This window comes from Mobula birostris, chromosome 4, assembly GCF_030028105.1.
Source record: "Mobula birostris isolate sMobBir1 chromosome 4, sMobBir1.hap1, whole genome shotgun sequence".
Taxonomy (NCBI): domain Eukaryota; kingdom Metazoa; phylum Chordata; class Chondrichthyes; order Myliobatiformes; family Myliobatidae; genus Mobula; species Mobula birostris.
In genome coordinates this window covers 195,317,858-195,389,946 of record NC_092373.1, presented here as the reverse complement: position 1 = coordinate 195,389,946, position 72,089 = coordinate 195,317,858, and the positions used below count along the sequence as shown (strand labels likewise).

The window sequence follows — 72,089 nt, the reverse complement described above, 5'->3', positions numbered from 1 at the left end:
GGTGAATGGTAGGGCTTATGATCCACAAAAGCTGTAAATGGTCGGCCCTCTAGGAGCAAACGAAAATGCTGCACTGCCAGGTACAGGCCGAGAAGCTCACAGTCGAACGTGCTGTACTTGCGCTCGCGGGAGTGAAGCTGACGGTTAAAAAAGGCAAGAGGCTGCCAAACGCCAATGGCCAACCGCTCATGCACCGTGCCGACTGTGTCTGCGGTGAGAGCGATCGCGACATCTAGGAGGGGGTGTGACAGCAGCGCAGAATTGGACAATGCCTGCTTAGTGTCCGAGAAGACCTTGAATCTTTCCTCCGTCTAGGACTGTGCTTGGCCGTTTTTCTCTTAGGGGTTTCGTAGAGGAGGGGCAAGACTTGAGCCGCTTTGGGGACAAAATGGTGGTAAAAGTTCACCATGCCCGAAAACTCCTGCAGGACCTTAACAGTGACTGACCGAGGGAAGTGCTTATCGGCCTCAACTTTAGGCAGCGGGGGAGCTGCCCCTGCTGGATTGATGTGGTGTCCAAGGAAACTGACCATGGACAGTCCAACCTGGCACTTGCTAGGGCGACGATAACACTGTGCTCGTTAAGGTGTTTGAAAAGGGTTCTCAAGTGTAAGAGATGTTCGTCCCTAGAAGAGCTGGCTACCAAAATGTCATCTAGGTAAACATACAGGAATGAGGCCACTGTCCATGAGGCACTGAGAGGTCTGGGCTGCGTTCTTCAGCCCAAATGGCATTCAAAGGAACTCAAACCAAACAGTGTAATAACCAGCAGTTTCAGGAATGTCACTTGGGTGGACAGAGATGTGGTAATAACCACGAACAAGGTCCATCTTCGAGAAAATAATTTTCCCTACCAGGTGGGCAGAGAAATCCTGGATGTGCGGGATCGGGTATCAGTCAGGGGTCGTGGCAGGGATTGGTAATTGCCACATGGATGCCACCCGCCCCTCAGTTTTCGCACGATGTGAAGATGGGAAGCCTATTGGCTACTGGCAATGCCCAGGTTGTCCATGGCATCAAACCTGGCCCTGGCGACAGTTAGCTTCTCTGGGTCGAGGCGCCAGTGGTGAAGATGTGGTGCTCCACCCTGTGCTTCACGGTGGAGGAGGAGAAATTGGATTGGGCTCGGTCAGGTCCAGGAAATCAGCGAGGAAGCAGAGGAAGTCGTCAGAGGCGGAAAGAGTGCTGGACAACTTTGAAGTGCCGGAGAAGGAATAGAAGGTCTCTGTGTTGACAAGGCGCTGGTTCTGGACATCAACAAGAAGGCTGTTGGTGCAGAGGAAATCAGGGGTATAGACACCGCCACCAACACAAAATTCCACAGAACTTCTGCCCGTTGAAGCACAACGCCATCTCACACTTACCAAAACTCTGGATGGTGCTGCAATTCGCAGCCTTGAGAGATGGTCCATATTCCGCAGTTCGTATGTCCAATTCAGATGTGGGCAGGACACTCACCTGAGTGCCCGTGTCCCAGGGGAAACGGCGCCTGGAAACAGAGTCTGTAATGAACAACAAACTACCTGACCTGCTGATGCCATAAGACCATAAGACAAAGGAGCAGAGGTTGGCCATTCGGCCCATCGAGTCTGCTCCGCCATTTTATCATGAGCTGATCCATTCTCCCATTTAGTCCCACTCCCCCGCCTTCTCACCATAATCTTTGATGCCCTGGCTACTCAGGTACCTATCAATCAGCTAATGGGCGCCGACCGGTCCTTTTCTCAACTCCTTGAATCTGCAGGGTGGGCGTCACTTCTTACCTCTCAGCCCAAACCTGACAAGGCAGAAACACCGGGGAGGAGACTATCATTGAGCCACCATGATTGTGTCATGTTCAGGTGGTGGCGAGGCGGCAAAGTTATCCAGCTGCATGGTCACACAGGCCCTCTTGGTGACGGAAAATACCTCGTCAGCTTCTCTCACTAGAGCCCGGAGGTCTTTGAGGGGAGAGCCAGCTAGAGCACCTCACCTGGTAGTTGCAGGAAAAGCTCTCTGCAGATGAAACACGGCTGATGTTCGCCAAGGAGGGACAACATGTGATCCATCAACTCCAACGGCTTGGAGTCGCCTAAGCCGGGCAGTGAGAGGAGCTGACGGGTCTGCTCAGACCCGGGAAGTTCCAAAGTCTCTAGAAGGAATTGCTTAAGAGTCTCGTACCTGACGACTTCCAGGGAGGGCTGTAGGACACTCATCACCCTGGTCACCGTAGAGCTGTCTAACACTGTAACAACATAGTAATATTTTGTGTTGTCTTGCGAGATTCCCTGCACCATGAACTGGGCTTCTGCTTGAGTGAGCCAAACGGCGGCACGTTCCTGCCAGAACTCAGGGAGCTTGAGAGCAATGGCATTTGCCGTCGTGATTGTAAAATGAGCGAAGTGACTCCAGAAACGCCTGGAGGAGCGTTGGGGTCACCAATGTAGGAGTGGCGACAAAAATCGAGAACAGTGTAACTACTTCTAACGTACACTTTATTTGCCCTGCAAGCAAATGGTGACGTCGTGTATATATCAGGAAAAATACCCGCCCCTAAAATGTAATAACGTAACACGTAACATACACGGTGAACTTTACCCTTAACAGTCTGGGTGAATTCTGCCTAATGAAATTAAGGAGTCCCTGCAGGCTCTATTTCTTTTAGAGCAATGATCCCTCCCCTTAGTACTAAGTATTGATCAGCTGACTGTGCACGTGCTGTTGTCTACACATGTACGTTGCTCTCTATCTCCTGCTGTAATGTGAATACACCAGTTAAAGCCATCTCCCATGTGTGTGGTTTAACTTAATCAATATTTTGTTATACACAGACACAACAAATTGGCAACGAGTACGAAGCTGAATGTCAGAAAATATCACCAACTGCACCAACAGTTACGGAACGAAACAACGGGAGTTAAGCGGCACAAGAGAGCTGTCGTGGACATTAACAAAGGCATGAGCATAGTAACGGTGAAAGATGCACTGAATTTAAAGTGAAAATAATGTGGCAATAGCTTCAGGCGGGAAAGTTGACAAATTTGATAGTGCTAATGTAGGCTGGGAGTCGTATCTGGAGAAGGTTGAACTGTATTGTAACACAAACATCATGGAGGAACAAATGAGAGTCCCTACACTTCTTAGCTTAATGGGTGCTAGAACGTACAGTCTCTTATGCAACTTCATAACCCCTGCAAAGCCAGCAAGCAGGACGTTTGATAAAATTGTTAGAATTTTACAAAATCACTTGAGCCCTAAACTGCTGGTAAAAGCTGAGAGATTTAGACTTTACAAAAGGAACCAGTCAAAACTGAGAGCATTTCTGAATCCATTGCTGAACTGTGCAAACTTTCAGTACTGTGACTTTAGAGATGGACTTTCTGATGCATTAAGAGACAGGCTTGTATGTTCCATGCATAGTCAAACCACACAAAGAAGGCTACTCTCCGAAAGTGACCTAACCTTAGACTGGGTATTGACCGCTGGAATATTGTTAGAGACTGCAGCAAAGGATGCATCGGAACGACAGAGAAGGAGATTAGGATGTGAAATGCATAAAATGCCCCTGAATGGTGCAAAAAGTCAAAAATATTATCGATGTGGCAAATCCTCCCATGATGCAAATGACAGTTGGTTCAAAGAAAAAGTCTGCAGAAAGTGTCACAGACGAGGTCACGTATAGAGAACGTGCAACGCAGGCAAACAGCATAACCCAGTAATAAGTCTGAAACAGAAAACTAAGCAAATACATAAAGTAATTGAATGTCAAACAGAATCAGACAACATAGAGTTTGACAAAGGTGAACTGTCATGCCCAGAATTGCATAGTATAACTGAAGCAGATCACAATAGATGTGTCTGCTGTGAAACTGAAAATGGAGCTGGATACAGTGTCAGCTTTGTCCATAATTCCAGAGGCTGACTACTACAGACTGTTTTCTAAGATACCATTAGAGAAAACCTCAGTGATGCTAAAGAGTTACACAGGCGAGACCAAACACAACAGTTAGACTGGCGCTCAATCAAAGCTGTCAGTGTGACATTACAGGCAACAGAAGCCCAAATGGTAGCACTAAGCAGAGACTGGCACAGCCGCTTAATGCTAATGAGAAGGTGTTTTGAGAAGGGGATTGGTAAACTCAAAGGCACAAAGGCCAGAATTGAACTGGATGAAATAGTAACACCAAGATTCCAGAAAGCACGCCCAGTGCCTTATGTACCACATCCTAAAGTGGACGCTGAACCACAGAGGTTGGAGAAGTCTGGAATTTGCTCCAAGATTGGGTGGAGTAAATGGGCCACACCCATTTCTTGATGATCAAGAAAGGGAAGGCTGGAGTTATTTGCATAAATGGGGGACTTCAAGGTGAGCATCAACCTGGTGCTGTATACTGTGCAGTATCCCCTGTCACAAATAGGAGACATTTTTGCATCTTTGGCAGGTAGGGAGAGGTTTTCAAAGAAGCGTCAAGCAGGAAGTTCTCACAATCAATACTCACAAGGGACTGTTCCAGTGTAATCGTCTCATCTTTGGTGTCACATCTGTTCCATGATTTGGCAAGGAGCAATACAAACAGAGAAAACCTACACCACAATACAGGACCTTCAGCCCACAAAGCTGTGTCGAACATGACTGTCCGAACAATAGACCAAGTGCTCCAAGATATCCCAGAAACACGATGTTACCTTGATGACAGCACTGTGACTGGCAAAAATGATGACGAGCACCTCCAGAACCTTGGTAAAGTGGTTACCAGGTTAAGTGAGTGTGGTCTGCACACAAGAAGAGAAATGTGAGTTTTTCAAAAATAAAATCTCATGTTATGGACGTGTCATTGACAAGCACGTCTTACATAAGTGACAAGAGAAGACTAAAGCAGAGCTACAGAAACCCATACTGGGAACTGTGTCACAACTCAGGTCGTACTTGGGCCTTGTAAACTACTGCTACTGGTTTCTCCCAAACATTGCTACAGTGCAGCATCCGTTGAATGCTCTGTTACAGACAGCAGCAAAGTGGGAATGGCCAGAAAGATGTGAAAAAGCATTCAAGGAAACAAAGTGACTAATAAAATCTGATAAATTGCTCACGCATTATGACCCATCCCTGCCCCATTAGACTGGCTGATGGCACTGGAGCTGTTTTGTCACACATTATGAAAGGTGGATCTGAATGCCTGAAAATGTTTGCCTCAAGATCACTGACAAGTGCAGAATGAAACTATGCACAGATTGACAGAGAGAGGCCCATAGTCTAGTATGAGGAATAAAGAAATTCCACCACTACCTCTATGGACAAAAGTTTCCACCAGTGACAGATCACCAGCCCCTTGAATCCATTGTCAATCCCAGGAAGGGAATTCCAGTGATGTCTGCTACTCAGTTACAGTGTTGGCCACTGTCCCTAGGAGCCCACTGTTATGACATGAAGTTCAAGGGGACCAAACAACACAGCAATCCTCACACACAGAATGCTGGAGGAATTCAGCATGCCAGGTGGAATCTATGGTAAAGGGGTAAAGACGACGTTTTGGGCCTAGACCCTTCATCATGAGGTGCCCAGCACATAGATTCAATCACAAGGAAGGTACACAAGCATCTCTACACCCTTAGGAGGTTTGGCTTGTCACCAAGCATTCTATTAAACTTCTGCAGATGCACAGTGCTATTGAAACTATCCCGACAGGTTGCATCATGGTCTGGTACATCACTTCAAATGAGCGGGAACATAGAAAGTAGTGGACTCAGCCCAATACATCATGGGCACATCCCCTCACACTATTGAATATTTACATGAGGAGATGACTCAAGAAGGCACCTTCTATTATCAAAAATTCTCACCGTCTGTGCCATACCATCTTCTCCCAATGACCATCAGGTAGGAGGTGCAGAAGCCTGATGTCCCGCAGCATCAGATTCAAGGATAGCTACTTCTCTTCAACCTTTAGTTCTTGAACCAGTCAAGATAGTGCTTGCATACGACGCTCCTTCAGTCGACATCGTCTGGGTAGATCATGAAACCATATATTTCACTTTTTTTCATGTCTTTTACATCTGTTTATCATCTTGAATGTGAGTCTGGAACTGTTGGAGCCCATGATTTGCAGTTTGGAGATCGTATGGGTGTTTCAGCATTCTGCAGTCTCCGAGAGGATTCCAGAAGTCAGAGGCGATGTGTGGAAACCTTGTGGTGAGAAGGCTATAGGGTGCAAGCTGGTGTTAAACTCCATTTGGCCAATTAAAGCTTCCATTTTTCGCCAATTGAAGCGATGAGGGAGATTGAAACATCCGGACGAATGCGGAAGGTGAGCGCTGGCTGCCTGCCTTTTGATCACTGGTGGGATTGCTCTGCTGACGGAGAGGGGAGACTGCCGTTTGATCGCTGCCACAGAGGGAAAGGCCTACTGCTTCTCCCACAGAATGTTACCCAGGTGATATGGACTCGGACTGTAGACCTTTTTTCAGTCTTATAGTTTTTTTTATATTCCGTGTTTTTCACCTGATCTTTCTCATTTTTGTGTGTGTGGGGGTGGGGAGGGGGATCTAAGGATGGATGATCTTGCTGCCATTCTTTTCTTACTTGGTTTCGTGTCTATCTGGAGAAGAATTTCAGAGTAATAAATGAACCTTTGAACCCCAATCAGTACCTCAGTATAGAATAGAATAAAACATTGTTATTGCTCAAGGCAATAAGAATACAGTACTTCTCCATGCAAAAACAGATACTTACAAAGCATATGGCATGGCTTAATTAAAAAAAAAATGTGACTTTGAAAGTCCATAATACTCAAAGGCCATTTTCAAGCCAGGGTGTAGCATTATTCAGTTGCTCATCAGCCCTTGGGAAGAAGCTGTTTTCCAGTCTTACTGTCTTGGCTAAGGTGTTCCTTTATCTCCTACCACATGACAAGGGATGAACAGACAGTGTCCAGGATGGGATAAGTCTTTCATGGTGTTGTTGTGCATGAAAATCCCAGGAAATCAGCAGTTTCTGAGATGTCATCAATTAGCAATCAATTCACAATCAAAGTCACTTAGGTCACATTACTTCATCATTCTGATATTTTGTCTGAATGACAATTGAACCTCTTGACAATGTCTGCATGCTGTTTTGCGTTGAGTTATTGCCACATGATTGGCTGATTGGATATTTGCATTAATGAACAAGTATGCATGTGTAACTGAGAAAGTGGCCACTGAGTGTATTTATCACATGTGCATCAAAACATGCAGAAAAATGCGTCATTTGCATTAACAAACAACACAAGGAATGTGCTGGTGGTACCTGTCTGTAATCTCTAGAACAGAATTGAACTTTGTTGTCATTGCTCAAGACAAGAAGATTGTGGTGCTACTCCAGTCTGAGCATAACAGATATTTACAATGCATGCAGTATGGCTTCATTTAAAAAAAACACATTGACCACTTTGGCCACTTTGCATTACAATGGAGTTTGTTTGCTTTTGTTCTAATTGTGTTTCTTCCTGTAAAAAGTTGATGTCTATGATATTTTATATATCCTGCTGATCTGATGCTCTGTGCTTGTGATGGTGTTGCATCTACTGTGCATAGTACAATAAACTCGAGAAATCTCTTCTCTCAGACGATAGCGTCTGTCTGTAATTCTCTGCCCCAGAGCGTGATAGATTCCAGATGATTAAATGAAGTTTGAGGTTGAGACAGATAAATGAATTAAAAAAATAAGGGAATTTGGGGTTCTAGTGAACTGGCATGGAAGAAGATTTGAGCTTGTGATCATAATGAATGATGAGGCTTCATGCTTGAATGGTTTTTGCTTGAGGGGCCTGATGACCTATTCCTACTCCTGATCTCTTGAGTTCTTAAACTCCGAGAACAACGCAGCATAAATACAGGCCCTTCGGCCCAATGAGTCCATGCAGACCACATTGCCCAATCCAGTTAATCCTAATTTCATAGAAATATAGAAAAACTACAGCACAATACAGGCTTTTTGACCCACAATGCAATGTTTCCTACATTTGCCCGATATTTTTCAAAGCCCCGTCCCTCCATTTACCTCTTCAAGTGCCTCTAAAATGGTGTCTTTATGACTGCCTCAACCACTTCCTCTGCAGCTCATTTAGCATCCTTGTGAACCTAAATGTTATCTCAGGCCAATATCAAGCAGGCTTTAGATGATCAGAGTAATGGGATCAACATGCACAAAACAGTGCACCCCAATATCTTCACCATCGTTTTGGGAGATTTTAACTAGGCCAGTCCGAAAAAATCACTAAGCAACTACCATCAACAGATCACTTGCAATACCAGAGGAAACAACACACTGGACCGTTGCTACACCACCATCAAGAATGCCTACCGTGCTATTCCACGCCCTCACTTCGGAAAGTCTGGTCACCTAGTTGTACTCCAACTCGCTGAGTATAGGCAGAGACTGAAGACTGCAGCACCAGCAGTGAGGACCAAGAAGGTTTGGACAAGGGAAGCACAGGAGCGCCTACAGGACTGCTTTGAATCAGTGGACTGGACTGTATTCAGGAATTCATCTTCGAACCTGGATGAGTATGCTGCGACTTCATTAAAACCTGTGTGGATGAGTGTGTGCCCACAAAGACTTACTCTACATTCCCAAACCAAAAGCTGTGGATGAACCAGGAGGTACGTCGTCTGCTGGAGGCTAGATCAGTGGCATTCAAGTCTGGCAACCCAGGCCTGTACCAGAAAAGCAGGTATGATTTGCAGAGGGCTATTCCAAGGGGGAAGAGACAATTTCAAATGAGGTTGGAGACAATATCAGATGCACGGCAACTCTGGCAGGGTTTGCAAGACATTACTTCCAACAAAGCGAAACTCAATAGCATGAATGACAGCGATGCTTCACTACCAGATGAATTCAATGCCTTCTATGCACACTTTGAAAGGGAGAACACACTTACAGTTGTGAAGATCCCTGCTGCACCTGATAACCCTGTGATCTCTGTCTCAAAGGCCGATGTTAGACTGTCTTTAAAGAGAGTGAACCCTCGCAAGGCAGAAGGTCCCGATGGAGTACCTGGTAAGTCTCTGAAAACCTGTGCCAACCAACTAGTGGGAGTATTCAAGTACATTTTCAACCTATGCTATGGGCAGAAGTTCCCACTTGCTTCAAAAAGGCAACAATTATTGCAGTGCCTGTGAAGAATAATGTGGGCTGTATTAATGACTATCGCCCAGTAGCACTCACATCTACAGTGAGGAAATGCTTTGAGAGGTTGGTCATGACTAGACTGAATTCCTGCTTCAGCAAGGACCTGGACCCATTGCAATTTGCCTATCACCACGTTAGATCAATGGCAGATGCAAAGTCAATGGCTCTCCACACGGTTTTAGACCACCTAGACAACACAAACACCTACATCAGGATGTTGTTCATTGACTGTAGCTCAGCATTTAAAACCATCATTCCCACAATGCTGATTGAAAAGTTGCAGAACCTGGGCCTCTGTACCTCCCTCTGCAATTGGATCCTTGACATCCTAACTGGAAGATCACAGTCTGTGTGGTTTGCTGACGATCAGCACTGGCTCACCTCAGGGGTGTGTGCTTAGCCCACTGCTCTACTCTCTGTATACACATGACTGTGTTGCTTGGCATAGCTCAAATACCATTCTATAAATTTGCTGATGATTCAACCATTGTTGGTAGAATCTCAGATGGTGACGAGAGAGCATACAGGAGTGAGATATGCCAATTAGTGGAATGGTGCCACCTGGCACTAAACGTTAGTAAGACAAAAGAGCTGATTGTGGACTTCAGGAAGGGTAAAATGAAAGAGCACATACCAATCCTCATAGACGGATCAGAAATGGAGAGAGTGAGCAGCTTTAAGTTCCTGGGTGTCAAGATCTCTGAAGATCTAACCTGGTCCCAACATATCGATGTAGTTATTAAGAAGGCAAGACAGTGGCTATACTTTATTAGGAGTTTGAAGAGATTTGGAATGTCAACAAATACACTCAAAAACTTCTATAGATATACCGTGGAGAGCATTCTGACAGGTTGCATCACTGTATGGTATGGAGGACCATACTGAACAGGACCAAAAGTAGCTGCAGAGGGTTGTAAATTTGGGTACTAACCTACAAAATACCCAGGACATCTTCAAGGAGTGGTGCCTCAGAAAGGCAGTGTCCATTATTAAGGACCTCCAGCACCCAGGGCATTCCCTTTTTTCACAGTTACCATCAGGTAGGAGGTACAGAAGCCTGAAGGCACACACTCAGTGATACAGGAACACCTTCTTCCCCTCCGCCATCAGATTCCTAAACGGACATTGAACCTTTGGACTCTACCTCACTTTTTAAAAAATATACTGTATTTCTGTTTTTGCATGTTTTTAAAAATCTATTCAATGTACATAATTGATTTACTTGTTTATTTACTGTTATTATTATTTTTTTTTCTCTCTGCTGGATTATGTATTGCATTGAACTGCTGCTGCTAAGTTAACAAATTTCACGTCACATGCCAGTGATAATAAACCTGATTCTGATTCTGATCTGCCGCCCTTGGCTCACTATGGTGCTAGTATACAGTATCCTTTAAATGGATGTGGATCATGTTGCTGAGGCTGATGCTCATTAGCTTTCTCATGACGTCCTGAGATAGTGTGAGCCCCTCAACTATCGTTGGGCTATTTCAGAGACCTGTTTAGAGTGGCTGTGGGTTGCTGAACCTGACGAGGTGACAGGTTTTTCTCCCTAAGGGACATTATTGAACTCTTTCAGCCTTTTGAACAATTTGACAGTTTTGAGTACATTTTTTTTACTTCCAGCTATTTTTGAAACTGTTCGAATTCTTAAACAACCTTGAGATTTGAACTTGCAAACTCAAATTATCGGAACCATACTTAGATACACAAGATGTTCATCTAGTTGTACAAACCTTAGAATGCATTTAAGGATGTGACGGTGGTAGCGGAGTGGTTAAATTACTGGACGAGTAATCATGAGGGCTAGACTAACAATCTATAGATCTGAGTTCAAATCCCAGTAGGTGGAGTTTAAAATCAGTTAATAAACTGAGATTTGAAAAAATAACACAACTTTCAAAACTGAAAACGTTGTCAAATTATTGAGAAAAGAAACATCTTTTTCACAGGGAAGCCTTCCATCATTTATCAGCCTGACCTACATGTATGTGATCCTTAACTTCAATCCATGTGCTTCTGAAGTTTGTAGGTCAACAGTCAGGGATGGACAATAAACTCTTGATTTAACAGTGCCTCCGGGGACTCTGAACCTCAAAGTAAAAGCAATAATTCAAGTGAGTGAAAACTGTTGAAGTGAGTGGGTCTATTGCTTTAGTATTCCCACTATGAAGTACTGCCTTTTTGACAAGGACTGTGACCGAGTCACTAAGTCGGTCACTAAGCTGAGCATTTTCCACATGGGCTCCCTACGCCTCCATCCTGCACTCAAAGTGAACCTAAGTGGAGGGTTCCATTGAAGGAAAACATCTCACCAGTGATTCTTCTTCAATTTTGTTTAATTTTCCAGCCCAAAATGTAGACAATCGTATTTCATTATGTGTCCTTCGTTTTCATCTGAATATGTACTATGTATTAGCAATACTGTCTGTGTAACGATGATCAGCTTGAGGTGACCGTGAATCTGCTACTGCTGAGGCAGCATTCATCATCTCATGCTGATGACTTTCAGATGCCCCCTGAAAACTCTGATCTTCTCTTATACCTGGGGTATAAGCAAGCAGCTGAACAAGACTCCCTCCATGGACTGTGTCTACACTTCTCACAGCTTCAGTAAACCAGCCAGCATAATCAATGACTAACGAATGGTCGCCAGTACAATTGGATGGACCTTTGACCTCACATTCTACCTCATTGTGGCCTTGCACTGTATTGACTGCCTGCACTGTACTTTCTCTGTAACTGTAACACATTATTCTGCATTCTGTTATTGTTTACATTTGCACTGAGATAATCTGCAGGACGGCATGCAAAATCAGGATCAGAGTCGGAAACTGGAATACGTCATGAAATTTGTTGTTAGTACTTGGCAATATATAATAATTTTTAAAAACTGTAATTTACAGTAAGTATATCTATCTACAGTATCTATATAGATAAAAAGAGAAAAAAGAAAATAGTGAGGTCGTGTTCATGGATTCAATGTCCATGCAGAAATCTGACAGCAGAGAGGAAGAAGCTCTTCCTGAATCATTGAGTGTGTACCTTTAGGCTCCTCTACCTCCTCCCTGATGGTAGCAATGAGAAGACGTCAAGTCCTGAGTGATGGGGCACTTAATGATGGTTTCTGAGGCATCGCTCCTTGAAGATGAGAAAAATGTCTGACCCACAGAACTCAGGATTTAACAAAGGGAAACTGAGTGCTCCTATCCCTTCGAAAGAGGTGTCCTGTAAGTCGGATTTGACATTGGTTTTGTAGGAGAAGAACCTGAGTTTATGACCTGAGCTATAGAGAAAAGTTGGATAGGTGAGGACTTTATCTCTGTAGTGTAGAGAATGAGGGGAGATATTAGATAGATTAGATTATGAGGACACACAGTCCTCTTTTATTGTCATTTAGTAATGCATGCATTAAGAAATGATACAATTTGCTCCTCCAGAATGATATCACAGAAACACAAGACAAACCAAGACTAAAAAAAAACTGACAAAAGCCATATAATTATAACATATAGTTACAACAGTGCAAGCAACACCATAATTTGATGAAGAACAGACCATGGGCACGGTAAAAAAAGTCTCAAGGTCTCTTGAAAGTCCCATCATCTCATGCAGACGGTAGAAGGAAGAAAACTCTCCCTGCCATGAGCTTCCAGTGCCGCAAACTTGCCGATGCAGCATCCTGGAAGCACCCAACCACAGTCCGACTCCGAGTCCGTCCGAAAACTTTCAGCCTCCGACCAGCTCTCCGACACCTATCACCGAGCACCAACTCTGCCGAGCGCTTCGACCCCGGCCCCAGCAACAGGCAAAGCCGAGGATTTGGGGCCTTCCCCTCTGGAGATTCTTGATTGCACAGCAGCAGCGAAGCAGGCATTTCAGAAGTTTCTCCAGATGTTCCTCCGTGCTTCTTACAGTTGTCTCCATCAAATCATTGCGCTGCCATCTTCTCCTCCCCATTAAGATATGATAAATGCATTAAAATTTATGAGGTTTATAGATTAAAGATTCATTTAATATAAGAGAATGCACACAGTATACAACCTGAAATTTGTACTCTTCACAGGCATCCACAAAACAAGAGACCTTGTAGAATGACCATCAAAGCCCCAAAGCCCCAAAGCCCCCCTGCTCACTCTTTGTATCAACAGCAGCAGAAGCATGAAATCCCCTACTCGTGCCAGCAGAACCACCGACAACCCCCCGCACCCCCCCCCACCATGCAAGCAACAGCAAAAGCCCCTAAAGTGACCTTAATCCAGAGTCCATCAAAACTACAGTCTATAACCTAACACTTCGGAATCTCAGACAGACTCTCACTCTGCAGCAAGGGGGAGAGAGAGATTGCTGTTACAACAAGAGCAGAGACCAGTACGCACTTTTCCAATGTTACAATTTTCCATGTTGCTTCTCCAAGCCCCAAACTCTCTCAAGAACTGCCGGGCTCTCACTCTGCTTTAAAGGAGAGAGAGGAAGAGAGCACCTGTCAAGAGTTGAGCAAAGCACAGCAACATTTTGCTGCAAGCTTGTATTTGGCCTTGCCTAAGAAAATGGACAATGGAGTCGACTGACACTGAAGACTAGCAGTACTTGTTTTATATTTGATCTTCCTTTCAGCCACAGTGTTGGCATCTAGTTTTCCACTTGGAAGTATTAGTTAGTGGCCCTGTTTGGCCATGGGTTTATTGTTTTCTTTTCCCTTAAAATCCTGTTTGCATTAAAGTCCTTGTGAACTATCGACCTGATTCAACGTCTTTCCTTCTCTTTGCAATCAGGTTTTATCAGAACAAACTGACAAAGAGAAGAATAAGCTGTCTCATGGATGAAATGGAAGAAGTCGCCTGGGTCTGCAAAAACCGCTGGTGCCATCTTTCTATGTTCCTCCAGTAGATAGGATTAATACAGCAGGTTTTTTTTTCCCGGTGAGGTTAGGTGAGACTAGAACTAGAGGTCATGTGTTAAGGGTGAAAGGTAAAATATTTAAAGGGAACTTCTTCCCTGGTGGGAGTGTGGAACGAGTTGTCAGCAGAATTGATGGATATGGGTTCAACTTCAACATCGAAGAGAAGTTTGAATAAGTAATAGATGGGAGTGGTATGGTGGGCTATGGTCCAGGTGCGGTAGATAATAGCTTGGCATGGACTAGATGGGCCAAAGAACTAGATGAGCCTTGCTGCAGTGCTCGATGACACTAACCATCTCCTCCAGGAGCATATTCTGCAAATGCACCACACTCTGTGTGAAGGTGTTACTCCTTGGTTCCCTTCAAAATCTTTCCCCTCTCACCTTCGGAGAGGGATGAAGAGTAAGGAACCATGTAATTGACCCAGAACATGGTGCAAGAGAAATGGCTTGAGCAAGACAGGATCAAGGAGTGAAGTGCTCATGGAAGGAATTGTGGAACTTTGCAGTTGAAATTATCTTTACCCAAAGTACAACTATTAAAACCTGGGTTGAACAAAAGAGTAATTTGTAAGGTGCAGAAGGTATTAAGATGGTTAGGTAGAAGCCAACAGCAGAATCAGAATCAGGTTTACTATCATCAGCATGTGACGTGAAATTTATTAACTCAGCAGCAGCAGTTCAATGCAATACATAATATAGAAGAAAAAAACAAAATAAAATTCTACACTACTAATAATAAATAAATCAATTACAGTATACATATATTAAAAAGATTAAAAATCGTGCAAAAAACAGAAATAATATATATTAAAAAAGTGAAGTAGTGTCCAAGGGTTCAATGTCCATTTAGGAATCGGATGGCAGAGGGGAAAAAGCTGATCCTGAATTGCTGAGTGTGTGCCTTCAGGCTTCTGTATCTCCTACCTGATGGTAACAGTGAGCAAAGGGCATGCCCTGGGTGCTGGAGGTCCTTAATAATGGATGCTGCCTTTCTGAGATACGGCTCCTTGAAGATGTCCAGGGGCTTTGTAGACTAGTACCCAAGACTGAGCCCACTAAATTTACAACCCTCTGCAGCTTCTTTTCGGTCCTGTGCAGTAGCCCCTCCATACCAGACAGTGATACAGCCTGTCAGAATGCTCTCCATGGTACATTTCTAGAAGTTTTTGAGTGTATTTGTTGACATACCAAATCTTTTCAAACTCCTAATGAAGTACAAGGGGTGATTGATAAGTTTGTGGCCTAAGGTCGAAGAGGTCAATTTTAGAAAACCTAGCACATTTATTTTTCAACATAGTCCCCTCCTACACTTACACACTTAGTCCAGCGGTCGTGGAGCACACGGATCCCTTTTTTGTAGAAGTCGGCGTCTAGGACCTCCACAAAGTGGTCCACAGCAGGGGTGATTGATAAGTTTGTGGCCTAAGGTAGAAAGGGATGAGTTATGCAGCTCTCGTTACATGCACATGCAGTTTAACTCTTTGAGTGATTATGCAGGAAGTTTGAAGATAAGGCCACGAACATCAATCACCCCTCATATAGCCACTGTCTTGCCTTCCTTATAACTGTATCGATATATCGGGACCAAGTTAAATCCTCAGAGATCTTGACACCTAGGAACTTGAAACTGCTCATTCTCTCTACTTCTGATCCCTCTATGAGGATTGGAATATGTTCCTTTGTCTTACCCTTCCTGAAGTCCACAATCAACTCTGGTCTTACTGACGTTGAATGTCAGGTTTTCACTGCGACACCACTCCACTAGTCGGCGTATCTCACTCCTGTACGCCCTGTGCCAGTAAAGGGTTTGGGGTTCAACGTTGTAGGTGAAGGATTGCAGAAGACCAGCACAGCGGAAGGCTAAGATGAGGGAGCGAAGGGTAAAGAGGGGAAAGTGTTTTAAGCGGAGAGTGGTAGGTGACTGGAATATTCCAGAAGGTGCTGGAAGTATAGTACTGTGCAAAAGTCTTAGGCGGATATACATAGCTAGGGTGTCTAAGCATTTTGCACAGTACTGTAGTATTCTAATGTACTGAACTGTTGCTGCAAAAAAGATCAATGACATATGTGCGTGATGATAAACCTGATTCTGATATGGATCTCTCTTGTGGACTGAGAGTGGGAAGGGGGCAGGGAGAGGAGAATCATGGTTGTGAAAAGGGGAAGGGAGAGGGGAGGGAGTGGGATGCATCAGAGAGACAATGATCAATAAACCAATTGTTTCGAATCAAATGACCCTGGTGTCTCAGGGCTGGGTGTGACTGCACTCGTGCCATCCCCAATCCCTGGTACTTCTTCTCTGCCAGCTGTCCCACACCCCTCCCCTCAACATCTTTTGCAACCACCAAATTTACAAACTTACTTTCTGCTCTACATTGACAAATACAGTACCATCCAAAAGTATGTATACAGTAATATTAGGAAGAAAGAATATGAGAAGCTGAAGAAAAACCAGGGCTTCAAAGAGTAGATAGAATGTTAAAGCCAGAGTAATCCTAGTGGTAGTAGGAGTACTTGGAGCTGTGACAGCTGGACTAGGAGAATGGTTCCAACAAATCGCAGGAACGACATCTGAGATCTCAGTCCAGAAGAGCGCACTACTAGGAACAACAAGGATAATGCTCTGAAAGCTTTAGCTCCCAAGCCTCAGGTAAAGGACTTGAGATTGAGGGAAAAATACACACACACACACCACAGGGGTGAGAAATAAGAAAAATAACATATGTGCCTAAAACGTGGCAGGCACAGTACTGTAGATGCAACAGCAACATACGAGAAGGATCTGGACAATCAGATGAACAAGCAGGGAACAGAGGGATATGTGCAGGTAGATGTGTGGTCGGCACAGTTATCATGGGCCGAAGAGCCTGTTGCTGTGCTGTAATAAGCCTTGAAGACCATTAGACATTGGAACAGGATTAGACCATTTGGCCCATCAAGTCTTCCCCACTTATTCCATCTTGCCCGATTTCAGTCTTCTCCCCATAACCTTTGACACCCTTACTAATCAAGAACCTATCAACTTCCGCTTTAAGCCATGGTAGCACTGCGGTTTGTGTGACGCTATTGCAGCTTGCAGCGTCAGAGTTCAGAGCTCAATCCTAGCCTCCTCTGTAAGGAGATTGTACGTTCTCCCGATGGAATGAATCGGTATTCTCCCAGTGCTGTGGTTTCCTCACACAGACAAAAGCATTCTGGTAAGTAGGTTAATTGGTCATTGTATATTGTCTCATGAATAGGTGAGGGTTAAATGACAGGGGGGGGGGGCGCGGTTTGCTGGCTGGTGTGCTCGAAGGGCCAGGAGGGCCTAGACTACACTATATGTCTAAGTAAATAAAAACAATAAAGATACCCAACGACATGGCCTGCAACGAATTCCACAGATCCAATGCCTTCTGGCTAAAGAAAATATTATGCAATGTAATCTTAATTATGATGCTGGAAATCTTGAGGGACGCACACAAAATGTTGCAGGAAGTCAGCAGGTCAGTCAGCATCTATGGAGTGAAAGAAACAGTTGATGTGCCTAATCTTTAATGCTTGGTTGAAGGGTTGTTTGCCATGCCTGGAGGTTATCTCGCAAACACTTCGTCACCAGTTGAGCTGCGCAATTGAGTGTTGTTACTGCCAAGTACTCTTTATTCCTTTCCATTAATTATGATGTATCTGTTCTGCAGAATGGAACAGATGTTCCAAGCAATGTTATTAACATGACTAGGATAACTGTAGTGAAAGCTATTATCCTCAGGACATGAAAGAATTTAGCACAGGAACAGGCTCTTTGACCATGATGCCACAATGACAGGTACATGGCTATAAAAGACTTCGAGCTATATGAGCCAAATACAGGCAAAGGGGTCTCGTTAAGCTAGACATTTGAACAGCATTAATGATTTCGGCCAACAGCATGTTTTCATGCTGCTTGGCTCTGTAACTCTATGACTGAAGTTGCAAAAGTTTCCCAGACAATTTACTGAGCTTCAAAGTTCAAAGCACATTTATTATCAAAGTACATATATATCTGGGTGGTGGAGGGGAGATAGCATAACCATATAACAATTACAGCATGGAAACAGGCCATCTCGGCCCTTCTAGTCCATGCCGAACTCTTACTCTCACCTAGTCCCACCGACCTGCACTCAGCCCATAACCCTCCATTCCCTTCCTGTCCATATATCTATACAATTTAACTTTAAATGACAACATCGACCACCTTTGCTGAAAGCTCATTCCACACAGCTACCACTCTCTGAGTAAAGAAGTTCCCCCTCATGTTACCCCTAAACTTTTGCCCTTTAACTCTCAACTCATGTCCTCTTGTTTGAATCTTCCCCACTCTCAATGGAAAAAGCCTATTTACGTCAACTCTATCTATCCCCCTCATAATTTTAAATACCTCTATCAAGTTCCCCCCTCAAACTTCTACATTCCAAAGAATAAAGACCCAACTTGTTCAACCTTTCAACTTTTCTCATCTCTTAGGAGATGAAACCCAAGTAACATTCTCGTAAATCTTCTCTGTACTCTCTCAAATTTATTGACATCTTTCCTATAATTCGGTGACCAGAACTGTACACAATACTCCAAATTTGGCCTTACCAATGCCTTGTACAATTTCAACATTACATTCCAACTCCTATACTCAATGCTCTGATTTATAAAGGCCAGCATACCAAAAGCTTTCTTCACCACCCTATCCACATGAGATTCCACCTTCAGGGAACAATGCATCATTATTCCTAGATCCCTCTGTTCTACTCCATTCTTCGATGTCCTACCATTTACCATGTATGTCCTATTTTGATTAGTCCTACCAAAATGTAACACCTCACATTTATCAGCATTAAACTCCATCTGCCATCTTTCAGCCCACTCTTCTAACTGGCCTAAATCTCTCTGCAAGCTTTGAAAACCTACTTCATTATCCACAACTCCACATATCTTAGTATCATCTGCATACTTACTCATCCAATTTACCATCCCATCATCCAGATCATTAATGTATATAACAAACAACACTGGACCCAGTACAGATACTGATGCACTCCGCTAGACACCGGCCTCCAATCTGACAAACAGTTATCCACCACTACTCTCTGGTGTCTCCCATCCAGCCACTGCTGAATCCATTTTACTACTTTGTGGCGACCCACTTTCTACACAAGCAAACTGGCTCACAAAATAGCTCGCGCACGGGGAGAGACTCTTGTACTGCACCTCTGATGTCATTTCCGCCCGGTGAGGGCTGGAAGGGAACTGCTTAAAAGCCAGTGCCGTGAAGTTTGAATAAACGAGTCTCGAGTGCGACTTACAGACTGCGTGTCGTTATTTCTAGTCTGTGTGTAGCACATCGCTAGATTGGTGACCCCCATGGTCCAAACGGGATTTGGACCAAAGATGATCGACACTTCATCTGTTCACGCAGTTTTGCTAAAACTGCCAACTTCCTGGACGCTGCGACCATGCATGTGGTTTGACCAAGCAGAAACCCAGTTCCAGATTTGGCAGATATCTTCGGATTCCACACGTTACTATTACGCGGTGAGCTCCCTTGACCAGGAGACATCTGCACAGGTTGGGGATTTCATACAGTCACCCTCCGTAGAAGGCAAATATGCAGCATTCAAAGTGCTGCTCATAGAGACCTTTGACCTTTCATGGCATGAGCGAGGTGCCCGCTTGCTGCACCTGGACGGTTTGGGAGACAGGCCGCCGTCAGCATTAATGAACGAGATGCTGGCCCTGGCTGAAGGACACAAGCCCTGCCTCATGTTTGAGCAGGCGCTCCTAGAACAATTGCCTGAGGACATACATCTGCTGCTGGCCGACGCAGATTTCAGTGACCCCCAGAAGGTGGCGGCCCGGGCAGACATGCTGTGGAAAGCCAAGAGGGAGAGTGGGGCGTCCGTCGGACAGATTACCAAGCCACGTGCCCAACAGCAGGCCAGACCAGGCCCGGCAACGGAGCGCACACAACCCAGAGGCAGGAGTGAGGAGACCAATGAACAGTGGTGGTTCTACCACCAGTGGTGGGGCACAGAAGCCCGCCATTGTCGCCTGCCCTGCAAGTTCCTGGGAAACGCCAGGGCCAGCCGCCACTAATGGCTACGGCGGCTGGCCACCAGAACAGCCTCCTATACGTCTGGGACAAACAGTCGGGGTGCCACTTCTTAGTCGACACTGGAGCGGAGATCAGCGTCTTACCCCCGACAGGGTATGACACCTGCAACAGGGAGACGGGACTCACCCTGAGGGCCGCAAACGGCAGCACAATTCAAACCTACGGCACCCGCACAGTGCAGCTACAGTTCGGCGCCAGCTGGTTCACGTGGGACTTCACACTGGCCACCGTGGCCCAACTACTCCTGGGGGCGGACTTCTTGCGAGCCCACAGCCTGTTGGTCAACTTGCAAGGTAAAAGACTGGTTCATGCCAAGACTTTCCAGACGTTCTCTCTGGGTGAAGCCAAGTTGCCGGCCCCACACCTGGACCCCATCACGCTGTCTGACAACAATGAATTCACCAGAATCCTGGCGGACTTTCCATCGGTTCTGGCACCGCAGTTCACGGCAGCCATGCCCAGACACGGAGTACAGCACCACATCCCGACCCAGGGACCACCCCTCCATGCCCGCGCACGAAGGCTTCCCCTGGATAAGCTCCGCCTGGCGAAGGAGGAGTTCAAGAGGATGGAGGAATTGGGGATCGTACGGTGGTCCGACAGCCCATGGGCCTCCCCCTTGCACATGGTGCCCAAAGCAGCTGGGGGGCTGGAGACCATGCGGCGACTACTGCAGACTGAACGAGGCTACAACTCCAGACCGCTACCCTGTGCCGCACATACAGGACTTTGCAACAAACCTGCATGGAGCAAGCATCTTTTCCAAAGTAGACCTCGTCCGGGGATACCATCAAATCCCAGTACACCCTGACAACATCCCCAAAACAGCACTCATCACCCCGTTCAGCCTGTTCGAATTCCTCCGAATGCTATTTGCCCTGAAGAATGCCGTACAGACGTTCCAGCGGCTAATGGATGCAGTGGGACACGACCTGGACTTTGCGTTCATCTATTTGGACGACATCCTCATAGCCAGCAGTAGTCGTCAGGAGCATCTGTCCCACCTCCGCCAGCTCTACTCCCACCTGAGTGATTTCGACCTCACGATCAACCCGGCCAAATGTCAGTTCGGACTTGACACCATCGACTTCCTGGGCCACAGGATTACCAAAGACGGGGCAGCACCTCTGCCCGCCAAGGTAGACATGATTTGCCACTTCACCCAGCTGAACACAGTCAAAGGCCTGCAGGAGTTCGTTGGTATGGTGAACTTCTACCACCGCTTCCTCCCCTCAGCAGCCCTTTGTTCACCCTGATGTCGGGTAAAGGCAAGGACATTACTTGGGACGAAGAGGCCGTGGCCGCTTTTGTTAAAGCCAAGGAAGCCTTGGCAGACGCTGCAATGCTGGTGCACCCCTGAACAGACGTTCCAACCGCCCTCACGTTGGACGCATCCAACACACTGAAACCCATCAAATGTTGGAAGGCCTCGATGGAGTGGATATGGAGAGGATGTTCCCTGTAGTGAGGGAGTGTAAGACCAGAGGACACAGCCTCAGAATAGAGGGATGTCCATTTAGAATGGAGATGAGGAGGAATTCCTTTAGCCAGAAACTGGTGTATCTGTGGAATTCGTTACCACATGCAGTTGTGGAGGCCAAGTCTTTGGGTATATTTAAGGCAGAGGTTGATAGACTCTTGATTGGTCAGGGCATGAAGCAATACGGGTAGAAGGCAAGAGAATGCATCTGAGAGGGAAAATGGATCAGCCATGATGAAATAACAGAGCAGACTCAATGGACTAAATGGCCCAATTATGCTCTTATATGTTTTAGTCTTCTGGTCTTATGGACTTATACTACGAACATATGTTGTAGAGTCCTTGAAAATGAGTCCATAGGCTGTAGAATCAGTAAATGAAGTTATCAGCTACTGGTTGAAGGGTAATGACTGTTCCTGAACCAGGTGGTGTGGGACCTAAGGCTCCTGCATCTCTTTTCTGAAGGTAGTAGTGAGAGAAGGGAGCATAGTCTGGATGGAGGGGCTCCTTGGTGATAGACACTGCCTTCTTGCAGCAGGTCGCCTTGCAGAGGTACTTTGTAGATTGAGCTTAACATAATGTAACAAGGAATGACAGAATTTATAAAATATTTATCAAATGCACTGCAGCATCTTAAAACAAATTTTAAAGTTAAATCATGCCAGAAGAAAGTAGGACAAATAGTTTGATAGTGTCCTGACAAAGTCAGAGAAGACCGAAGAGTGACCTGACAAGAGTTCTTCCAGCTTATGGAAGTGCTTGAAAACCGAGTCACAAAGGAAACCCCTCTAATTTGAAATCAACAGTGTTAGTTGTGATCAGATGATTACACCCACTACTTCGATTCACAGGGTCACGTCTCACCTAAGGCTTAGATAAGACGAAGGTTTGGAATGCAAAGCCAAAGGGATGAAGTATTGTGCAGTTGGAATTTCCATCATTTGGACAAGATCTTAAATTTGCTCTCTTTCAGGACAATATAAAAGATGTCATGGTCTTATTTAATAAACATTATCCCAAGTGTCCTGACAAGTATAAATATTACATTACTAATCAAATAAAAAACAAATTATCTGCTCATTTTCACAATGCTGTTAGTGAGAGCCAGCAGTGTGAAGATTGGTGACTATATTTTCTGTAATAAAGATTAGCTTTATTTGTCAATGTACATTGAAACATTCAGTGAAATATGCATTGCTTGCGTCAATGACCAGCTCAGTCCTGGATGATCTGGAGGCATCCCACAAGTGGTGCCGTGCTTTTGGAGCCAACATAGCACGCCTACAAGTTATTAACCCAAACTTGTGCGTCTTTGGAATGTGGAAGGAAGCCAGAGCACCTGGAGGAAATCCACACAGTCATGGGAAGAATGTACAAACTTATCAAGACAGCAGCAGGAATTGAACCCTGATCTTACATCTGGTTCTGTAAAGCATTAAGCTACCGTACCACTCTACAATAACTTTCTGATCATTCTGGAAAGGAGGTGGAATGTAATGAGCTCTTGGGGCTTGTGCAGGATGCCAGAGAGTGTTGGGCTCTGAGGCTTTTAAGAGCACCTGAATTTCTTTCTTGTTGTTTAATGAGTTAATGAGAGTTGTTAATCATTGTGTCCTAAAGTTCACTCTTTGTAATGCGGTCTCCTGGTGTTTTCTGTTTAAGCTTGTGAAGTTTATTTTGATAGGCTCAGGGATTTTGTGTTACTTGTACTATTTAAGCGGATGCCTGATTGAATTAATCGTGGTGTCAGAGTTTTGAGAATGTTACTTCTTGTGGTGTTGCTCAGCCAAGCCACTGATGTTCTTTTGGAATTATTATGAATAAACCCTTGTCAAGAGGAGCATGCCTTATGAAAACAGGTTGAGTGAACTCAGCCTTTTCTCCTTGGAGTGATGGAGGATGAGAGGTGACCTGATAGAGGTGTATAAGATGATGAGAGGCATTGATCATGTGGATAGTCAGAGGCTTTTTCCCCAGGGCTGAAATGGTTGCCACAAGAGAACACAGGTTTACGGTGCTGGGGAGTAGGTACAGAGGAGATGTCAGGGGTAAGTTTTTTCTCCAGAGAGTGGTGAGAGCGTGGAATGGGCTGCCGGCAACGGTGGTGGAGGTGGATACGATAGTGTCTTTTAAGAGACTTTTGCAAAGGTACGTGGAGCTTACAAAAATAGAGGGCTATGGGTAAGCCTAGTAATTTCTAAGGCAGGGACACGTTTGGCACAACTTTGTGGGCCGAAGGGCCAGTATTGTGCTGAAGGTTTTCTATGTTTCTATGTAACGTCTTTTCGTCGGAGTCTGTCTTTTCTCTGCACCTGGGTTCCAATCTTTCCAGGTCACATCATGACATGGAAAGTTCCATTAAGATGCAAACTTTTCTTTCCTATATGTGGAAGTGCCCTAATCAATATAAGCACATAATCAACAGATGATTTGGGAGAAGCTGCCTTTTGCAGAGAGTGGGGTAACTATACTTACCACAGTGCAGAGAAGACAGACAGCAGGGGAAACTGGATGACCATAAACTAAACAAAAGAATACACTCAACATAATCTATAATATCTGCAAATGTTGCCCTCACAAGGATACATTGCACAAGTTACCCTCACAAGTTTTTCTGAGATCTGATTAATTATCTTCATTAATTTGTCTATACAATCACCTCGGACACAAAGGATTCAAAAGGGACCATCGGACCAGAGGGGAAACATTTTTACACAGAGCGTGGTGTGTGTACAGAATGAACTAGCAGAGGAAGCGGTTTGAGGCAAGTAGAAGTACAATGTTTAAAGGACATTTGGACAGAATCTTGGAATTGAAAAAAATTAACGAGATGTGGATAAAATGTAGACAAGTAGGCCCAGCTCGGACGAGTTGGGCCTGTTTCTATGTTGGACTACTTTGTGTACATCCTGCCAGTGGAGTGTTCTCCCTCATCGTCAAAGCTGTGGAAAGCCGAATCGTTATTCTGTCAGTTCAGGGATTGGCAAAATCTATCTGTAACTGTCTCAGGGACGTGTTTCATTGAGATGTTTATTTTATGTTTTTGTCATAAATTCATGATTAGTTTATTACCTTAAAATATTTTTTGTAAGGTTTATTTAATGCAGTTTGACAGGTCACATGACCAGAGTTCAGTGACTGTGGTATTATGGGTCAGAACCAACATGGAGGCAGAGAAAGACACGTGGCCCTGAAATAACCTCATTTTGCATGTGGTCCAAGAGGTGCACATGGTAATTGTTTTTCTTAATTTGTTTTATATAATGTTGTTGAGGTGTCTTTATATGAACTGTGTGATACGTTTTAGTGATTTATTTGATTTCAGCCCACTTCTGATGTGCTAACGTGTTTGGGCCTGTTTATCGTTGAACACTAGCTTGAGAGACTTTAAAAGACTGAGAGATGTATGTTTCAAACTTTTATGTCCTTTATTTTCTTGTTTTCACGGTGTCTACTGAAGAGAGAGAGAAATAAAAATAAATCTTCAAGGACATCTGTATGTTGCGTGGGCATTATTTCATTAAACCAGTGCAGTTACACTATCTCCCAATGTAACTTATACGCTTCAGACAATGTGAGTTAGTTGCATTAGCAAGCTGTTAGTGGATGTTAGCTTGGATGCTTTGTTCAGTACATGGTACTGGGATTTCTCAAAGTAGGTCAATGCTAGTGGATTGTTTAAGTTTACTCTGAAGAAAGATCAATTCTTGCTCTAATAATGGTCTGCCTTGTGAATTCTGCATGGAGCTTCACCAGGGAGAGATTTGTTGAGGGGAAATCCATTGACATAACAGTATCCTGCAGTCATTCCTAACGAGGGAGTTTTTACTCTTTAACAAACTTGAATCAAGTGGAGAGCCAGATTCTGTCTCTCAGGACATTTTGTTTTTCTTGTAACTGTGCTGTGAAGCATATTCTCTGGATAGCTAGAGACCTTTTTCTTTTTTCCCCGGGGCAGAAATGGCGAATACAAGAAGGCGTGACCTTAAGATGCTTAAAGGAAGCTATCGGAGGGGAAAGTCACAGGCACATATGTGGTGCAAAAATGCCCTGCTAGGGGTGGTGGTAGAGGCAGAAACATTAGGGGCATTTAACAGACTCTTAGATAGGCACATGGATGATAGAAAAGTGGATGGCTATGTGGGAGGAAAGGATTAGGGTGATCTTAGGGCAAGTTAAAAGTTCAACACCACATTGCAGGCCTGAGAGCCGGTACTGTGCTGTATGTTCTACGTTCTAAAGTAAAGGAATAGTTAAGTAGTACTCATGGATTTATGGACCATTCTGAAATCTGATGGCAGTGGGAAGAAGCTGTTCTTAAATCAATGATCATGGGTCTCCAGGCTCCTGTACTCCCGCCCTGATAGTATACCAAGAAGAGGGCATGTGCTGCACGAATGAGCTTCCTTAATGATGGCTGCTGCCTTCTTGAAGCATTGGCTTTTCAGACTCTTTGATAGGCACATGGATGATAGAAGAAGTGAGGGCAATGTGGGAGAGATGAGTTAGATTGATCTTGTTCTAGGTTAAAGGGTTGGCACAACATTGTGGGCTGAAGGGTCTGTACTGTGCTGTTGTGTTCTTATTTCTATATTCTATCTACATTTTTGTTTTTATAATACTAATAAGCTAACAGAAAAATTGGAATGAGTTCTATGGAACGTGGAGTTTGAGAATAACCAGTTGAAAGGTCTTAACACTTCCCTTCACAGATGCTGCCTGATTTACTGAGTTCCTCCAGGAACTTGTTTGCTATTAATTTATGTTTTAAAACGGAGTGGTTTTTATCCTTGCTGGTGCTTTGATGCCACCAGACCTCTCCATTACACCGGGTGCTGATGATAAATCTGTTGAAGCTCATTCTTATTAATCACCCAGTCCATTTGCATCTCCTTCCTCCCCTCAGTTCCTTCACTGGAACCTCAAATGGGTGTGCAGAACACAAATGTTGGAGGCAGACATATCAGGGACATTTAAGGCAGGTACAGTAGAGATATTGGAGGTAGATACATTAGGGACATTTAAACGGGTGTGTTGAACACAATGCCAGGGGTGATGGTGGAGGCAGGTACATTGGGGACATTTAAACGGGTGTGTTGAACACAATGCCAGGGGTGATGCTGGAGGCAGGTACATTGGGGACACTGAAGAGATCTAAAGTAAAGTAGAAGGAAGTATAGGAGGGATATCAGAGAGAGAAGTTGGTTTTGTTTAACACGGCGAGTGGTAAGTGCACGGAATGCCCTGGTGCTGCTGCTGGTAGAGGCAGATACAGTTCTGCGCAGAAGTCTTGTACATAAGCTAGGATGTTCTAAGACTATATATGCCTAAGACTTTTGCACAGTACTTACTGTTAGGGACATTTAAGAAACTCTTAGATAGGCACATGGGTGATAGAAGACTGGAGGGCAATTTGGGAGGGAAGAGTTAGATTGGTCTCAGTTGGTTAAAAGGTCAGCACAACATCGTGGTGCAATATTCTAACTGCGCTACACAGTGGAAAGCTCTCTATTTTCTCTTCCTAGACGATAATCATAACATCACAATTCCCTGTGGCGGTAACCAAAATTGAAAACGTGTTGACAAAGGGCTAGTGCAGCATCACCCTGCTTAGATAAAATATCTAATGCATGGCTGGTGACATTATTGGACCCTTGATGTCTGCCAGTGCATTATACAAAACCTTCAAACCTGATGCACACTGCTGCATCCGGCAGTCACGCCACTCAATAAAGTAAGTGTGTGAATGAGCCACTTTGTTTCTGACAGGTTGGATCATTTTAAACCATTATATCTTTCATTTTCAAAGCTGCTGGTGATTAGACAAAGGCCGCAGGAAGCAGCCATTGTCGACAGCAGAGCCCTCCAGACAGCAATTCATTCGTGGTTTTAAAAAAAGTCATGAAAGGAACTTCTCGCAGCAGGGAAGCTGTTCCAGTGAAGACGCATTGAACCGAGTTTAGCACTCACGTAATGGATATTCATAATGAATGACCCAGAACTTCACATGAGCCTGAACAGTCAGAACCCATAATGTTATATTAAATGGACGTTAAATTTTAATTAGGCTTTAAATTTTGACTGGCAAATATAAATATTAATAAAAGAGTTTAAAATATGTATTTGCAGCTGTCAGTACTGCAGAATAGCACTCTCTGTGTTGTACCTGGCTGGCAGATCTTGACAGAATTTATGCCAATTCTCAGAAAGTATTAAAATTTAGTCACAGAGTTATCCAACACTAGACAGGCCATTCAGCCCACCTTGCCCATCCTGATCATCTATGCTCAAGAACCAACCCTATTTTTCCCATTTGCCACTTCATGCTCCTATCCCTTCTATGCTTGGTGATTCAAGTGCTTGGCCAGGCTCTACCTAAATGTTCTGAAACTACCTGCCTCCCCCACCCACGCAGGCAGATTTGGGCCGGATTCTGCCGGGACAGCGTATTTTGTGGATTGGTTCCTCAGCATGAATTCACCTTGCACTTGCTTTCAAAGTTTAAAGTAGATTTATTATCAAAGTACAGTGGCATGCAAAGGTTTGGGCACCCCGGTCAAAATTTCTGTCACTGTGAATAGTTAAGTGAGTAGAAAATGAACTGATCTCCAAAAGTCATTAAGTTAAAGATGAAACATTCTTTTCAATATTTTAAGCAAGATTAGTGTATTATTTTTGTTTTGTACAATTTTAGAGTGGAAAAAAAGGAAAGGAGCACCATGCAAAAGTTTGGGCACCCCAAGAGATTTGAGCTCTCAGATAACTTTTACCAAGGTCTCAGACCTTAATTAGCTTGTTAGGGCTATGGCTTGTTCACAGTCGTCGTTAGGAAAGGCCAGGTGATGCAAGTTTCAAAGCTTTAGAAATACCCTGACTCCTCAAAACTTGTCCCAACAATCAGCAGCCATGGGCTCCTCTAAGCAACTGCCTTGCACTCTGAAAATTAAAATAAATGATGCCCACAAAGCAGAAGGCTATAAGAAGATAGCAAAGCATTTTCAGGTAGCCGTTTCCTCAGTTTGTAATGTGTGATGAGAATACGCATAAATTAAGATGTTTGCTGGCCTGGGCTAGCACCAGTGGCATCAGCAGTTGGTCTGCCACTTGTCTTCGGGAGAGAGAGAGATAAGGAAGACAATGGAGCTGCATTTGGAGATGTGTAGTGAAGGGACGGGAGAGAGAGCTGTCTAGAGCGGCTCCCCCTTTGAACCCTGAACTGTTTGAAGTGATGGACAGGCGATATCCCAGCAGGGGGATAAAAAGGGACAGGTTCGCTAAGGCAAAACACACACGACACCCGAGGTAACGAGACCCTGGAAGCAGTGCGCCTCTCACAAGTCAGTGGGAAGCTCTTGGACGGCTGATCGCGGGATCAGCCTTAGACGCTTAGGGTGGAAAAGCACGATCGGCGGGAACCTGGTGTGTGTCCACCCTTGCCTGGGTGCCAGGTTCAGCGCAGAGAAACGGTCGTATCTGGAAACAGAGGGGTCACGGTCGGTGACCTCAGATGACATCACAAAGGACTCGCCCGACAGCTGACTGCGAAGGTCTGTGTGTGGAAGCTGTTTTGAATATTCATTTGTTTTGCTCTCTCTCCTCCCCCCCCACTGTCCATCGCCATGGCAATGATTACTGCGAACTGAACTAACTTGGACTGAACTTTGCGTCACTTTGAAACTGGTCATTTACCCCTAGACAACGATAGAGCTTGATTGATCCTGTTATCTTAATTCTGTGTACATGTGTGTTTATCATTGCTGAACTGTTGCATTTATTATCCTTTTTTTGATTAGAGTACTGTGTTGCTTGTTTCTTTAATAAAACTTTCTTAGTTCTAGTAATCCAGACTCCAACTGAGTGATCCATTTCTGCTGGTTTGGCAACCCAGTTACGGGGTACGTAACAAATGTTATTAAGAAATGGCAGTTAACAGGAACGGTGGAGGTCAAGTTGAGGTCTGGAAGACCAAGAAAACTTTCCGAGAGAGCTGCTCGTAGGATTGCTAGAAAGGCAAATCAAAACCCCCGTTTGACTGCAAAAGACCTTCTGGAAGATTCAGCAGACTCTGGAGTGGTGGTGCACTGTTCTACTGTGCAGCGACACCTGCACAAATATGACCCTCATGGAAGAATCATCAAAAGAAAACCTTTCCTGCGTCCTCACCACAAAATTCAGCGTCAGAAGTTTGCAAAGGAACATCTAAACAAGCCTGATGCATTTTGGAAGCAAGTCATGTGGACTGATGAAGTTAAAATAGAACTTTTTAGCTGCAATGAGCAAAGGTATGTTAGGAGAAAAAAGGGTGCAGAATTTCATGAAAAGAACACCTGTCCAACTGTTAAGCAGGGGGGTGGATTGATCATGCTTTGGGCTTGTGTTGCAGCCAGCGGCACGGGGAACATTTCACTGGTAGAGAGAAGAATGAATTCAATTAATCTGTGGATAGACCTCAAAAGAGCAGTGCATGCAAGACAGCCCAAAAATCTCACAGAACCAGAAGCCTTTTGCAAGGAAGAATGGGTGGAAATCCCCCAAACAAGAATTAAAAGACTCTTAGCTGGCTACAGAAAGCATTTACAAGCTGTGATACTTGCCAAAGGGGGTGTTACTAAGTACTGACCATGCAGGGTGCCCAATCTTTTGCTTCGGGTCCTGTGTATCTCCACTTTTGCAATATTAGCTGACTTTCTTTCCTCTCCATTCTGCCAACTGATTAACTTCTGTGAAGAAATCTTTCCTTCTATCATTCCTGGATTTTGTTCGTTATAACCTGTCTATAAAAATGGGAGCTGTGTGGGCACGTGGCCAAGTGGTTAAGGCATTGGACTAGCGACCTGAAGGTCGTGAGTTTGAGCCCCAGCCGAGGCAACGTGTTGTGTCCTTGAGCAAGGCACTTAATCACACATTGCTCTGCGACAACACCGGTGCCAAGCTGTACGGATCCTAATGCCCTTCCCTTGGACAACATCGGTGTCATGGAGAGGGGAGACTTGCAGCATGGGCAACTGCTGGTCTTCCATACAACCTTGCCCAGGCCTGCGCCCTGGAGAGTGAAGACTTTCCAGGCGCAGATCCATGGTCTCGCAAGACTAACGGATGCCTTAAGGAGCTGTGCACTTTGTGAGCAGTAGGAATCTGATGTGCAATATCTGTGATGATTTTCTTTAGGGACGCATAGCTGGAATGTAACTTAGAAAGTGGCCTACCCCAAATGGTTTAAAATCAAATGACGCAGCAGCAGAAGTTGACCATTCAGCCCATAGTGTCTATATTAGTTCACAGAATCATAGAAAGATATGGTACACTGAACACCAAAAACCCATTTACATCAATCCTACATTAATACCTTTTTGTTCTCCCCACATTCTCAACAACCCCTCTCAGATTCTACCACTCTCTAGCGGCAACCCACATAATTTCTCTAGCTTCCAATAATGTCCCCCCATCCCCGGCCAGCCTCTCTCTTATCTATTCCCCATTCTGGCTCCCCTCTTACCCCCTTCTCTTCTCCTTACCTGCCTATCCCCTCCCTCTGGTGCCCATCCTTCCCTTTCTTCATGGTCCACTCTCCTCTCTTACCAGTTTCCTTGTTCTTCAGCCCTTTACCTCTTCCAACAATCCCCTCACAGCTTCTCACTCCCCCACCCACCTACCTGCGCCCTCACCTGGTCTCAACTATCACCTGCCAGATTGTGCTCCTTCCTCTCCCCTCTCCTTGTTGGGGCTTCTGCCCCCTTCATTTCCAGTCCTTGTGGCCCAAAGCGTTGACTGTTTATTCCTTTCTGTGGATGCTGCTTGTCCTGCTGAGATCCCCCAGCATTTTGTGTGTGTTACTTTGGTTACCAGCCTATTATAAATGAAAATGGTTTCTCTTGTCTCTGAAGGCTCCAGCTGCTCAATGTGATGAGGATTTTTATTGGCCGGAAGAAACTAACCTCATCAGCAAATTCTGCATGAAGACCGCTGCAGTATTAATGAAGAACTCTATCCTTTCAGAGCAATTTGCTTCACATCTCACTCAGGCAGAACACCCTGGAATTAAGACAGCTAATCTTTGTTTCTACTTTCTCAAAGACAATCCTTGGACTATCTAGCTTGGAGTAGTGGACAGTCCAGTTCCCTCATTGGCCTATCAGACCCCTTCACTTCAATCAACCTATCACCTCCCAGCTTTTGGGACCAGTCTCACTGTCCAATCCCCATCTGCCTTTCACACCCCTCACCTCTTGTTTCACCCCTGCCCCCTATCCTTCAATCTGGATGAAGGGTCTTGACCTAAAACGTCGACTATCCATTTCCCTCCACAGATGCTGCCTGACCGAGTTCCTCCAGCATGTTGCGTGTTGTCCTAGATTCCAGCATCTGATTTCTCTTATGTCTCCATTGGTAAACAAGGCTGCATCAATACCTGAGGCTTTCCCGAACAACTGAGTTCTTCCCCTAGATACACAAGCAGCTGCCAAGTCCAAACTTTCGACAGGGCTTGAGACACAGGAAAGTTTCAAGGAAGCTACCAGCTTTATTCTCCACATGACCCACGGCACTCTGGGAGTTGGACAACTGGGACAGCAATGCTGAATATCCCAACCAAGGTGTTCAATTAGAGTTAGAAGGTGCCTTCGCATTGAGTCATCCAGCACAAAAACCAGCCCTTCAACCCACCCTCTCTGTGTGCCATCCATCAAACATCTCTTTACTCTAACCCAATTGTTGTTCTCCACGTATACTCATCAACTCCTGCCACTCACCTGTATACTCGGGGTCACTAATCGCAGTCTGTTATGTCAAGGTTATTGTGATTTAACTATGTCCATGTTTACAGTCAAATGAGACAACGTTTCTCCGGACCAGGGTGTAAAACACAACATAATACACATATAACACACAATCACTTAGGAAAATAAGGATAAAATCTACAAATGAATTACACATAAATAAATAAAGTATATAAATTAAATATTGGAAAAGAGTACAGTCAGGCTGAAATATCAACTGTAATTTTTTTCCATAGATGCTGCCTGGCCTGTTGAGTTCCTCCAGCATTTTGTGTGTGCTGCTTGGATTTCCAGTATCTGCAGATTTTCTCTTGTTTTTCAAGAGGTTGTTGGATGGATGGGATCCTTATTAATACTAAGAATCCTGCATATGGAACGCTCCTGATAAATGTCCCCAATTGATGGATGGTTAATCTACTAACTGTAATTCTTTGAGGTGTGGGGGAAAACTGGAACACTAGAGAAAGCCCAGTCATAGGAAAAATGGGCAAACTCGACACAGGCAGTACCCGAGGTCAGGTTTGAACCTCGTTCACTGGAGTTGTGAGGTAGTTCCTCCACCAGCTGTGTCACTGTGCTGCCCAGTACACACCCATAAGTTTGCCGTTCCCGGTGGGGTGGGGTCCCATTGTGGATGGCATAGCTTTGCTTCAGGAATATGCGAGTAACACTTTGATTAACAAGTGGCACAAAATTGTCATCCTGAAAATTTGTCATACCGCAGTTTCTTTTCACTGCACCATTGCACTGAAAGTGCCACGATGACAAAAACGTTACCGTGTTGAATTTATGCAGAACATAACTTCAGTGTGTCCGCTGCACACTTCAATATCCAGCCTTACGGCTCAGGAGCGTCAGTCTGATTGTCAATCCATAATCAGCTAAGCAAACTACGGACAGATCCAGTGGAAACCTTGAGCAAAATGCTTGAGGAACTCAGCAGGTCAGGCAGCATACCGATCCAGGTAACACTTAATGCACGTACAGTACCAGCAACCTGGGTTTAATTCCACCTGCATCTGGAAGGAGCTTATGCGTTCTCGCTGAAAACGTGGGTGTTTCCTCCGGAAGCTCCAGTTTCCTCCCACATTCCAAAGACGTATGGGTTAGTAGGTTAATTGGGTGTAACTTGGTGGCATGGCCTCACTGGGCCAGAAGAGACTGTTACTGTGCTCTAAACAAACAAGTGAATAAATAAGGACATATGTCCTGATGAAGGATCTTGTCTCAAAACACCAGCATCCCTCCACAGATGCTGCCTGATCTGCTGAGTTCCTCCAGCATGTTGAGTGTGTTGGTTAACAAATGCCTGAAAACCTTCAGTTTCAGGTTCAGATTTATTTATCACATCTACACTGACGTGCACCGTTTGCATTAACAGCCAAGACATCCAAGAATGAGCTGTACGGGCAGGCCAAATGTGTCGCCGTACATTCTGGCACCAACGTAGTGTGCCCCAAACGTTCAGCAGAACAACACAATCAGTAACAGCAACAGCAAAACAAAGCAAGTCCCTTTTCTCATGCTCCCAGCCCCAGGACAAGTCATCAGTCACTGGCCCCAATCTCTCAGACTTGCAGACATTGGGCCTCCAGCCTTCAGTCCCCGGCCCGGACGTGCAGGCTTCTCGACTTCGAGCCTCTGACCTCTGGACACGTTGGCTATTTTGTTGACAGGAACACTCTCTTCTCTGGAGTCTGTCAATTGACTGGCTAACCTCAGTGAAGTCAAGAGTCATCTTTGTAAATCATGGCTTCAGGTTTCTTCTACCTTCCCTGCCTCTCAAAGTCCAACTCTACATCCCCATGTGAGGAGTGGAGACAAGTAAGGCCGGCCAACCGGGCTCAGGTGAAGCTGTACAGGCCAATCCCCTGTACAGTGGATACAATGGATTACAGAAACATTGATGAGCTCCAACCATACCATCGACTTCAGAGGACGATAGAGATGAAAGGTCATCGATGGCCTATGCCCCATGGGAGCTAACGGCCCAAGTACAAGCAAGTCCCTGCATGAAACTAATCATTCACTTCCAAGTTGGCATTTCATTTCCATTGCTACCAGCTAGGCTTTTAAAATCCTTTCTAATGCAGCAGCACAGCTAAACTTCAGAATACTGCATACAAATTTTGACAGAGTTTTACTTCATAAGAACACTGGTGCAATATAATAGAATATGAAAGTGGATAAATCAGGGACTCAAAAATGCTCAGTCTTGAAAGAACTGAAGAAAGATTGAATTGTGAGTAGCTCCAGTTCCTTCAGATTCCAAAGAGCATTGGAATACATTATTCACTTCAAAATTACATTTGCGGAACTCAATGTGAATACAGAATGGACTAACCTCAAGAGAGAACATCAATTACTCTTGTTTTTTCCACACATTTTCATGCAACTGTACTTACGTCTGTCTCCTTCCAGCTCCCAGATATGACTTTGTGCCCTACAGATCTAACCACTCACTGAATTGCTCTTTAATTCATGATGGGTGTGAGCAGCTCTCTTGGTGACAGAAGAGACAGCTGATGCTGGAATCTGGAGCGTTACGGGTGGCACGGTAGTGTAGTGGTTCAATTCCTGTCACTGCCTGCCAGGAGTTTGCACACTCTCCCCGTGATTGCGTGGGTTTCCTCGGGGTGCTCCGGTTTCCTCCCACAATCTAAAGGTGTACAGATGGTAGGTTAATTGGCCATTGTAAATTGCCCCGTGGTTAGGCCAGGGTCGAAACAGGTGATTGCTGGGTGGTGCAGCTCAAAGGGCCGGAAGATTCTCTTCTAGCTGTACAATCAAATGATAATCAAACTTCATCTGGATCTCTTGGCATTGGCCTCTTCCTCGAAATACAGCTTTTCAAATTGTAGTATGAATATTGAATTCTCAAGGTTCTGGTTTCTGTCCCTTTTCCCAACTTTTTTTCCTCTCCTCCAGATCTGACTGGGCCCCATCACCCAATCCTTCCACCTTCTCCCTCTACCTCTCCAGTTGCCATCCACATACTCTCCTCCCATTGGTTTCCTTCCTTGCCCCCTTCCCTATTTTCCATGCTCCACTCTCCCCTCCTATCAGATTTCTTCTTCTTCAGCTCTTTCTTACTTCCACCTATCACCTCCCAGCTTCTGATTCCATCCCTAATCTCTGCCTCCCTCATTTGGTTATCACACCTCTCAACTAGATCCACCTATCACTTGCCAGTTCCTGTTCCACCCCTCCCCTCTAACGTTTCTTACAGGGTATCTAAGCTCTTTCTTTGCAGAAGAAGGATGTTGACTTGAAATATTAACTGCCTATTTCTTTCTATAGATGCTGACTGACCAGCTGAGTTCCACCAACGCTTGTGCGTTACTCCAGATTTTTTATTATACGCAGTCATAGAGTCGTACAGCAATACCATACGGATACAGGCCCTTCAGACCAACTGACACTTGTCACCCAAGGTACCCACCTGGCTCATCACTGCAAGATCCCTACATCACTCCAACTCCACTCCATCTATCTATCCAAGAGCTTCTTAGATGACACTGTTACACCTGCATCAGCCACGCCCTCTGGCAGCTCATTACCCACCATGTGAAAATGTTGCCCCTCACGTCACTTTCTGGAGCACCATGGTAACACAGCAGTTAGGGCAACGCTACTGCAGCTCGGGGTGTCAGAGTTCAGAGTTCAATTCCAGCGTCCTCTGTAATATCCTTCCTGTGTGCTCATGGGTTTCCTCTGGGTGCTCCAAATTCCCTTGACAGACTAAAGACAACCAGTTAGCAGGTTAATTGGCCATTGTAAATATTCCTGGGGTTAAATCGGGGGTTGCTGGGCGTGTGACGCATTGAGCCAGAAGGGCGGGTTCTGTGCTGTGTCTTCAAATAATAAATAAATACAGAGCACACTACAAAAGTCTTAGGCACCTTTATTTAGCTAGACTTTTGCACAGGAAAGTAATGGACTTAAATTCATGTTGTTTTGTAATAATAGCACAAAAGGAACAAGCAATCTGTAGAGGGAGCATCAACACTAGCCATGAATGCAGCCTATGAAAATCAACTTGCTTGCAGATGCTGGAAAGCTGAAACAAAAAAGAGAGAATGCTGAAAACACTTGTCAGATCTGCCAGTGCCTATGGGAAGAGAAACAGAATTAACATCTCAGAATAAAGAGTTTTCATTTGAATTGAATGAGAGATAATAGACCTCTCTCTTTTGATTTTTATGAGATGTTTTAATGCTTTTGTGAAAATACTTCTAGCATTTCTGTTTTACCTCACAGAACTTTAGACCATTATTTTAGTTACTTGCAAAAAATTTAGATGGATTATTTGGACCTGAGATTATACAGACCTTTACAAATCAGTGTTGATTTTCACTCTTACTCTTCTCCTCAAATTTCTCTTTCAGTCACTCTTTATCTTGGTTATAGACTGTAATAACTTCCCTGCAACTATTGTTAAACTAGCAGCATTTAAACCTGCAAATAACCCCAGGAAGGGTGTCAAATAGACATTGACACTCATTGCAACACACACCAAATTACTGGAGGAACTTAGCAGGTCATGCAGTATCTATAGAAATGAATAATCAGTCAACGTTTCAGGCCGAGACCCTTCTTCAGGACAGGAAAAGAAGTGAGAAGACAACAGAATACAACATTCAATGGCAAATCTTCACCCTCCAGGCTACAAATCCATTAAGGAAAAACAAAGCAATCTGAAAAGCTCGAGACACAGAAGTTTTGTGTGGTGAAAAAGGCATTTGGCACAGTGGTCATCATTAGTCAGGGCATTGAATATAGCAGTTGGGACATTAAGTTATAATTGTATAAGCTGTTGGTGAAGAGGTACCCCCTCTGCCTAACAAAGTGGCAACTGAGTGTATATTCATCGTAGTTACAGCCCATCCACTTCAAGGTTTGACATGTTATGTATTCTGAGATGCTCTTCTGCACACCACTGTTGTAATGCGTGGCTATCTGAGTTACTAGCACCTCCCTGTCAGTTTAACCAGTCAGGCCATTCTCCTCTAACCTTTCTCGTTAACAAGGTGTTTTTGACAATAGGACTATCCCTCAATGGATGTATTTTTTTTTTGTTTTTCACACCATCCTCTGTAAACTCTGGAGACTGATGTATGTGAAAATCAGCAATTTCTGAGATACTCAAACAACCCATCTGGCACCAACAATCATTTCACAGTCAAAGTCACTTAGATCACATTTCTTACACATTCTGATATTTGGTCTGAACAATTCCTCTTAACCATGTCTGCGTGCTTTTGGGCGTTGAGCTACTGCCATATGATTGGCAGATTTGATATTTGCATTAATGAGCAGGTGTACAGGTGTACCTAATAAACTGTCTTCTGAATGCATAAGGCGGCAAATTATAAACACAAGAGGTTCTGAAGATGCTGGGAATCTAGAGTAAAGCACTCACAATGCAAAAGGAACTCTATATGTCAGGCAGCATCTGAGGGGAGGAATAAAGAGCCAATGTTTCTTGCTAAGACCCTTGGTCAGTTTTCAGCCTAAAAGGAGGGATGTAAAAGGCAAGAAGGCAAATTCAAGTTTGTGACCCAGTGACTGGGTGTATTGTGTTGGAAAAGATGGCAATAACTTTAAGTGGTTTTGAATGGTGATATTATATCTAGTTTATTGAACCGTTGTGATAAATACAACTAACTCGGAGAGTCCTAGAAAAACACAACACAGAAATATGCCCTTTGGCCCAACTAGTCCATGCTGAACTATTAATAACTACTGGTACAGTAATGGTTAATGTGTTAAACAGCTTAGCTGAAGCTTGAGTAACAAAAACCTGCTGGAAGAGTTTGGTGAGTCAAGCAATATCTGCAGGGGGAAATGAATTGTCAACATTTTGGGTTGAAACTGTGGCGTGGCATTTAGCGTAAAACTATTACAGTGTCAATGACTCAGGTTCCATTCCACCACTGTCTGTAAGGAGTTCGTGCGCTCTCCCTGTGACCATGAGAGTTTCCTCCGGTTGCTTCTGTTTCCTCCCACATTCCAAAGACATAGTGGTTCAATTGGTCAGCATGGGCTCTTTGAGCCGGAAGGGCCTGTTACTTTGCTGCATCTCTATATAAAATAAAATTCAAATAAAATGTTGTCCTTGTGCATGATCTAGGATCAAGATGTCGATAATTCTTCTCCTACCACCACCACCCCCTACTCCCCAGAATCTGTTCGATCCATTGGATTCCTCAAGCAGGTTGTATGTTGCTCTGGATTCCAACATCTGCAGTCTCCTTTGTCTCCCAAATAAAATACTGTAGTTTGCTTTCGTGATTTGTCATGTTTCAGGAAGGACTTGAGAATAGAACCTCTGAACTTGTGTATAAACATTTTTTTGTTGTTGATAGAAGACCTTCACCTTTGGATTGTGAATGGTGTCATAAATAGAGAAAAATCTCTTTTATTTGTTATATCTCGGTGTCCACAACACTGAAAGGAATGACCACACAGTGCTTTATTTATTTTATTTTTATTTAGAGGTATAAGCACAGAACAGGCCTTTCCAGCCCAATGAGCTGCACCAACCAGCAACCCAGCTATTTAACCCTAGGCTAATCACAGAACAATTTACAATGACCAATTAGCCTACTAACTTGTACATCTTTGGACTGTGGGAGGAAACAGGAACACTCAGAGGACGTCCACGCAAATTCGGGAAGGATGTACAAACTTCAAGTGGACGGTGTCGGAATTGAACTCTGAACTCTGACACACCAAGCTCTAATAGCATTATGCTAACTGAGATGCTACCGTGGTGTCCATTGCTTGAGAACTGTTTGTGTTATGCATTGACGGAGTGGATTTCCCTTTTGAAATGTGGTCATGAGGGATTCCAAAGGCTATCAGCGACTTGAATTTGCTGTTGCCAGGGGTCACCACTAGCTGTAAGGTCAGGGGAATCACTCACTTAAACTGTGCAAGCCATGAGCTTATACTGAATATCCATACTGACAAAGTGATGCAATTATTTTCAAAGGAATAAAGGTCTGATTAGGATCAATTCTTCCAAATGAGGAAAATAAATTGGCTTAGATACTAAAGTTGATAGCATGGCCATTATTTCTGTTATTTAGTGTAAATTGAGAAGTGCTGCTGAAGCAGTAATTGTTATCCAGGTACAAGGAGTTTGACAGATTAACATTGTCATTAGTCAGTAACAGGAACATAAAGTGCTGGAGAAACTACACAGATTGGACAGCACCCATCAAAATAGAAGTTTATTGTTCCAGTTGGAAAACGCCTCATTCAATCTAAAATTCTTTATCAGAAGTCCGTTAAGAAGATTTATCACTGCTGTGAGTCTGTATTTCTTTCCCAAGGATGCTTCTTGTTTTAATCTTCTTATTAATTTTCAAATTCATAAACATAGCAACAATACTAGTACAAAGAGATTGGGATTACATTATTGGTAATTAACATATGCAAATAAAAACTGCAGATAATACAGGTATATTAGGCTTCCCAAAGATGCTTCTAATGACATTAAACCCCATTGCCATCTGGTAAGGGGTGGAGTGTGGAGGGGTGGTGCTACAGCGCAGGATTAAAACAAGCTGCAGAGAGTAAACTTAGTGAACTCCATCATGGGCTCTAGAATCTGTAGTATCAGAACCAGGTTTAATATCACCAGCATACGTTGTGAAATTTGTTAACTTGGCAGCAGCAGTACAATGCAATACATGATAATATAGAAAAAAAATTACATGAAGTGCACCTAGTGTGTATGTATTGTAGCAAGCATTTAGTCCATAATGACAGTCGAGGAACGTCTTTAACTCAACAATAGTTTTTATTGTGATAAACACAGAGCAGACCAGGCACCATGACCTGGAGAGAGAACCCAACCAGTCTCACACCGACGGGGGAGGTGACCATCACACAACCTGGTTACACTTAGAGTGACCCACAAATACACAAGCAAATAACTGTATAATCCAAGCTAACGTGTAACAATAAATGTAACTGGAACTTCCCACCGTAATCCCACAAAAGCATATTAACACAAGAACAATAAACAGTACTGGTTATTAGAAATGCAGGGGTGGGGCTGTTGACCATGCCCTACCTCAGAACATCACAGTATATATGTTTATTTATAGATTTTTTAAAAATAGTAGTGCAAAAACAGAAATAATAAAAAAGTGAGGTAGTGTTCATGGATTCAATGTCCATTTAGAAATCTGATGGTAGATGGAAAGAAGCTGTTCCTGAATCACTGAGTGTGTGCTTTTAGGCTTCTGTCCCTCTTTCCTGACAGTAACAATGTGAAGAGGACACGTCCTGGGTGATTGGGGTCCTTAATAATAGACACCGCCTTTCGAAGGCACCTCTGCATGAATGTCTTGGAAACAATGGGGGCTAGGACCTATGATGCAGCTGACTAATTTTACAACTTTCTGTAGCTTCTTTTGATCCTGTGCAGTAGTCCCTCCATATTAGATGGTGATGCAGCCTGTCAGAATGCTCTCTATGGTACATTGTAGAAATTTGAGTGTTTTAGGTGACAAGCCAATTCTCCTCAATCTCCTAGTGAAATATAGCATCTGTCTTGCCTTCTCTATAGCTGCATCGATATTTTGGGACCAGGTTATATCCTCAGATATTGACACCCAGGAACTTGAAATTGCTCACAGTTTCCACTTCTGATCGCTCTGAGGTTTGGTTTGTGTTCTCTCTTCGTACTCTTTCTGAAGACCACAATCAGCCCTTTGGTCTTTCTGACGTTGAGTGCCAGATTGTTGCTGCGACACCACTCAACCAGCTGGCACATCTTACTCCTGTGCCCCCTTTCGTCTCCTTCTGAGATTCTGACCACAGTGGTTGTATCATCACCAAACTTCTAGATTGCATTTGAGCTACACGTACCTAGCCACACAGTCATTGGTGTAGTGTAGAGCAGTGGGCTAAGTGCACACCCCTGAGTTGTGCCAGTGTTGAACGTCAGTGAGGAGGGGATGTTGTTCCCAATCTGCACAGATTGTGGTCTTACGGTTAGGAAACTGATGATCCAAGGTACAGACTGCCAAGTTCTGCAGCTTTTTGATCAGAACTATAGGAATGATGGTGTTAAATGCTGAGTTACAGTGGACCTATTGTGGCGATAGGCAAATTGCAGTAAGTCTGGGTCCTTGCTGAGGCAGGAGTTCATTTTAGCCATGACCAACCTCACAAAGCATTTCATCTCCGTAGGTGTGAGTGCTACTGGGTGATAGTCGTTAAGGCTGCTCACGCTGCTCTTCTTGGGCACTGGTATATTTGTTGCCCTTTTGAAGAAGGTGAGATCTTCCAATTACAGCAGTGAGAGATTGAAAAAAAGTCTATTGAATCGGTGGACAAGAATACAGTCTAGTCCACCGCCAACTTGTTGGCGCAAGTTTGCAGAGCCTTACCAGGTACTCCATCAGGGTCTGCCGCTCTGCGAGGGTTCGCTCTCCTGAAAGAGAGCCTGATGTTGGCCAACGAGACAGAGATCACAGGGTCACTGTGCAGCACGAATCCTCACAGCTGTTGTTATTTCTGCCCTTTCAAAGTGGACATAAAAGGCATTGAGCTCGGCTGGTACTGAAGCATCGCTGCCATTCAAGATGTTAAGACAATAAGACCATTAGATATAGAAACAGAAGTAGGCCATTCGGCCCAGAGTCTGCTCCACCATTCAATTATGGGCTGATCCTATTCTTCCAGTCATCCCTACTTCACTGCCTTCTCCCCATACCCTTTGATGCCCTGGCTAATCAAGAATCTATCTATCTCTGCCTTAAAAGCACCCAGTGACTTGGCCTCCACAACTGCTCATGGCAACAAATTCCGCAGATTTACCACCCTCTGACTAAATTAATTTCTCTGCAGCTCAGTTCTAAAGAGACATCCTTCAATCCTGAGGTTGTGCCCTCTTGTCCTGGATTCCCCTACCATGGGAAATAACCTTGCCATATCTAGTCTGTTCAGGATTTTCAACGTTTGGAATGTTTCCCCTCATTCTCCTGACTCCAGGGAAAACAACCCAAGAGCTGCCAGACGTTCCTCATACGGTAATCCTTTCATTCCTGGAGTTACTCTGGTGAATCTTCTCCGAACCCTCTCCAATGTCAGTATATCCTGTCTAAAATAAAGAGCCCAAAACTGCACACAATACTCCAAGGGTGGTCTCATGCGTGCCTTATAGAGCCTCAACATCACATCCAAGCTCTTATATTCTATACCTCTAGAAATGAATGCCAAAATTGCATTCGCCTTCTTCACCACCGACTCAACCTGGAGGTTAACCTTTAGGGTATCCTGCACAAGGACTCCCAAGTCTTTTTGCATCTCTGCATTTTGAATTCTCTCCCCATCTAAATCTGATGTTGGGTTTTGCTTTGTAGGAAGTAATGGCCTGCAAACCCAGACATGCATTTGATGTTGCCTCCAACCTCAGTTGGAATCATATCTTCATCTTGAAATAGCCCTCTGCATGTCATACCCCAGTTTTCTTGTACAGACCTGGGTTGCCTAACTTAATTGCACAGATCTAGCCCTCAGCAGATGACAAACCTCCTGGTTCACCAACTGCTTTTGGTTTAGAAATGCACAGAAAGTTTTCATAGGCACACTCATCCACACAGGTTTTAATGAAGTTGTTAACAACTGCAGCATACTCATCCAGATTCGAGTACAGTTTAGTCCACCAATTCAAATCAGTCCTGTAAGTACTCCTGTGCTTCTCTTGTTCATACCTTCTTGTTCCTCACTACTGGTGCTGCCTGTACTCAGGTAGTAGAAGAACAGCCAGGTGATCAGATTTTCGAGACCCAGTGCAAGTGTGTAATAGCATGGTAAGCTCTCTTGGTGGTGTAACAGTGGTCCAGTGTGTTGGTTCCTTTGGTATTACAAGTGATTTGTTGATGATAATTATTCTGTGACTTTGTCAAGCTGGTCTGGTTACCATCCCCCAAAATGATGGGGAAGACATCAAGGTGTCTCTATTATTATGTATTTCATTGTACTGCTGCCACAAGGACAACAAATTTCACGACATATGCCGATGATATTAAACCTGATTCTGTTTGATGTATGGATGTGGTTTCACATGATGGAAAATTGTAACGTGGATGGTTTGTTGGAGTGGACTTGGTTCCTTAGTGACATAGATGCAATGACAAATTTGTGTTGCATACCCTTTGTACAGATCAGATCTTTACACTTAGTGCATTGAGGTAGAAAAAGGTAAATAACAAATTCCAAATAAGGTGTTATGGTTACTGACAGTGCATAGTGGGTAGACTATAAGGTGCAAGATCATAATGAGGTAGATGGAGGCAGAGAATTGACCTGAATCTATACTAGGCAGGAGTTCCCAACATAGGGTCCATGGACCCCTAGGTTAATGGTAGGATTCCATGGCATTAAAAAAAGTTGTGAACACCTAATACTAGGGGACCGTTAAATAGTGTTACGACAGCAGGGTAGATGCTATCACTTTCAAGCACTCTTCAGCTAATGCTCTATATTCATTGCTTATTTATTATTATAATTTCTTTTTTTTTCTTTTTGTACTTGCAGAGTTTGTCTTTTGCACCCTGTTGGTGTGGTCTCTCACTGATTCTATACTGGTTATTGGATTTACTGAGTATGCCCACAAGAAAACAAATCTCAGGGTTGTATATGGTGGCATACAGAATATGTACTTCAATAATAAATTGAACTTTGTACTCTCAGGCAGCCCCTGTGAGGTGGCAGTTGTCTGTATTTAAAACTTTCAGACAGCCACTCACATCTCCATGGATCTGAACCCAATTTTGTTTCAATTTCTTTGCCGCTATTTCAACTTGATTTGCTTGGTTTTGAAAGCAATAAGCTTTATATATATATATATATATATATATATATATAAATATCCAAGGAGCAGTGCCTCAGAAAGGAGGCGTCCATCATTAAAGATCCCCACCACCCAGGGCAGGCCCTCTTCTCACTGTTATCCTCAGGTAGGAGGTACAGAAACCTGAAGGCACACACTCAGTGATTCAGGAACAGCTTCTTCCCCTCTGCAACCGATTCATAAATGGACAAATGAACACAACCTCACTTTAATTATTTCTATTTTTGCATTATTTTTAATTTAACTATTTAATATACATATATACTTACTGTAATTGATTTACATATTTATTTTTTCTATATCATCATGTATTACATTTTACTGCTGCCACTAAATTAACTGTATTTCATGAGATACAGTACGCTGGTGATATTAAACTTGATTCCAATTTGGACTTTGTCCTACTTTTTCACAAATTTTTATAGATGCACTGTAGAAAGCATTCTTCCAGGGTACATCACAACCTGGTATGGAAGTTGTCCTGTCCAAGACCGGAAGAAGCTGCAGAAGATCGTGAACACGGCGCAGCACATCACACAAACCAATCTTCCGTCCGTGGACTCACTTTACACCGCACGCTGTCGGAGCCGTGCTGCCAGGATAATCAAGGACACGACCCACCCAGCCAACAGACTTTTCATCCCTCTTCCCTCCGGGAGAAGGTTCAGGGGCTTGAAGACTCGTACGGCCAGATTTGGGAACAGCTTCTTTCCAACTGTGATAAGACTGCTGAACGGATCCTGATCCGGATCTGGGCCGTACCCTCCAAATATCCAGACCAGCCTCTCGGTTTTTTTGCACTACCTTAATTCCCATTTTTCTATTTTCTACTTATGATTTATAATTTAAATTTTTAATATTTATTAATTTTAACTAATTTTAGTGTCTTTAATATTTAATATTTGTAATCCAGGGAGTGTGAAGCACAGAATCAAATATCGCTGTGATGATTGTACGGTCTAGTATCAATTGTTTGACGACAATGAAGTATAAAGTAAAGTAAAAGTACTCCCTTTCACAGACATCCTGTAATGAGTTCTCCAGGCCTGCGCGGGGTGCCAGAGAGCAGTAGGCGCCATGGTTTTTAAAGCACATAACTAAATTAATTTTTGTTTAACAACAGTAGTTGCTTGTTTGAGAGTTCTTATCAACACACACAAAATGCTAGAGGAACTCAGCAGGCCAGGCAGCATCTATAGAAAAGAGTTCAGTCAATGGGGGGGTTGGGGTTGGGGAAAAGGAGGAGGGAGGGGAACTGGGGTTGGTGGCAGTGGACGGGAGATCCTCAGAGTTAATAAGGTTGGTGATGGTGCAGGAGACAATGGCCTGGTGCTCCTTAGTGAGGTCCTGTTCAATGAGTGCCTTGTTTCTCTCGAGCGATTTGCTCTTTGTAATGCCATCTCCTGGTGCCTTCTGTTTAAACTTGTTAAGTTTACTTTGATAGGTTCAGGGGTTCCATGTTACTTGTATTATCTAAACAGATGCCTGATTAGCACTAATTGCAGGGTCCTAGTTTTGAGAATGTTACGTCTCACAGTGTCACTCGGCCAAGCCACCGATGCTCTTTCGGAATTATGAATAAAGTTTCATTGCCACTCTATTAGGAGTGCCTTTCCTCTATACTTGGGTTCAGATATTTCCAATGCATATTGTCACACATCCCCTTTCTCTTTACTTCTCCTCCTCTCTGCTACTTAACGCACATCTCTTCACACGTTTCCACTTCTGAAAAAGGGTTCTTGGCTCTAACATTGCCTTCTGCTGACCTCACAGATGCTGCCTGACCTGCTGAAAACTCCTGGCATTTTAAAAAAATTTGATATAATTCTGGCAATACAATGTATTTCAGCCACATCCTGTCCAGAAACGTGTGTTTCTTTGGTAGTCAGTATTTGGTTAATTATTGGCACTCGTGACCTCACAATCTACCTTATTGTGATTTTATTGTTTACCCGCACTGCACTTTTTCTGCAGCTTTATTCTGGATTGTTATGGCTTTTATCTTGTACCATCTATGGGCGGCATGGTAGCGCAGTGGTTAGCACAATGAGATTACAACTCAGGGCGTCAGAGTTCAGAGTTCAATCCTGGCATCCTCAGCATGTCCTCCCCATGGAATTCATGGGGTTTCCTGGGGTCCCCCAGTTCCTTCCCACAGTCCAAGGACGTACTAGTTAGTAAGAGAATTGCTCGTTGTCCTGTGACAAGTCTAGCGTTAGATCAGGGATTGCTGGGCTCTGCAGCTGGAAGGGGCGATTCTGCTTATGTCTCTAAATAAATAAGATTCCTCAATGCACAGTGTAATGACTTTACCCAAACGAACAGTCTGCAAGATGAGCTGTTCCTTGTATCTCACTACACAGGACAGTAATTAACCAAGACCAATTTCAATGTACCATGACACAGTGAAATACGTTGCTTTGCATGACATCATTGCAAATCATTTCAAAACATAAGTACCGCAGAATAGTATGAAGAGTAAAACAGTAACAGGACATAAAACATACTGTTATGTTACAATTCATAAAGTGCAGTGCTGGTAGACATTAAAGTGCAATAGCCTTGAAGTTCAAAGTACATTTATTATCACATATGTCACCATATACTACCCTGAGATTAATTTTCTTACGGACATTCACAGTAGAACAACAAGTGTAATGGTATCAATGAAAAACTACTAACAAAAACTGACAAACAAGCAATGTGCAAAAGACAAACTGTGCAATACAAAATGACTATTATCATCCTGTAGCAGTTTAACACAATCTGATTACTTACACAGGCACTATCAAGTGGCAAACGTCATTCATCAAAATCTTGCTTTAAAATACAAACTCTCAAATGAAATCACTCCTTACTATAAATACGAACCTGATCCAGTTTTAGAGTCAGAACACCAAAAGTTATATTATGAACGATCCGTTATTACAGAGAGGACAATCCATAATAACCACCTGGATATAATAATACAGGATAAACAAGCAAGAACAACTTACTTAATAGATATAGCCATTCCAAACACACACAACTCACAGAAATCAATTAAGTGAAAAACAACAGAAATATGCTGAATTAAAAGAGGAAATTGAAAGACTATGGAACATGAACAGTGTATACATAGTCCCAGTAGTAATATCTACAACTGGTGTCATTTCAAAGGCATTATACAATAGCATTAAACAATTAGGGCTACACAGTAATATCTGTGTAAATCTTCAGAAAGCCACAATACTAAACACCACTGGAATAGTCTGAAAGTCCCTAGCAATTGAGAAATGAGTGTGCTTGGCTATGCTGCACCTCAGCTTGTACCAACTTGAGGTAAGAAATAAATAACAATAAATATAAGTAAACAAATAATACTGAGAACAGGAGTTCTAGAGTCCTTGAAAATGAGTCCATAGGTCATGTTCAGTGATCAGTTCTGAATTGAGGTGTGAAGTTACCTCCACGCTGGTTTAGGAGCCTGATGGTTGAGGGTAATATCTGTTCCTGAAACTGCTGGTGTGGGACCTAAGGCCTCTATATCACCTTCCTGTTGGCAACAGCGAGAAGAGAGCACGGCGTGGATGGCCAGGATCGTCGATGATGGACGCTGCTTTCTTGTGGCAGTGCTCTTCAAACTGGGTAGATAGTGATGATTGTGGGATCACTGTGTGGAGGAGAGCAGCGTGAACAAGTATTGAGCACTTAATTCAGTATCGTTTACAGAGTATATATCTCAATCTTTCATTTTCCTTGAGGGATGTTAGTATTGCTGACAAGTTCAGTGCCCATTGTTCAGAATGACATTAATGATGACAGCAATTAAAGCAGGGATTTTCTGAGTCTCTCTGGTCCCAGGAGTAATATTTCCAACAACCAACAAAAAGCATTGGAATGGAAAATCCTCGAGTAAGCTGGCAATATCTGTCAGTCAGGGTAGAAATCTGTTCAAGTAATCATGCATCATTTATGCAGAAAGCTGATGGTGAGATGTGATGAGATTATCAATGTCCCTTGCCAGCATAATAAAACAAGTCTATGTGAAAGACAAGGCTCAGTGATGTGAAAATAAAGAAAAGATGTGGTAAGAACTTTGATACCTCAATATAATTTGGAACCAATTATATACATTCTGTGCCCACTTTATTAGGTACCTCCTCTACATAATAAAGTGGCCACTGAGTGTTATGTTCATGGTCATCTTTTGCTGTAGCCCATCCACTCCAAGATCCCAATTGTTGGGCATTCAGAGATGCTCTTCTCCACACCACTGATGTACACGTTCAAAGGATTCAAAATGCATTTATTATCAAAGTATGTATGCATGCAGTGTACAACCCTGAGATTCGACTTCACACAGTCAGAAATGAAACGAAGAAACACCATGGAACCCATTCAAAGAAAAACATCAAACCTCACCCCCACGCACAGAAGGGAAACAATTTGCATAAATTGCAACAAGAACATCAACCTCCCCTCCACGCACAAAAAAAAACAAATCACACAAATGACAACAAGAACATCCATCCCCCCACGTGTGCAGAAAACAAATCGGGTAAACGACAACACAAACCCCAACACTCTCATGGGCCAAAACCAAACTGCATAAACAGCAACAAGAACATCAACCCCGCCAACATGCAAAAAAAAAATGGTGCGAACAGCAACAAGAAAGAATGAGCAAAAACACAACATCGAGGAGTCTATATTCAGTTCAGCTCAGTGTTCAGTGTCTGCAGGCCATCCCGATTCAAAGTCGTCCAGAATAGAAACAGAGAAAGGTGTGACTAGGAACTATAGTCCAACTCACAAACTGCAGACCCAGAGGCACCACCCTCCGACTGTATTGAAGGAGGGAGAAACCATTTGAACGCAGGGACTTTCCCACGGGAGCAGTGAGCCAGAAGGAGAGTGAGACCATCACACACAGACACCTTCTTCCGGCAGCAGCGAGTAAGAGGCTGTTGGATGGCGCTGAACACTCGGTACGATGACTAGACCTTCCTCAACACTTTAGTCGGAAAGATCGCCAAGAAATGGAGTTGATCACGGGCATGCACTGCATTTCTAAACTTTCTGGCCCTGAGGCCATTTGTCTCCCAGAACTCACTTGGAGACAGCAAAGTGCCAGGTCACTCAATCAGCCCAAAACACACCAAACTGTAGATCAAAGGCTCCAACAGTACAGAACCACATTTAAAAGAAAAAAAGAATTGAAAGAAACAGTTTTTTGGACTGTCTGGAAGATGTCACCCTGTGGTAACATTGTTTGCTGCACCATCTGTTCAGCTTGAAACAGTCTGGCCATTTTCATCTGACCCCTATCATTAACTAGGTGTTCTCACCCACAGAATTGCCACTCACAGGATTTTTTTGTTTTTTGCAGCATTCTCTGTAAACTATAGACTGTTGTGCGTTAACATCCCAGGAGATCAGCAGTTTCTGAGATACTGAAATCAGCTCAGCTGGCACCAAAAATCATTCCATGGTCAAAGCCACTTAAATCACATTTCTGATGTTTGACCTGAACAAAACTGAACCTTCTGACCATGTCTGCATGCTTTTATGTATTGAGTTGCTGCCACATGATTGGCTGATTAGATATTGGCGTTAATGATCAGGTATACCAAATAAAGTGGCCACAGAGTATGCTGCACTGTGCAAAAATCTGAGGCACTTACATTTAGCTAGGATGCCTAAGACTTCTGCACAGTATGTTGTCAACATGGAGCAGAGAGCGAGTTTGTGAATCTGGTGGGAGCAAAGGATTTTGGGAATGGTGAGGGTGGAGTGCCACAGGAAGGTGTGGGACAGGTGGCAGAGAAGGAGTGCCAGAGGAGGGGGTGGGTGAGAGTGCAGACACATCCAGCCCTGAGACACCTGGCAAGGTCATTTCATTCAAAACAATTGGTTTATTGATCATTACAGAAAGTCTCTCTGGTACTTCCCACTCCCTCCCCTCTCCCTTCCCCCTTTTCCCAGCCACGATTCCCTTCTCCCTATCCTCTTCTCACTCTCAGGCGACAATAGAGACCCATATCAGAATTAGGTTTATCATCACTCACGTATGTCATGAAATTTGTTGTTTTTTGGTGGCAGTAGTACAGTGCAATACATAAAATTATTATAGTACTGTGCAAAAGTCTTTGGTGCTCTAGCTATATATATGTGCCCAAAGCTTCTGCACAGTACAGCATGTTAGTCTATTTCCAAAGTTTCCCTTCAGTTCCCTTAAACATTTCACCATTCAGCCTTAACCCATGATTCTAGTTCTAGTCTCACCAAATCCTAGTGGGAAAAGTCTGCTTGCATTTACCCTACCTATACCCCTCATAATTTTATATACCTCTTTGAAATTTCTCCTGATTTTTCTATGCTCCAGGGAATAAACTCCTAACCTATTTGACCTCTCCTTTTAACTTGGGTACTCAATTCCTGGCAACATCCTTGTAAATTTTCTCTCACTTTTTCAATCTTATTGATATCATTCCTGTAATTTGGTGAACATGTTACTGCTGCATTGTAATGACTGGAATTACTGGTACTGCTGTTGAACTAATGTTTTATAAAAACAACACACATCAAAGTCGCTGGTGAACGCAGCAGGCCAGGCAGCATCTCTAGGAAGAGGTACAGTCTACGTTACAGGCCGAGACCCTTCGTCAGGACTAACTGAAGGAAGAGTTAGTAAGAGATTAGTAAGAGTAAGAGATCTCTTACTAACTCTTCCTTCAGTTAGTCCTGACGAAGGGTCTCGGCCTGAAACGTCGACTGTACCTCTTCCTACAGATGCTGCCTGGCCTGCTGTGTTCACCAGCAACTTTGATGTGTGTTGCTTGAATTTCCAGCATCTGCAGAATTCCTGTTGTTAATGTTTTATAAAGTTCTACCATAACCTTCATACTCTTGCATTCTGTGCCCTGGGAAACGATAGCAAATATCCCAGATGACTTTTTGAACCATCTTGTCTACTTATGTCTCGTCTGTCACAGTTCAACATGGAGAGGTAGCCATTGTTTGCATGATGCCAGGTAAGCCCTTATTTGTGGAGCTTTTTGGAGCATCCACCACCTGGTCACTTTGCTGTCCGTGATCTGAGACAGACAGTGGCTGTTGGTGTGATCAAGTCTGTTACTAAGAAAGAAATTTTTTCAAAAGCCACCAAGGCCAAAGTATTAAACAAGAAGTGAATGTTACCATTGGCCAGCAGGATTGACCAAAATGTCAGTCTCATGGTTACACTAAATGAAACCTACTGAATATTAAAAGACCGAGATGGAGTGGACGTAGAGAGGACGTTTCCAATAGTGAGGGTGTCTAGGACCAGAGAGCACAGCCTCAGAATCGAGGGAACAGAGATGAGGAGGAATTTCTTTAACCAGAGGATGGTGAATCGGTGGAATTCATTGCCACAGACAGCTGTGGAGGCATAGTGTTGGTTATATTTAAGCGTTAAAGTTTGGTAGGTTCTTGATTATTAAGGGCATCAAAAGTCACAAGGAGAAGGCAGGAGAATGGGGTTGAGAGGGGTGATAAATCAGCCACAATGGAATGGCAAAGCAGACTCGATGGGACGAATGGTCTAATTATTTTTCTATATCTTATAGTCTTATGCTTACAAACAGGATGCTGGAGAAACTCAGGGGTCAGGCAGCATCTGAGGAGGAAAATGGACAGTCAACTTTCTGGCTCGACACTGGTCACCTAGACTGAAAGACAAGGGGGAGAACTCAGTGTGAATGAAGGTGAAGGATAGGGATGGAAATAGAGCTAGTAAATGATAGGTGGATCCATACAAGGAGGGATGATAGGCAGATGGGTCCAGAGAAGATTCATGAGAATGATCCTGGGAATGAAAGGGTTAAAGTACGAGGAGCAATTGATGTCTCTGAGCCTGTACCCAATACAGTTCAGAAGAATGAGGGGATGACCTCATTAAAACCAATTGAATATTGAAAGGCCCAGAAGGAGCAGCCATGGAGGATGTTTGCTGTAGTTGGGGAAGTCTCAGACCAGAGCAGGGTTTCCAACCTGTGGTCCACAGACCCCTCAGTTAATTGTAAGGTTCTGTAGCATAAAAAAAATATTTGGGAACCCCTGGACTGGAGGGTGTCCACTTAGAACAGATGAGGAGGAATTTCTTTAGCTACAGGGCAGTGAATTTGTGGAATTCTTTTCCATAGGTGACTGTGGAGGCCAAGTCATTGGGTACATTTAAAGCAGAGTTTGATAGGTTCTTGATTAGACAGAGCTTGAGATGTTACAGGGAGAAGGCTGGAACATAGGGTTGGGAGGAATTATGGAATTGGTAGTACAGACTCGATAGACCAAATGCTCCAATCTGCTTCTCTGTCTTATGATCATAAATGTGAAAAAAAATTGACCTCATTGTATGTCAAGCTCAGGAAGGCTCACTAATTGGCTTTCTGTTGTTTTGGGGAAATTCTGTCCTTACTTAATCTGGCAAAGCAGGTGTGAAAAAATAGAAAGATTAACAAATCTTGCACTGGCAACCAGTCTCACTTATCACAAGCTAACAACCAGAACAGAGTAGTTAGTTTACACTGCAAAAAGCAAAAAAAATTATAATTGATGTGCTTTATGCTATGAACATTTATAGTCTCATCCTTTTAAATCTTCTAAGAGTATATTTGGCTACGTACTGGTTTGCATATTAAGTATTCAGGTAGGCTGTAACGTCCATGGTTGACCCTGAACAGTGAAGGTCCTCATACTGTAGTATGAAGCTTTGCCAATTACACATCTCCAAGTATGGTTATCTTCAGAACCCAAAATGCTTCAGAATCCAATTAATCTCAAGAGATTCTCAGATCACACCACTTTCTGCCATTTTATTCCTAGAGTTTAGGATTTTGGCTTTATAGAACAGCAAGGTCCAGCATCTTTCAGAGCTGGGAAAGAGTCAAAAACTGGGAAATAAGAGTGAAACAGCAACTGAGGTTCTTGAATCTTCAATCTTCTCCACTATCTAAACCTTAGATTAGGTAGTGAAGAAGATGAGTTTTTTTTTTATCATGTACAGTATATCAAAACATACAGTGAAATACTGTATGTCATTTGCATGAAAGATCAACACATCCAGGTGCATGCTGGGAGCAGCCCACAAATGCAGTCACATACTTAGGCACTCACGTAGGAATCCCACCATGTTTGGAAAAACAACAAAGAACACAGCAAAACAACAGCAGCAAAACAAGCCCTGTTCCTCTCTCCCACCCACACACATAGACAGTCCTCTAACTCCAGGACAAACCATCTAGGACCTCCAGCAGACGTGAACTCAGACACTGGGCTTCCACAGTAGAGTAGAAGAGCTTCACAGACTTGGGACTCTGACTTTGGCACTTCTAGTTCAAACATCTGTCTTTGATCCTCAGAAGTTGCCAAGCCATAGGTGACTCTTATTTGTCATGAATCACAGACAACATAGTACATAGGACAGTGCCCTTGCACCAACGATGTCTGTGCCAGCCAGTTCAATTCAAAATTCATCCCATCTGTCTGCACATGGTCTAAATCATTTCATTCCCTGCCTGTTCATATGTCTGTCTAAGTACCCCTTAAATATAGCTATTGTATCTACTCAAAGCCCTTCCCCCACCATATTGCCCCAAATCTTTCCTCCTTTCACTTTAAAACTTAAGGAAAAATAGTTCTTCTCTGGAAAAGGATTACACCACCATAGCATTCTTGTAGATAAGAAAAATGCTGCAAAATAAATTGTTCTGAAGATGCTTTAAGCTGCCCCATTCAGAGCATTAGATCGGACTGTTCTGTCTTACCTATGGAGCCTGTGAATGGTTGAAAGGCAGTTCTTGTGATCAAGCCATGCACTAAAGGTAATTAATAAAGATTAGCTTTATCTATCACATGTACATTGAAACATACAGTGAAATACATCGTTTGCATCAAATCAAAATGAGAGGATTGTGCTGGGAAAGGGTCGATACGATTCTTGAGACAACATAGTATGTCACAGCTCACTAACCCTAACCTATACGTCTTTGGAACCTGACAGAACACGGAGGTAAACCCACATATTCACAGAGAGGATGTATAAATTCCTCGCAGACAGTGGCAGCTCTCATTTTACGGCTAGCGCTGTAAAGCATTGCGATAATCTATACAACCATGCCCCACATAAATTTAAGGCTGATCCATTCTACATGGTTATTTAGCTTGTATCAGTATCTGGATCTTCACAAGCTTGATCCTGGAAATGAAAGGCCTTATGTCCTGGGCTTGTATGCAGTGAAGTTTAGAAGAATGAGGGGGGGATCTCAATTAAACCTACTGAATAATGAAAGCTATGGACGTGGAGAGGATGTTTCCATTAGTAGAAGAATCTAGGGTCCAAGGGCACGGCCTCAGAATAAAGGGACGAGAAATGATGCGGAATTCCTTCAGTCAGAATCTGTGAAATCCATGGCCACAGAGGGCTGTGGAGGTCAAGTCATTGGGCGCATTAGAGGCAGAGATTGATTGTTTCTTGATTGATGGCAGGAGGGGTGGGGATTTAGGTTTACATGAAGAGGCAGAGTGTGGAGTAGAATGAAGATCAGTCACGACTGAATGCTAGAGCAGACTCACTGGCCAATTGGCCTAATTCTGCTCATACATCATTTGTTCTTACAGTCTTGTACTCTCAGTGGCCACCTTATTTGGTACACCTATACAGCTGCACATTAACATAAATAACTAATCATCCAATCGCTTGGCAGCAACTCAATGCATAAAAGCATGGTCAATAGGTTCTGTTGTTCAGACCAAACACCAAAATAGGGAAGAAATGTGAGTTAAGTGACTCTGACCACGGAATGATTGTTGATGCCAGATTGGGTGGTTTGAGTATCTCAAACTGCCGATATCCTGGGATTTTCAAACACGAGTCTTTTTGACTTTACTGAGTATGGTACAACAAGCAAAAAAAAAAGCATCTTGTGAGTGGCAGTTCTGTGGGCAAAAAAATCTTGTTAAAGCCAGAGGTCAGAGTAAAGTCAAGCTAACTGGCAGGTGAAAGTAAGTCAAGTAACCATGTGTTACAACAGTGATGTGTAAAGGAGTATCTCTGAATGCACAACACATTGAACCTTGAAGTGGATGGGGTACAGCAATGGATCATGAACATACACTCAGTAGCCACTTGATTAGTTATTGGAAGTACCTAACAAAGTGGCCACCAAGTGTCATACTGGAATATTCTTGGCATACACAATCCCACCGTAATAGTAGAACTACTCTAACTGCAAAGCACAACAAGCCTCAGTAATGAATTCTGTAGGAGTTTTCCTTCATTTGAATGAACACAAGCCACTGCATCTGTTTCCAATTTTATACTTTTGTTGGGCATAACAAATGGTTCATTTAACAGGAACTTCTAAAATTTCCCTTATAAATACTCACATTCGGTTTGTTTGTTTTTATGTGAAGTCCTCTTTCCACTCCATCCATACAGCACTTGAGTGATCAATTTGTCAGTGAGCATGTACAGTGCCTATAAAAAGTATTCACCCCCCCTTAGAAATTTTAATATTTTATTGTTTTACAACATTGAATCACAATGGAACTAATTTGGCTTTTTTGATGCTGATCAACAGAAAGAGACTCTTTTGTGTCAAAGTGAAAACAAATTTCTACAAATTGGTCTAAATTTATTACAATTATTAAACAAAATAAATGTGCATAATTACTCACCCCCTTCAAGTCAGTATTTAGTAGATGTATCTTTGGCAGCAAATACAGCCTTGAGTCTGTGTGGATAGGTCTCTATCAGCTTTGCACATCTGGACACTGCAATTTTCCCCCCATTCTTCTTTACAAAACTGCTCAAACTCTGTCAGATTACATGGGGATTATGAATGAACAGCCCTTTTCAAGTCCAGCTGCAAATTCCTAACTCCAATTTGGCCACTCCAGGAGATTAACTTTGTTGTTTTTAAGTCATTCCTGTGTAGCTTTGGCTTTATGCTTGGGGTCATTGTCTTGCTGGAAAACAAATCTTCTCCCGAGTCTCAGTTTTCTTGTGGACTGCATAAAGTTTTCCTCCAGGATTTCCTGTATTTTGCTGTATTCGTTTTACCCTCTATCTTTATAAATCAGCTACAGTGAAGCATCCCCACCTCACGATGCAGCCCCCACCATGCTTCACAGTCGGGATGATGTGTTTTTGATGATGTGCAGTGTTTTGCTTGCACCAAACATAGTGTTTTGTCTGATGGCCAAAAAGCTCAATGTTGGTTTCATCAGACTATAGAACCTTCTTCCAGCTGACTCCACATGCCTTCTGGCAAACTCCAGCCAAGATTTCATTTGTTTTTTTTCAACAGTGGCTTTCTCTTTGCCACTCTCCCATAAAGCAAAAACCAGTGAAGCAACTGGGCAACAGTTGTTGTATGCGCTGTCTCTCCCAAATCAGCTGCTGAAGCTTGTAACTCATCCAGACTTTGTAACTCGCAATTTTTGAGGATGGCCTGCATCAGGCAGATTTACAGCTGTGCTTTTTTTTTTTCAATTTCTTGATGATTGACTTAACCATACTCCAAGGAACTTAGAAATTTTCTTGTATCCATCTCCTGACTTGTGCTTTTCAATAACCTTTTTGCAGAGTTGCTTAGAGTGTTATTTTGTCTTCATGGTGTAGTTTTTGCCAGGATACTGACTCACATGCAGTTGAACTTTCCGGATACAGTTTTTACTACAAATTTTTACTGCAATTAATTGAAACACCTTGACTGCACACAGGTGATCTTCATTTACTAATTATGTGACTTCTAAAACCAATCGGCTGTACCACTGATGATTTGGTGTGTCATATTAAAGGGGGGGGGGGGTGAATACTTATGCAATCAATTATTTTATGTTTCACATTTGTAATTAATTTAGATCACTTTGTAGAGATTTGTTTTCACTTTGACATGAGAGAGTCTTTCTGCTGATCAGTGTTAAAAAAGATGAATAAAATCCACTGTGATGCAATGTTGTAAAATAATAAACATGAAAACTTCCTGGGGGGGTGAATACTTTATAAAGGCACTGTAAGTATGTCAATTCTCATACATATGTAGTATTTGCCCCTCCCAAATATAAACTATTAATGCATTGTGGTGAAATGTTTTCAATATGTGTTTCTCATTTCATATTTTCATCAGACATTTAAGTCATAGAATAGAGTCACAAAACGCTAGAGAACACAAACAGGTCCTTTGGCCTATCTAGTTTAACCATTAATCTGCCTAGTCCCATCAATCGCCTCCAGTAAAATAGTCCTTCACACCCGTCTCAGCCACTTGCTCAACAAAAAAATACTTTGTCACTATTTCTGGGTCCAGGTCATTTCTCAATACAGTATTCCAAAGTATGTTGGCATTTTAAAATAAAACAGAAATGTTTAATGTAAAATTCCCTACGTGACCCTTTCGGGCAGCACGGTAGTGTAATGCTATTACAGCACAAGTGACCTGGGTTCAGTTCATGCTGCTGTCTTTGAAGGGTTTGTATGTTCTCCCGGTGACCACATGGATTTCCTCAGGGTGCTGTGGTTTCCTCCCACATTCCACAGGCGTACTGGTTGGTAGGTTAATTGGTCACGTGAGTGTAATTGGACGGCACAGACTTGATGGGCCGAAAGGGCTTATTATCATTCTGTATCTCTAAATAAAATGAGAAAATAAAAAATATCATGAGTTAGCTGAAATTACGCTCGTATAGGATCCCAGTTCTTATTTTCCTGACATCTATGGGGAGGTGTGATTAACATTTATTAGTGCAGTGCTATGATAGTTCTCATTTCAGATTCTCTGAATATAAATGGCTAAACATTTTAATTGTGATTCCCATTCCCATTCTGGCATGTCGGTTCATGGCCGCCTCTCATGCCAAGATGAGGCCCCCTCAAGGTGAAGGAGCAACGCCTCATATTCCACCTAAGAGCACCAATCTGATGTCATGAATATCAATGTCTTCTTCAGATAAAAAGAATCCCCACCCCATCTCTCTTGCTCTATTCCCCACTCTGCCCTCTTACCTCCTCTCACCTGCCTATCACCTCCCCCTCGGTGTCCTCCTCCTTCCCTTTCTCATACTGTCCACTTCCCTCTCCTGTCAGATTCCTTCCTCTCCAGCCCTTTATCTTTCCCACCCACCTGGCTTCACCTATCACCAACTAGCTATTGTCATTCCCTTCCCCCCACCTTCTTATTCTGGCACCTTCCCCTTCTTTTCCAATCCTGAAGAAGAGTCTCAGTCCAAAATGTTGACTGTTTATTGACTCCCATGGATGTCGCCTGACCTGCTGAGTTCCTTCTGCATTTTATGTATGTTGATCTGGTTTTACTCAGTTACAGCCCACCAATTGTCAGAGGGTGGGGCAGAATTTCCTGTCTCGGAGTGCGTGTTGAAGCTTTGGATAATTCAATTCAAGTGTCTCTTTGGGGGACACTGAACAGGAGCATGTCCTTCAGCACAGAATGATGTACCGAACTAATTTACCTGCCTAACTGAACTAATCCCTTTTGCCTACAGAGTGCCCATATCCCTCCATTCTCTGCACGTTTACATGCCTATCGAAGAGTTTTCTTAACTATCATATCAACCTCCACCCCCTGCCAACTTGGCAGTGCATTCCAGGCCCCCACTGTCCTATGTGTGGGAAACTTGCTCCACACCTCTCCTGTGAACTTGCCCCACTCAGCTTAATCGAAGGTCTGGGCCCAAAATATCGACTGTTTACTCATCTCCATAGACGCTGCCTGACTTGCTGATCTCCCCCAGCATTTTGTGTGTGTTTTGCTTTGGATTTCCAGCATCTGCAGACTTTCTCATCTTTATAAGAGGTGTGTGCTTGCACTATCTTTACTGCAGAATGTTCTCTGTAATTAATGAGCAAGTGTTGGAAACAACAAATTGATAATCACCAAGTAATTTATTTTTGCTGATGTTAATGTACAGTGGCATACAAAATTTCTGTTACTGTGAATAGTTAAGTGAGTAGAAGATGAACTGATCTCCAAAAGTCATAAAGTTAAAGATGAAACATTCTTTTCAACATTTTAAGCAAGATTAGTGTATTATTTTTGTTTTGTACAATTTTAGAGTGAAAAAAGGGAAAGGAGCACCTTGCAAAAGTTTGGGCACCTCAAGAGATTCGAGCTCTCAGATAACTTTTACCAAGGTCTCAGACCTTAATTAGCTTGTTAGGGCTATGGCTTGTTCAGTCATCATTAGGAAAGGGCAGGTGATGCAAATTTCAAAGCTTTATAAATTCCCTTGTCCCAACAATCAACAGCCATGGGCTCCTCTAAGCAGCTGCCTAGCACTCTGAAAATTAAAATAAATGGTGCCCACAAAGCAGGAGAAGGCTATAAGAAGATAGCAAATCATTTTCAGGTAGCTGTTTCCTCAGTTTGTAATGTAATTAAGAAATGGCAGTTAACAGGAACGGTGGAGGTCAAGTTGAGGTCTGGAAGGCCAAGAAAACTTTCCAAGAGAACTGCTCGTAGGATTGCTAGAAAGGCAAATCAAAACCACCATTTGACTGTAAAAGACCTTCAGGAGGATTTAGCAGACTCTGGAGTGTTGGTGCTCTGTTCTACTGTGCAGTGACACTTGCACAAATATGACCTTCATGGGAGAGTCATCAGAAGAAAACCTTTCCTGTGTCCTCACCACAAAATTCAGCATCAGAAGTTTGCAAAGGAACATTTAAACAAGCCTGACGCATTTTGGAAACAAGTCCTGTGGACTGATGAAGTTAAAATAGAACTTTTTGGCTGCAATGAGCAAAGGTATGTTTGGAGAAAAAAGGGTGCAGAATTTCATGAAAAGAACACCTCTCCAACTGTTAAGCAGGGGGGTGGATTGATCATGCTTTGGGCTTGTGTTGCAGCCAGCGGCACAGGGAACATTTCACTGGTAGAGGGAAGAATGAATTTAATTAAATACCAGTAGATTCTGGAAGCAAACATCACACAGTCTGTAAAAAAGCAGAAGTTGAAAAGAGGATGGCTTTTACAACCGGATAATGAACCTAAACACACACCTCAAATTCCATAATGGACTACCTCAAGAGGTGCAAGCTGAAGGTTTTGCCATGGCCCTCACAGTCCCCTGACCTAAACATCATCGAAAATCTGTGGATAGACCTCGAAAGAACAGTGCATGCAACATGGCCCAAGAATCTCACAGAACTAGAAGCCTTTTGCAAGAAAGAATGGGCAAAAATCCCCCAAACAAGAATTGAAAGACTCTTAGCTGGCTACAGAAAGCATTTACAAGCAGTGATACTAGCCAAAGGGGGTGTTACTAAATACTGCCATGCTGGGTGCCCAAACTTTTGCTTGGGGCCCTTTTCCTTTTTTGTTATTTTGAAACTGTAAAAGATGGAAATAAAAAAAGTAATCTTGCTTAAAATATTAAAGAAATGTACCATCTTCAACTTTATGCCTTTTGGAAATCAGTTCAACTTTTACTCGCTTAGCTATTCACAGTAACAGATCTTTTGACCAGGGTGCCCAAACTTTTGCATGCCACTATAATAGCTTTATTGCCATTTTCTTGGACTTTAATATGAATGTGCCTTCACTATGTTGCTACAATGTATTTAACCTCATTAGTCAAATGAAGTCTGGCAAATAGCAAATTAGTAATAACCTGGCGATTGTTTTAGTGGTGTGGATTGGGAATGTTATCCAGGCTTGGGAGGAATTCCTCCTTTCTTAAAATAACTGTCTCTTTGGCAGTAACACACACACAATGCTGGAGGAACTCAGCAGGTCAGGCAGCATCTATTGAAAGGAATAAACATTTGATATTTTCTGATGAGGCTCTCCATCAGGACCTTTCATGAGAAGTCCTGATGTAGGGTCTTGGCCCACAACATTGACTTATTTTTCCTTTCCATAGATGCTGCCTGACCTGCTGAGTTCCTCCAGCTGTGTGTGTGTGTGTGTGTGTGTGTGTGTGTGTGTGTGTGTGTGAGTTAGTTAGTTATTTGGGATTTCCAGCATCTGCAGAATCTCTTCTGCTTGTGCCTTTGGAATATATATATTTACCTGTTCAGTTCAACATTTCAGCTGCAGATATTAAATCAGTACAGCTTTAAAAGTTCCCTGCTAATATACCCCACTTTTTCCTGAATTATCCTCTTGCTCTCTTGTGTTTATAACGTAAGGACATGAGAGATAGCAGAATTGGACAGTACAGTGGATTAGCTGGTGGAGTCACTGATCTAATGACCCAATTTTAACGCTGACCTAAGGCACTCTGTGTAGAGTTTACAGGTTCTCCTTATGACTGCGCAGGCAGCATGTTAGCATAGCATACCTTCTCCCATGACAATGTGGTTTCCTCTGGGTGCTCCAGTTTCCTCCCATATTCCAAAGAAGTACAAGGTTAGTAGGATAATTGGACACGTGTGTAATTGGGGTGGCGTGGGCTCATCGAAAATGTCTATTACCATGCTCTTTCTCCAAAGGAGGTGTAAGGCGCTCCTTCCCTCCGCTAGCCTGCAGGTCACCCTTGGGCAAGGTGTAGCACCTGCTTAGCCCTCGATCAGGGTCATGTAAAGCCATGGGAGCAGGTGGTGGATGGTCGTTTGAGCAGCCGGTGAATAACACAAGTCCTGGTTATGCAACCACTGACGGCAGACAATCTCTGAAGAGTGTTGATAATGTCTGGGGTCACCTGTCTTGTGAAGACACTGCCCAGAAGAAAGCAATGGCTACCACTTCTGTAGAAAAAATTGCCAAGAACAGTCATGGAAAGACCATGATCACCAAAGTCATAGGACATGACACATAACGAGTGAATGATTCTCTAAATAAAAAACATAAAAATAAAAAAAATCAATTAGTTTTGCTTTCATCCCACAACCCCAAGTCATGTTGACATGGTACATCAATAAACCACTGTAAATTGTCCCTGGTATGTAGGTGAGTGATGGAGTCCTGCAGGAGATCGTAGCACTGTGGAGAGAATATGATGTGATTCGGGTAAACCCGGTCTGATGGTCAGTCCAGGCTAAATGGACTGTTGGATTAGGGTGTGAGATTGTTATTTTTTTTGTAGTTTAACTTTTCTGCACTAGCTTGTATTTTTATATTAGATTAGATTATGAGGACACGCAGTCCTCTTTTATTGTCATTTAATAATGCATGCGTTAAGAAATGATACAATGCTTCTCCAGAATGATATCACAGAAACACATGACAAACCGACTGAAAAACTGACAAAAACCACATAATTATAACATATAGTTACAACAGTGCAAGCAATACCGCAATTTGATAGAAGAACAGATAGAAGAAGCACGGTAAAAAGTCTCAAAGTCTCTCAAAAGTCCCATCATCTCATGCAGACGGTGAACATCCAGCACCGCAAACTTGCTGATGCAGCATCCCAGAAGCATCCGACCACAGTCCGACTCTGAGTCCGTCCGAGCCTCCGATCAGCTCTCCGACACTGAGCACCGAGCACCATCTCTGCCGAGCGCTTCGACCCCGGCCCCAGCAACAGGCAATAGGCAAAGCCGAGGATCTGGGACCTTCCCCTCTGGAGATTCTCAATCGCACAGTAGCAGCGGCAGCAAACCGGGCATTTCAGAAGTTTCTCCAGGTGTTCCTCCGTGCTCTCACGGCTGTCTCCATCAAATCAGGATTGTGGACGGCCCCCTAGTTAACACCTACAATATCATTCGGAATGGCCACGCACGCTGCGTCGCGCCACCATCTTCTCCTCCCTCCGATAATCACCTATATACGTGTAATTGTCCAGTGAATTTCCCAGCAATTACAATACATTTACTTCTGTATTTTTCGAGAAGCTTCTTAGTTTTCTACAGCAAGTTTCATTCCACTTGAATTTGGTTAATTGTTATCACTGGAATTTTGTTATCTCTAGTTGAGTATGAGATGACCACAACAACCTTTTCCTTTGTCTTTTCTTTGCTGTCTTGGGTTGGCTTTCTTTGTTCTTTATTCTTGTAACACATAATAAAATGGTCACCCGCAATAACTTGCAAAGATTCAGCATGGCATTGAAAATGTTGAACAAACTTCTGTAGGTGTATAAAGAGTATACTGACTGACTGCGTCACAGCCTGATAAGGAAACACCAATGCCCTTAAACGGAAGAGCCTACAAAAAGTAGTGGATACGGCCCAGTCCGTAATGGATAAAGCCCTCCCCACCATTGAGCATGTCTACACGGAGTGCCCTGGCAGGACAGCAGCGTCTATCATCCAGGAATGCCCACCACCCAGGTCTCGCTGCTACCATCAGGAAGAAGGTGCAGGAGCCTCAGGACCCACACCACCAGGTTCAGGAACAGTTATTATCCCTCACCCATCAGATACTTGCCCCATCACTGTAATATTCCCATAACCTATGGACTCACTTTCGAGGACTGTTCATCTCATATTCTCAATATTTATTGTTTATTTGTTTATTATTATTTCTTTTTTATGTATTTGTACAGATTGTTGTCCTTTGCACACTGGTTGAATGCCCACATTGGTGTAGTCTTTCAATGATTCTATTATGGTTATTATTCTATTTTGGATTTATTTAGTATTCCCACAAGAAAATGAATTTCAGGATTGTACGTGGATATATATACTGTATGTACTTTGATAATAAATTTACTTTGAACTTTGAAATAACATGTAAGTGGCAACTGAAGAATTAAACACTATATGATGGTCAAAATACACCATCCATACTTCGAAAGTAAATTTTTCAAAGTTCAAAGGACATTTATTACCAAAGTATGAATACATTACACAATACTGAGATTTGACTCCTTACAGGCAATCACAAAACAAAGCAACAAATTTCAAATTTTCTGTTGAACTTTGAAGATGTATTCCCCATCTTAACTTCTGAAAAGCCTTTGGATCACAGAATCATGAGGATCCAACAGGACCAAGAGACCAGTTTGTATATCATACGATATACAACTCAGCTTCACTTTCCCTCACTAACCCTTAATATTCATACAGTCTATTGATCTGTCATTCCAATCTTGCACTTTATTATCTACTTGCATTGCACTTTCTCTGTAGCTGTTACACTTTATTCTGTATTGTTTCTGTTTTACCTTGTTCTACCTCAATGCATTGAGTCATGATCTGACCTGGAACAGGAACATTTATTACCTTTCAACCATCAGGCTTCGGAACCAGTGTGAATAATTTCACTCACCTGATCCCTGAACTGATTTCACAACCTATGGACTCACTTTCAAGATCTCTACATCTCAAGTCCTCAGTATTGGTTATAATATATTTTTTATTACTTTTTTTTTATATTTGTACAGTTTGTTTTCTTTTCCACATTGGTTGTTTGTCAGTTTTGGTTTGTGTGTAGTTTATCATTGATTCTATTATATTACTCTGCTCTACTGTGAATGTCTGAAGTCCTCGTTTATTGTCATTTAGAAATGCATGCATGTATTAATAAATGATACAATGTTCCTCCAGAGTGATATCACAGAAAAACAGGACAAACCAAAGACTAACACTGACAGAACCATATAATTAAAACATATAGTTACAGCAGTGCAAAGCTATACCTGTACCATAATTTGATGAAGAGCAGACCATGGGCACCGTAAAAAAAGTCTCAAAGTCCCGATCGACTCCCGAGTCCCTGATAGCAGGCGGCAAAAGGAAGAAACTCCCTGCCGTAAACCTCCAGCACCGACAACTTGCCGATGCAATGGAAGCAGCCGACCACAGCCGACACTGAGTCCGTCCATCCGAAAACTTCGAGCCTCCAACCAGCCCCTCCGATACAGCCTCCCGAGCGCCTTCCTCTGCCGAGCGCCTTCGACCTCGCCCCGGCCACCAAAACAAACAAAGCCGAGGATTCGGGGTCTTCTCCTCCGGAGATTCCGGACCATACAGTAGCAGCAGCAGCGAAGCGGGCATTTCAGAAGTTTCTCCAGATGTTCCTCCATACTCTCATGTCTGTCTCCATCAAATCAGAATTGTGCACAGTCCCCTACTTGACAGATTATAGACATCATTCACCGGAGAGGCCGCATGCACGCTGCGTCGCGCCGCCATCTTCTGCCCCTCCTACTTTGGTAATGAATTTACTTTGAACTTTGTATGAACAGTATGCAAAACAAGCTTTTCATTGTATATTGGTACAAAACCAATATCAGTATCAAAATCTCCTGACCACCATCTCAGGTGCATTTGGGGTGACTAGTAAACGGCCTTACTGAAGATGTAAATACCAACCAGGCTCCTCAGGTCACCTCCCAAAGCAGCAAGCTTTGCTACCAATTGGACCAGGGCAGCAGCTGCACGGGAGCACCACTAGGCACAAAATGCTGATTTGGAAATATATTGCCGTTCCTTTACTAGCATTGGGTCAAGACCCTGCAACAACCCTACCCAACAGCACAGTGGGAATACCTTCACTGTAGTGGCTCATAAAGGTGGCTCACCATCGCCTTCTGAAGTGGAAGTTTAGAAAGATGACCTTTACTTGTCACTTTACAACATCAAAACATACAGTAAAGTGCATCGCTTTGCATCAACGACCAACACAGTCTGAGGATTGTGCTGGGGACAGCCCGGCATGCTAACTGTACCTCCCGGGAATGTGGGAGGAAACAGGAGCACCTGGAGGAAACCCACCTGGTCACAGGGAGAACAGACAAACTCCTTATAGGCAGCTGTGGGAATTGAACCATGATCAATGATCGCAGGTGTTGTAAAGCAATTGCACTAACTCCTCACTACTGTGCCACACTAATAACTATAATAAGGTTTGTGAAAAACTGCTGGTATAGGTCATCAGGTTAGTATTGTCACAGGTAATGAGATATCAGGAAAAGACGGTGTTTGCATTCCAAACGTCTGCAGATCAAGCTAGTTCAATGAAAACAATAGAATAGAGCCTGACAGATGTAGAGCAAGTGCAGTGCAGGTAAACTGACAAAGTGGGGCACAGGTAAAAAGCGTAAGTGCAATGTAGGTAGATGGACGAAGTGCAGTGCAGGTAGACCAAATGCAAAAAAACAAAATAAAACAAGTAGTGAGGTCGTGTTGCTGGGTTCAATGTCCAGATAAACCGTACAGGTAGGATATCACTGCCGATGCCCAACTTCAAAATATTCATGAGAAAGATTATTACAAAATTAGACTTGAAAGGTTTGATCTTAAGGTCAGCCCTTTCCATTCGCTGGCAGGTTGGATGGCCTACCCATGAGAAAAAGTGTCAAGTTAACTGTGTACAAGTTCAGCCTGACGAAGAGGTGATGAGAAAAAATGCCAGCCACCTTTCAAATCTGAAAGCTCTGTGAAGACATAATGGAGCTGAGCTAATTGCCTTTGGTATAAAACCTAATTGCACTTAGAGTCGATGTCCCTATTGTGCTTGTGGAAAGAGGCTAAAAAAAAAGCAAATCTTCAGTGTTCTTTAATTTTAATGAAAATGTCACTTCTGTAAATGCTTTCTTACGGCTTTTGAGGAAATGTCAGGGAATGATTCACATATCTTTAACAATTCACTGCTTCTTCAAAAATAATAAAGAGAAGCTGCCTAAGGGCTGAGTCACAGAGCAGTCATTGGATTTAACCGAGGTATTCATTAGAAATCCATCAGAGAGATAAAGATTAGCTTTATTTGTCACATGTACATCGGAATATAGAGTGAAATGTGTTGGTTGTGTCAAATCAAACCAGCGAGGATTGTGTTGGGGGCAGCCCACAAGTGTCAACGAGTGATGGGTGCTAGTAGAGCACAACGTAAAAGGAATTCCTCTCCTCCCACAAATGCTGCTTGACTCACTGAGTTCTTCCAACAGATTGATTGTTATTGTAGGCTCCAGCATCTGCAGTCTCTTCTGTCTCCATTGTCACAATAGTGTTCGTCCATCGTCAATGTCGATGAGGACCTCAACACCATTATGATGGTGTCGAGACTAGCGCGTGATTTGGATTTAAGTGAGGGGGAGTTGTGCAACATCAGCCTCACTCTCTCTTCCCAATTCCCATCTGGATCCAGTGGCAAGACAGAGTCGAGACGGCTGGAGGTGGGACTAGGTGCAGTGGATGACCAGGATGTCCTCTGTGTCTTGTCCTGCTCTACACGTTCCATTATGCTTGCAGAGACCGCCTTCTTGACCGTTGGACCTTCCATTGGTCTCGTCCGCTCAATCCGCCGGAGTCTGTCTTCACATGCTGGGATAGACAACTCCTTATCACACTGAGGGTTTGGGACCCGTCAGCTACCCTTACCGGGTTTAGCCAGCTTGTCAAAGCCATTGCTCGGGGTGTGGCCACTGTTGCATGCAAACAGCTACGGGGAGCCACAGGTGAGAGATGAGTGCCAGGTGGACTAACCACTTTGAAAAGGACGCGACATGTTCCCCCACCAGAGGTGCTACCCCTCCCTGATACCCCATACACCCCTTGTCACAATAAGGCTGTACTAGATGTCAGGTATGCGCAGACGTCTAAATATAAGATTCTGAAGTTAAAGATCTGAAGATCTGCTTTATTTGACACACGTACTCTGAAACATCAAACCATACAGTGAAGTGCATTGTTTGCATCGAGGATTGTGCTGAGGCAGACAAGTGTCTGCCATGCTGCCAGAAACAACATAGCTTTCCCCATAACTTACAAACCTAACCTTTATGTCTTTGGGATGTGGGAGATGGCCATGGAGAAAACGTACAAATTCCTTACAGACGGTGGCGCGAATCGAACCCAGTCAGAGATTGCTGCCACCATAAAGCGTTTGACACTAACTGCTATGCTACAATACTGGCTGCAGTCACTGTGCAGTATCACAGGGACACACACACAGAATGCTGGAGGAGCTCAGCAGATCAGGCAACATCTATGGAAAAGAGTAAAAAGTCGACGTTTCGTTGTGAGAATCTTCTTTAGGGCTGAGGAGGAAGGGATAAGGTGCCAGAAGAAAATGGTGGAGGGGGAGAAAGGGGCCAGCTGGAAGGTGATAGGTGAAGTCAGGTGGGTGGGAAAGGTCAAGGGCTGGAGAAGGAAGAATCTGATAGGAGAGGAGAGTGGACAATAGGAAAAAAGGAAGAAGAGGACCTGGAGGAAGTAATAGGGCAAATGAGAAGAAGTGAAAGGTCAGTGAGAGATAGAGAAAATGGAGGGGGGGAGATATTTGTTCATTGTGCAGCGACTCTGCCCCACTTGACTCCTGTTCGTCTAGGGTAAACCGGCGTTGACCCCGCCAACTCTGTAATCGCGTTGGTGTGGATAGTGTGTGATTGCACCCAGGTACAGGCCCACGACATAAAATATCAAATGGTACACAATAGGCAAGTAAATGATTACACTTTATAATTATTTCTCGGTGATGGGTTAGTAGAAACAAATAAAATAAAGGCGCCAAATCAATAAGTTTTATCACTTCTGTGCACAATAATTTGTTGGAGCTCACGAAATTCAGTATCCGTTCCTCCCCTCAATCCTCGGCTGGGATCACTCCCGGTGATCTACCAGAGCGCTGTCCCACGTCCGACCTCTTCTCTTCTCCTCGACCAAAAGCCTGCGCTTCTCCGGTTCCCACACACACAGATAGAATAACATGACTTCCATTGGCTGGCAAATGAATACAAGTCTCGTTATCACTAATTATAACCCAAACATGCTGCTATAGAGAACCCCTTACTGAGCAGTTAACAGTACAGAGAAGCCATTTTGTCAGCCTTAATAATTAACATTACGATGAGTATTACTGAGAACCCTACAACTGGAAGGAGAAATCGATACTTATACCATCAGGTTGGAGGCTACCCAGACAGAATATAAGGTGCTGCTCCTGAGGGTGGCCTCATCCTGGCACCAGAGGAGGTCACGGATCGGCACATCGGATCAAGAATGGGAATGCAAATTAAAATGTTTGGCCACCGGGAAGACCCACTTGTGGCAAATGGTACTCAAAAAATGGGTTTTGTCGTCAGCTTCTAATGTCAGCATTGGACTGCTGTACAGCAGCAATCCAAAAACTGCTCAGGTTACACACTTTCACTTTCCACCACGTGGAATGCCTCAGCCAGCCTGTATCGCCAGTTTCCATTCTGGAATTCACATCACACAACTAAACTGCCACATTTTACTTGCTGCTGGGGTAAGTTCATGGAACCTACCAACTCAGTGGGCTGTGAACGTAGAAGATAGAACAGTACAGCACAGGTGTGGGCCCTTCAGCCCATAATCTCCGTGCTGACCATGATGTCAAATTAAATTAATCCCATCCTCCTGCACATGTCGATATCCCTCATTCCTTACTTTGTCTGTCAAACTATCTTTTTTTTAAATGTTATATCAAAATAAACTTAATAAATTATTTACAAGAATAAACTGCAATGACTTTTCATTCTTACATTCGTAATCACTGCTTTAAGTAGTGTTCTGTTACATTCCTTGAAAACAATAGGAAAGTTGTGAACTCAGCTCTATCATGGGCACTAACCTTCCCAGCATCCAGGATATCTTCAAGCAGTAATGCCTCACAAATATAGCATACATCGTTTAAGACCCTTATCACCCAGGACATGCCCTCTTCTCATTGCTGCCATGGGGAAAGAGGTACAGGGGCCTGAAGGCACACACTCAGTGATTCAGGAACAGCTTCTGCCCCTCTGCCATCAGATTTCTGAATGGACGTTGAAGCAATGGACACTAACTCAGAATCAGAATCAGGTTTACTATCACCGGCATGAGTCGTGAAATTTGTTAACTTAGGAGCAGCTGTTAAATGCAATAAATGCAATACATAATATAGAAAAAAAAAATAAATTATAGTGTATCTATCTATCTATACATATATTAGACAACAGGGTGACCCGTTGGGGCACCCTTTGAGAGAAGGGTAGTGCAGTCTGATGTGACCAGAATGAACATTAAATTTTCCTGAATGCTATTGGTATGGCTTTGCTTTGGAAATTGAAGTAGAAAACCTCAGTTTATTGAAGAACGACACATAGCAAAGCAAATATAGCTGCTCCTCATTTAACAAAGGACACTTTTGATGGCATCATTTCTGGTTTGTCTGCCACCCTTGTGCCTCTCGTTGTCATTCTGGAGACGTGCAGCCCTTTCGTCCCTCGTCTCTTCATCTCTTCTGCTGTTTGTTCTTTGTCTCTGATCCTGAAGACGTGCATTTCTCTGCTCCTTTGTCTCTTCTTCTCTCCTCCTTCTGTGCCTGTTTTTGTCATTCTGGAGATGTGCAGCCCTTTCATCTCCTGTCTCTTGAGCTCTTCTGCTGTTTGTTGTTTGTCTCTGATCCTGGAGAAGTTCATGCCTCTCCTCCTCTGTCTCTTCTTCTCTCATCTTTTTTTGTCCTGCCTCTTCGATCCTGGAGTCATGCGGCTCTGGCCTCATCCAATTCTTGTTCTCTCCCTCTCCTTGCCGCTTCCCGACGACGCTTGGTGTCATCTCTTGACCATAATGTCCCCCTTCCCTTTCCACACGGCATAATTAGGCTGACCATTTTTTTTACCCTAATGCTGGATAGAAGATACGAAGCACTAACACCAAAGGATGCTGATTATTCTTGATGATGTGTTTGGCGCTCTCCTAAGTGGACGTGATATAGTCACCGCTGTCCTTTGACTGCAGCAAAGGGTTTTATGGGTCTCCAAGTGCGTCATTACAATAAGATTTAATTATCTCTTATTGATGGGTGGCAGTTAGACCTGTCCCAATCCTGCATATGTTGATGGTGATTAGCAGAATGTAACCCCTCGAAATATAGCTGCCTTGCCCTTTTGCTCCGGTAGGTGTTGCTGCTGAGGCTGGCCGTGTGCATGTATCAGGCTGTCGCGTCCCAGTTTCCATGATGGCTGATCGGGTCTCGGGTGAAAGCCAGCCTGTTGATTATTGGCGAATGAGCAATTTTATACGAATATATAACCCTGAACTTTGTCTGCATTCTGTAAGTTAGCGCATTTTAATTCAATTTAGCCAAAATAAGTGCCGCTGTAATGCACCGTTTGCGCTAATTGGAGGTCACAAACAGACAGACAGAGCATGAGAGTTTTAGTAGCGTGTGTGTGTATATATATATATATATATAATGATTAAAAACAATACATTGAAAAAGTGAGGTGGTGTTCACGGGTTCAATTTCCAATTAAGAGTCAGATGGCAGAGGGGAAGAAGCTGTTCCTGAATCACTGAGTGTGTGCCTTCAGGCTTCTGTACCTCCTACCTGATGGTAACAGTGAGAAAAGGGCATGCCCTGGGGTGCTGGAGGTCCTTAATAATGGACACTGCCTTTCTGAGACACCGCTCCTTGAAGATGTCCTGGGTGCTTTGTAGGCTAGTACCCAAGATGGAGCTGACTAAATTTACGACCCTCTGCAGCTTTTTTTGTTCCTGTGCAGTAGCCCCCCACTCCCCATACCAGACAGTGATACAACCTGTCAGATTGCTCTCCACAGTACATCTGTAGAAGTTTTTGTTGACATACCAAATCCTTCTCTCTACTTTTTTCTTTTTTTGCACTACTTATTTAATTTAACTTTGTGTAGTGTGTATACATGTGTGCGTGTGTGTGTATATATATATATATATATATATATATATATATATATACACATACACATACACACACACACACACACACACACATGCATATACATTATTTTTATACAATTAATGTTTTTATTATTATGTAATTGCATTGTACTGCTGCTGCATAACAAAAAAATTGATGACATATGCTGGTGATATTAAACCTGATTCTGACTGTAGTCACTTATGTGACCCACTGGGGTGATCTA

At 43.3% G+C, this 72,089-nt stretch overlaps 1 long non-coding RNA gene across 1 annotated transcript; it reads right to left on the bottom strand.

Annotated features, from left to right (window-relative positions):
* Window positions 1-47,712: 47,712 nt before the first annotated feature.
* On the bottom strand, window positions 47,713-61,897 carry LOC140196103 (uncharacterized). The gene is made up of 3 exons (XR_011885617.1): window positions 61,632-61,897; window positions 57,770-57,961; window positions 47,713-47,958 (listed from the first exon to the last, which is right to left on the bottom strand). It is a non-coding gene; the product is annotated as an uncharacterized lncRNA (long non-coding RNA).
* Between the last annotated feature and the right edge of the window lie 10,192 nt (window positions 61,898-72,089).